This window comes from Lutra lutra, chromosome 1 (genome assembly GCF_902655055.1).
Source record: "Lutra lutra chromosome 1, mLutLut1.2, whole genome shotgun sequence".
Classification (NCBI taxonomy): Eukaryota; Metazoa; Chordata; class Mammalia; order Carnivora; family Mustelidae; genus Lutra; species Lutra lutra.
This window is the reverse complement of record NC_062278.1, coordinates 162,561,594-162,633,264: the sequence shown is the minus strand read 5'-3', so window position 1 is coordinate 162,633,264 and position 71,671 is coordinate 162,561,594. Positions and strand designations below refer to the sequence as shown.

Below are 71,671 nucleotides of genomic sequence, written 5' to 3'. Positions count from 1 at the left end.
CTCTCTGTCAAATAAATAAATAAAATCTTTAAAAAAAATGTACACACAAAAAAAGAGGGCCTAAGAGAGTAAATATTTTGTCTTAAAGTATGAAAAACAGACTAAAAAAATAGTTAACATTTTGACATTACATGAGGTGAGGAGACAGAAAAAAAAAGGTCAATGGAAAAGAAAAAGGCAGGTAGGAGATGGTCAGTTAAAAAAAAAAAAAAAGCCTAAACATAGAGAAAGCAGATGAGAAGGCTTAGATTCAGATCAGATCAGTGTGCTTACTGCAAGGAAAAAGGACACTGGGCCAGAGAGTGCCCTACGAAGAAAATACAATGCTGGCCGCCAAAGACTGAAGGGGCCATGGTTCGGAGACCCTCCCCGAACCTCGGGTTAAAATTGAGGTGGAGGGAAAATCAATTGATTTTTTTGGTGGACACAGGAGCCCAATTTTCATCATTACTAAAGCCTGTGGGAAAACTATCTGGAGAGGAAGTTTGGATACAAGGAGCAAATAGCACAGAAAGATAGAAATGGACAACAGAAAGGACTTTAAATTTGGCCTAGGGAGTAGTCAAACATCAATTCTTGGTCCTCTCTAATGCCCTGTATAGCCTGATGGGAAGAGATCTCCTCCACAAACTATGGGCTGGCATTCAATTCTCGGAAGAAGACATGACTGTGACTCTGGGACAACCCACTGTGCAGATGCTTGTGGCAGCAGTAGATGAACATCTCCTTTACAAGCCAGTCTCAAAACCAGAGGAGATAAGGGAGGGAAGCCTTCTCCAAACACTACAGGTCGAATTTCCTGAAGTCTGGGCAGAAGGGAGACCTCCTGGCCTAGCCAAGGGACGGCCTCCAGTAGTGGTACAGTTAAAAGCAACAGCTATGGCCATTTGAGTCTGGCAGTACTCCCTCCCCTGGGAAGCAATGGAAGGGATCAGAAAACACATTAACCACCTCCAAGGAGACAGGATCCTAATTCCTTGCAAGTCTCCATGGAACACACCTTTACTGCCCATCAAAAAGGGTGAAACTGGGGAGTACCGACCAGTTCAGGACTTGCGGGAAGTTAACAAACGGGTTGAAGATATCCACCCGACAGTGCCCAACCCCTATACCCTACTCTCCCTCCTAGGCCCCAAAAGAACTGTGTATACTGTCTTAGATCTCAATAATGCATTTTTCTGTATACTTTTGGCAAGGGAGTCTCAACCCCTCTTTGCTTTTGAGTGGTCTGACCCACAGGAAGTGTTCCAGGGCCAGCTCACCTGGATGAGACTTCCCCAAGGATTCAAAAATTCACCCACCATCTTCCATGAGACCCTACATGAGGATTTGCGTGAGTACAGAATCACCAACGCAGGAGTCACTCTGCTAGAGTATGTGGATGACTTGCCAATAGCCACTGAAGACTATGAGTCATGCTTGTGGGGGGGCAAAAACTCTCTTACAGACTCTGCAGGAAAAAGGGTATTGGGTGTCAGCAAAGAAAGCACAACTTTGCCAGAGCCATGCCACTTATTTAGGCTTTGATCTCCACGAGGGAGTACGTTCACTGTCTGAGTCCAGGAAACAGGTGATCACCCAATACCCCTGCCCCGCCACACCCCAATAAGTGAGGGAGTTTCTTGGGATGGTGGGCTACTGTAGACTGTGGATACCGCGGTTTGTGGAGATTGCCCGACCCCTCTACGAACTGATTAAGAGAAGACTCACTACGGTAGAATGGACAGCTGAGGCAGAAGGAGCATTTCAAAAATTACAAACAGCCTTACTGAGTGCCCCAGGACTGGCCATCCCAGATGTTACCAAGCCCTTCCACTTGTATGTAGATGAAAAGGCAGGGGTGGCCAAAGGGGTTTTGACTCAGACTCTGGGGCCTTGGCAAAAAACTATCTTAGCAAGAAACTAGATCCAGTAGCAGCTGGGTTCCCCCGGTGCCTCCGCATAATTGCTGCCACGGCCCTCCTGGTCAAGGATGCAAGTAAATTAACTTTGGGTCAAAATCTTATCTTGACCACTACTCACGCTATCGAGGGCCTCCTCCGGACTCTACCAGACCAGTGGATGACAAACGCCAGAGTGACAGGGTATCAAGCCCTCCTCCTCAATGAACCAAAAGTGATTTTCAGGCCCCGGCAGTGCTAAATCCAGCCATGTTGCTGCCAGAAAAGCTAGATGACCACCCTCACGACTGTGGGGAGGTCCTAACCCAGATCACAGGAATAAGGCCTGACCTCAGAGACACTCCCCTCCCAGATGCAGAGATGACTCTTTTCACAGATGGGAGTAGCTACATGATCGATGGAAAGAGGTATGCGGGGGCTGCGGTGGTTTCTCCAGAGCTCTGGAAGGCGGCCTTACCACATGGAACCCCGGCGCAAAAAGCGGAGCTGATCGCACTCACCAAGCCACTGCAGATGGCCAAGGGTAAGACCGCCAATATCTATACGGACAGCAGGTACGCCTTTGCTCCTCTCCATATACATGGGGCTATTTATAAAGAAAGAGGCCTATTAGCAGCAGAAGGAAAAGAAATTAAAAACAGAAAAGAAATATTGGCTCTCCTCCAGGCTATTTGGGACCCGAAAGAGGTGGCAGTTATGCATTGCCCAGGGCACCAAAAGGGGACTGATCTGGTTTCAAAAGGAAACCAATTAGCAGATCAAACATCCAAGCAAGCAGCCAGGGAAATGGCTCAAGAACTGGTTACACTCCCTGCTCCAGCCCTACCAGAAAAAACAGATTATTCAGAGGAAGATTTAAAATATTTACAAAAATGGACTAAATTAGACTATGAAGGGGATTGGGCTAATACTAGGGCAGGAAAGTTAATTCTTCCCTGAAGAGTAGGAAAAAAATTAGTAAGCCAAATACATCAAGGCATTCATTTAGGGACATGCAAACTTAAGGATCTCGTGGGTAAACAGTTCCAGGTTTCTAAATTAGGGTGTATGGCTCAGGATGTGGTTGATAGATGTGCTCAATGTCAGGCGGTAAATGTGGGAGGAACTAGGATGGGAAGAGGAAAAAGAGAAAGAGGAAGGGAACCAGGAATTTATTGGGAAGTAGATTTTACAGAGATGAAACGGAAAGTATGGACACAAGTATATGTTAGTTTTTGTGGATACATTTTCAGGCTAGGTAGAGACTTTTTCCGCCAAACATGAAACGGCAGGAATGGTAGCCAAAAAGCTACTGGAGGAAATAATTCCTAGGTTTGGATTGCCTCTTGCGATTGGATCAGACAACGGCCCTGCATTAGTGAGTTCAGTCTGACAGGCATTGGCCAAGGCCATGGGCACTAATTAGAAACTACACTGTGCCTACTGGCCCCAGAGCTCTGGACAAGTAGAGAGAAAGAACCGGACTCTTAAAGAGACCTTGACAAAGTTAATTCTGGAGACTGGCGGTGGATGGGTGGATCTTCTTCCCTTCGCCCTCCTTAGGGCGCGATGTACACCCTACTTAAATAAGGTTACCCCATTTAAAATAATGTTCAGGAGACCCCCCCTCCACTCTGCCCATGGCTACAAGAGGTTGCCCTAAGAGAAATGACTGATCAGTCTGTACTCCAGTCACTGTAGGCACTACAGTCTGTCTTAAAAAGAGCCCACGCAGGAATCCGAGTTGACTACACTGAGTCGGAGATGGAGGTAGAACCACATCCTTACCAACCCGGAGACTTGGTTTAGATATGCCGTCACCAAGTGGAAAACTTGGAGCCCTGCTGGAAGGGACCATTCATGGTCATCCTGACCACCCCCACTGCAGTAAAAGTAAAAGGCATCAGGGTTTGGCTTCACACATGTCGCGTCAAACGAGCTGAAAACAAGGACACCCCCCAGAAATGGAAGCCACTGCTCGTGGATCCCACTAACTGTGGATTAAAACTAAGACTCAAAAGGGTTTCATAACTCGGTCACTTTTAACCCTGTTCCTACTCAGCAGCAGCCAGGGGACACCTCATCAGCCTAAAACTGCCCAACAGAAAATCAGAAAAACAGCGGATGAACAACACTCAAGGTTAATGATACCTCATGTCAGCCTGTTTTCACCCTCAAGAACTGGCTGAAGAGTCTAAGAATTGACTAATCTCCAAAGAAAAGGGGGGAATGTTAGGGCCGATTTAATGTTAAAACCTGTTTAACTATTAGGGCCTGCTTAGCCAGAGCAACTCCATATTGCCTAGATAGCCATATTGTTGTTTACATCCACGGACTTCATTCCGGGAATAAACGCCCCCCCATAGTTCCTGGTATGGTTCCGGCTATCGATTCCGGGAGTAAATGCCTTAACAATAGAAGCCACGTACCTTGGGTCTGCGGTTATGCCCCATAAAACCAGCCTGTTGGGATCGGGGGGGGGTCACTCTCTTCGGAGGTGGCCCTGGCTGGTCAGTCTAACTTCTAATGCTTGGCATAGAATAAGGCTTTGCATAACTTTTACTTTGTCTCAGTCTCGTTCCTTTGATAACAGACCCCAACACAGAAGATATGAACAGACACTTCTCCAATGAAGACATACAAATGGCTATCAGACACATGAAAAAATGTTCATCATCACTAGCCATCAGGGAGATTCAAATTAAAACCACATTGAGATGCCACCTTACACCAGTTAGAATGGCCAAAATTAGTAAGACAGGAAACAACATGTGTTGGAGAGGATGTGGAGAAAGGGGAACCCTCTTCCACTGTTGGTGGGAATGCAAGTTGGTGCAGCCAATTTGGAGAACAGTGTGGAGATTCCTCAAGAAATTAAAAATAGAGCTTCCCTATGACCCTGCCATTGCACTACTGGGTATTTACCCCAAAGATACAAATGGAGTGAAAAGAAGGGCCATCTGTACCCCAATGTTTATAGCAACAATGGCCATGGTCGCCAAACTGTGGAAAGAACTAAGATGCCCTTCAACGGATGAATGGATAAGGACGATGTGGTCCATATACACTATGGAGTATTATGCCTCCATCAGAAAGGATGAATACCCAACTTTTGTAGCAACATGGACGGGACTGGAAGAGATTATGCTGAGTGAAATAAGTCAAGCAGAGAGAATCAATTATCATATGGTTTCACTTGTTTGTGGAGCATAACAAATAGCATGGAGGACAAGTGGAGATGGAGAGGAGAAGGGAGTTGAGGGAAATTGGAAGGGGAGGTGAACCATGAGAGACTATGGACTCTGAAAAACAATCTGAGGGTTTTGAAGGGGCGGGGGGTGGGAGGTTTGGGGATCCAGGTGGTGGGTATTAGGGAGGGCATGAATTGCATGGAGCACTGGGTGTGGTGCAAAAACAATGAATACTGTTACGCTGAAAAGAAATAAAAAAATAAAAAAATAAACCCACTGGCATTTTTCAAAGAGCTGTGACAAACAATCCTAAAATTTGTATAGATCCAGAGGAGACCCTGAATTGCTAAGGAAATGTTGAAAAAGTAAAACAACACTAGGGACATCACATTGCCTGATTTCAAGCTTTACTACATGGCTTTGATCATGAAGACAGCATGGTACTGACACAAAAATAGGTAGAACAGTGGAACAGAGTAGAGAGCCCAGATATGGACCTGCAACTGTATGGTCAAATTATCTTTGACAAAGCAGGAAAAAATATCCAGTGGGACAAGACAGTCTCTTCAATAAATGGTGCTGGGAAAATTGGACAGCTATGTGTAAGAATGAAACTCAACCATTCTCTTACACCATACACAAAGATAAACTTGAAATGGATAAAAGACCTCAACGTGATGCAGGTATCTATCAAAATCCTAGAGGAGACATTGGCAGTAACCCCTTCGACTTCAGCCACAGCTACTTCTTTCAAGATATGTCTCCAAAGGCAAAGGAAACAAAAGCAAAAATGAACTTTTGGGACTTCATCAAGATCAAAATCTTCTGCACAGCAAAGGAAACTGTCAACAAAACAAAGAGGCAACCCACAGAATGGGAAAAGATATTCGCAAATGACAATACAGAAAAAGGGCTGATATCCAGGATCTATAAAAAACTCCTCAAACTACACACACAAAACAGATAATCATGTCAAAAAATGGACAGAAGACATGAACAGACACTTCTCCATTGAAGACATACAAATGGCTATCAGACACATGAAAAAATGTTCATCATCACTGGCAATCAGGGAGATTCAAATCAAAGCCACATTGAGGGGACGCCTGGGTGGCTCAGTTGGTTAAGCTGCTGCCTTTGGCTCAGGTCATGATTCCAGCATCCTGGGATCGAGTCCCACATCGGGCTCCTTGCTCAGCGGGAGCCTGCTTCTCCATCTGCCTCTGCCTGCCCCTCTGTCTGCCTGTGCTCACTCTGATAAATAAATAAAATCTTTAAAAAAAAAAACACATTGAGATACTACCCTACACCAGTTAGAATGGCCAACATTAACAAGACAGGAAACAACGTGTGTTGGAGAGGATGTGGAGAAAGGGGAACACTCTTGCACTGTTGGTGGGAATGCAAGTTGGTGCAGCCAATTTGGAGAACAGTGTGGAGATTCCTCAAGAAATTAAAAATAGAGCTTCCCTATGACCCTGCCATTGCACTACTGGGTATTTACCCCAAAGATACAAATGGAGTGAAAAGAAGGGCCATCTGTACCCCAATGTTTATAGCAACAATGGTCACGGTCACCAAACTGTGGAAAGAACCAAGATGCCCTTCAACGGATGAATGGATAAGGACGATGTGGTCCATATACACTATGGAGTATTATGCCTCCATCAGAAAGGATGAATAACCAACTTTTGTAGCAACATGGACGGGACTGGAAGAGATTATGCTGAGCGAAATAAGTCAAGCAGAGAGAATCAATTATCATATGGTTTCACTTGTTTGTGGAGCATAACAAATAGCATGGAGGACAATGGAGATGGAGAGGAGAAGGGAGTTGAGGGAAATTGGAAGGGGAGGTGAACCATGAGAGACTATGGACTCTGAAAAACAATCTGAGGGTTTTGAAGGGGCGGGGGGTGGGAGGTTTGGGGATCCAGGTGGTGGGTATTGGAGTGGGCACGGATTGCATGGAGCACTGGGTGTGGTGCAAAAATAATGAATACTCTTATGCTGAAAAAATAAAAAAAATAAAAAAAACATATTGAGATACCACCCTACACCAGTTAGAATGGCCAACATCAACAAGACAGGAAACAACGTGTGTTGGAGAGGATGTGGAGAAAGGGAACCCTCTTACACTGTTGGTGGGAATGTAAGTTGGTGCAGCCACTTTGGAAAACAGTGTGGAGACTCCCTAAGAAATCAAAAATAGAGTATCCCTATGACCCTGCAATTGCACTACTGGGTATTTACCCCAAAGATACAAATGGAGTGAAAAGAAGGGCCATCTGTACACCAATGTTCATAGCAGCAATAGCCACAGTCACCAAGCTGTTGAAAGAACCAAGATGCCCTTCAGTGGACGAATAGATAAGGAAGATGTGGTCCATATGCTCTATGGAGTATTATGCCTCCATCAGAAAGGATGAATACCCAACTTTTGTATCATTATGGATGAGGCTGGAGGAGATTATGCTGAGTGAAATAAGTCAAGCAGAAAGAGTCAATTATCATATGGTTTCACTTATTTGTGGAGCATAAGGAATAACATAGAGTACATGGGGAGATGGAGAGGAGAAGGGAGTTGGGGGAAATTGGAGGGGGAGACAAACCGTGGGAGACTGTGGACTCTGCAAAACAACCTGAGGGTTTTGGAGGGGTGGTGGGTAGGAGGATTGGGTGTTCCTGGTGATGGGTGTTGTGGAGGGCATGTATTGCATGGAGCACTGGGTGTGGTACATGAGCAATTAATTTTGGAACACTGGAAATAAAATAAATTTAAATTTAAAAAATAATGACATTGAATGTGAATGGCTTAAGCCATCAAATAAAAAAGGAGAGAGGTCATATAAACAATATATGTATATATTTCTACAGGAGATGCAATTTAGGTTCAACGATTCAAACAGATTAAATGTGAAAGGATAGAAAAATTTCTGTCATGCAATGAGCTGGATTGGTTATGCTAATATCAGAGAAAATGGTCTTTGAAATGGGCAAAATGTCATTAGAGATGAAGAGGTACATCTCATAATAATATGAAATGAGATGAGTTAATCCATCAGGAAGATAAAACAGTTTTATATGCATCTAATAAAAGACCCCCAAAATACATGAAGGAAAAACTGATAGGAATTAAAGGAGAAACAGACACTTCAACAATAGCTGGAAACATCAATATCCTACTTTTAAGAGCAGATAGAAAAATCAGAGATCAGCAAGGAAATGTGGAACTTGAACACTTTATCCAAAGAGACATTATTTCATCTCTAGGACAATCCACCTAACAACAGCATAATATACATTTCTCTTAAGTGCACATAGAACATTCTCCCGGATAGATCATATACTAGGCTATAAAACGAACTTCAATACTTTTAAAAGGATTGAAATAATAAAGTGTGTTCTCTGACCATAATGTAACTTAAGTGCATTACTCTCTTAAAAAAAATAAAGCTCAAGAATATATACAGGAACAAAATATATCCAGTTCTCAACAATGTAAAATTCTAAATATCTGGTGTACACTTATTACCAAGCATGCAAACAGATAGGAAATACAGCCTATATTTACAGACACACAAAATCAATCAAAACGACCTGTAACTGTTACAAGTATTAGAATCAACCAAGGACATTAAAGCAGTTATAACTATATATCATATAATCAAAAACCAGAGGAAAGATTGAACTTTCAAACATAGAAGAAATAAAAAAGACCTAAGCGGAAATTCTAGACATGAAAATTATAGTGTCTGAAATTAAAAATACATTGGACGGAAAGTTCTGCTTGATGGTTTTACCACACTCATTACATTCATAGGGCTTCTCTTCAGTGCGGATTCTAATGCCCAATGAGGGGTGAGTTCTGCTTAATTGATCTGCCACATTCACCACATAGAATTTCTACACCTTCAGAACTTATTGATGTTCAGAAGGATGTATTAGGATGTTCCTGTATTTCCTTACATTCAGCACATCCTCCTTTTTGTATGTTTTTAAGATTCCTCCTTGCCTATTACTTCCAAGAAATCACCTTCCAATCTACTTCCTTCTTCATGTGAGGGTTGGCTTCTAGTTTCTCTAAAGTTCTTTACAGGCATCTAGCTTCTGATCCCCTAGAAACCACCCCACAGAGTCCTCTTGATGTACCATTAGATGATTCTGATCTTTTAGAAATTTTCCTCTTTGGAGTCAACTTTGAACTCTGCATCCTGATCTCATCTGCTGCCAAAAGACAGAAGAAAACTACTTTTACTAATTTTTGTCCTGTGGAGGAAACAGAATCATCAAGAAACCTATACCTTCAAATAAAAACAAAAACCTTCCCATTATGGGTAAGGAATGAGGTAACACATTGAGAACAGGAGGGGAAATTGAAAACAGCTAAATTTTTTTTCTTCAGCGACAGAAAAAAAATAGAAAAGGGGAAGTTGATCAAGTCAGGGAAGTAGAAGAGGTATCAGGACAGACAAATGTTGAACCATCACAGTCAAGTTAGGGCATTGAAAAAGGAAGAGAGAAGTTTGTGGTGTTATGTTACAGAAGTAAGATCCTTGGTAAAATGAGTAACTCTAAGGTCATTTCTAACCATGACATCATATGGTACCATGGCTCTCAGATAAGGTGTTGAAGAGACGAAGAGGTGACAAGCACTTCAAGTCAAATACGCAAGATGACAGAGTAATCATGGCCATGATTACTAAGCATGAAAATGTTGATTCCTTTCAATCTAGTTTTAACCCAGGTTATAAACTATCATGCCATTTTAGTATGTGAGAAATCTGAGTCCCTGACTGTTAAGCCCACCATCTCCACAGCTGACCATTGTCTTCACCTAATCAATCACAGAAACTGCCTTGCCAAAAAGGCCTCTTCCAGGAGGCTTTCCTGACCCAGTTTTGGCTGAGGGGGAAGCTGAGGGAACCATATTTTTTTTTCCAAGTGACCCTACTTATTCCATAATGGACCACAGGTGATTGGACCAAAGCCCTTCACCAGACCCATCTGTAGCTTATCTCTAGGTTAATTACCATCCTCTGTTATGGCTTGGTGGGGGCGGGGACAAAGCTCTGCCCAAACAGAAATTATATTTAGTGGCCAAGCCAACAGGAATACCTCTCTATGGAAATTCTGAACTAGAAGTAGGGCAAAGACAAGACAGTTAAAAGCAGGAACTGAAGGTGGAATAATGTATGGAAAGAAGCTATGCCATTAGGAGCCACAGCAAATAAGGTATGATGGAACAGAAATTGAAATGAAGAAGAAGCTGTGAGGGGGACAGAAGATTTTTCTTCACAGCTGAGCAGCAGTGAGAAAAGTAGAGAGGAAACATATATGGAGCAACTAAGTTACATTCACAGTGCAACACTGAGGTAAAAATTCATTTATTTTTGTTCTTGAGGCTCCCAGAGTGCCATCCATCGAGGTACATTCTCCATGAGGACCTGTTTCTCAGAGTTTCTTTAAAGAGACTGGTTGGGCTTGGATCCCTTCTCATAGTGGTAAGAAATTTTAACCATAGACCCCTCTTTGACCAGGGATGCTTCCTTTTCCTCATTATTGTTCATTCAGGAGAATGAAATGTGTTAATAAAGCTCGATAATATGTGCCCCTGTGTAAAGTCCTATCTAACTTAGAAGTTAAAGAAGTTAAAGAATTGATCCTCTGAAATAAGATAGTCTCCAATCAGACTGATACATGAGTGTTCGCAAAATTGGGCATTGTGGAAGGATACATTCTTATTTTAATATAAAATGTTGATTATAAGTTTAAGTTTCTCCAAAAGCAGAGCCTGACCCAAGTCCTTAGGGATAGGTAGGTTATTTGGTAAGTGATCTCAAAAAGCAGAAGAGAGGCAGCAGGCAGAATAAGACAGGCAATAGAGGACAAGCCAATAAAGTGTGCATTATTAAGTGATTCTGCTGTGAGCAAATAAGGCTCACTCTCACTTGGTGATCACTAAGGATCCAAGTAGGCGTAGCTGAGAATTTTCTTGTCAAAGTACAGGAAGCTTGGGCATTTATGCACCAATTGTTTTTGTTATTCTTTTAGGGTTGCTTTGGAGCTGCTATTCTCACCACTTCTTCCAGGGAGAACCTGAGACCTGGCTGGTTAGAGAAAGTCCTGAAGGAAAAAAACTGAGTTGTCATAGTGCACACTACAAATGGAAGGCTGTCAGGATGGATAGAACCATTCCACAAGAATTGCACAAAAATCGCAGGTTGGCAGAGGTGACTGTGGTATAGAGCACAGATAGCATATTCTTCAGGTAACAAGCAAAACCTGCTTTTAATATTTGACTCAAATAATTTAGTCTCAAGAAATAATCCTTTCGAGAAGGGAGTTGAGGGAAATTGGAAGGGGAGGTGAACCATGAGAGACTATGGACTCTGAAAAACGATCTGAGAATCTTGAAGGGGTGGGGGGTGGGAGGTTGGGGGCACCAGGTGGTGGGGTATTGTAGAGGGCACGGATTGCATGGAGCACTGGGTGTGGTGCAAAAATAATGAATACTGTTATGCTGAAAAAATAAAAAAATTAAAATACAAAAAAAAAAAAAAAAGAAATAATCCTTTCGCCTGTGTAGTAACTTCTTCCATTATTTTCCAGGACCCAGAAAAGAAGTATCTGCACAATCCCTTGGACTGGGAAGGGCTTCAGTTACATTTTGTTCAGCTTCCCAGCCACTTCTAAGGCTAGGAGATACTAGGTCAATTTTGATGAGGGAGCAGGAGGCTGGCTGAGGACAGAGCAAAAGCTGGCACCTTGCATCCCCTCTCCATCCGCTCCCCTCGGATGTGTGTGTGTGACATTCCTCAGGCACCCTTGACAGCCATAAGCGAGAAACAAATAGTTAACTTGCAGAGATCACAATCCTACAAGACAGGAGTCTCCCTTGGTTTACAAATGTCCTAGAGATCTACAAACAAAGAAGTTCCCTTATCAATAGCACAATTTCCAGAGGCAAATAACTCAGTTCCTCAAGCCCTAATGTCATCCTCACCTCCATAAACAAAACTGAAGGAGGCTAAGGTAGAAGGAAATGTAAATATAGTTAAATCTCTTCTGAACCTAAATCTCACTAACAAAGATGCTTGATAGCAGGATTGTGACATCCCACTGGGAATCTCCCAACTATCTTGATGTTAATGGCTGGCCAAAAGACAACATTGATCAAGCAGCAAGGCCTCGGGTATTCCAGCACCTTGTAGCCCTCTTTAGCATATGAACGCTCAGTTGAAACCTCCCTTCCCCTCACCTTCCCCACCGCAAGGTACATAACCTGCCATCCCTCACCATCCCAGGCAGCCCCTCTTCCTGCCCACGGGTCCTGTCCCTGTGCTGTAATAAACTACCATTTTGCACCAAAGATGTCTCAAGAATTCTTTCTTGGTCATCAGCTCCAGACCTCAGCCCACTGAACCTCACCTAGGTTCTAGAACTTCATCAATTTCAGGACTACTGCCTTTGGGCCTCTCCAAAGCATAGTTTATTTAAGAGCCATGACCCTCTATATAGAACTCTGGGTGGTACGAGCTAAGCTAGTAGGTCCAATTCATTTAGGGGGTAACAACCGTCCTGAAGCACGTATGCATCTTCCAGTCTGGAATGCAACAGCTCCCACCAGTCAGTTGGGAGAAATGACAACCCAAAGGCACAGAAACTCCGATGTTCTTGCCTATTCTGGCAAAAACAAGGAATCATAGAGATGTGTCTTCCCAGAGAGCCAGGGCTGGGAGGGGTTGGTTAGCAACCGGAAGTTGCGGTACCCCGGGTCAGCCATTATTCTGGACCTCGGCAGCCGTAACGTCCCGTCCCGCGTTATCTGTCGGCGTCCTGGCCCCCCGGGAGGTACCGAACGCTGGAGGCGCAGTGAGAACCCCCGGTGAGCGGGGTGGGCTCCGGTCGGCTGGGCGGGCGCAGAGGGCGGTCGGGGGTAGGGGCTGAAGCTCTGTGGGGCTGCGCAGTCCTCGCCGGCCAGTCCCCGGCGCTGACCCCCCAGCATGGTCCCTCCTAAGCTGGGTGTTGGCGTGGACGCCCTGGCCTCGACTTGGGCAGATGCCGGCTGGGGAAGGTAGTGAGGACAGATTCTGAGTCTGTGTGTGTCTGTGCTGCTGGAGTCCGATAATGAGGACAGCGACCGCAGTAGCCAGGCTTTTCCGCTTTTCCTCAGTATTTCTTGAGGTTGATAGAAACAGCTTGAGACTTCCTAAAGCTGTGGCAAGCAGACTCCTAGGGACTTGTTTCTTTGGTAGGGATGGAATAATTTCCATCTTTTAATTTGGCATTATAATGGTATTTAAAAAGCAAACTTCCACCAACCATACCAGCATTACTTAAGGGAGTATATTTAAACGCTAAGTACTGGCGCTGTAAATTCAGAATAAATGCCATTCTTGCAAGAAAGGTCATTGCCAACCTGTATCAGTGACTGTGTATAGTTACTGTGTTTTTCGTTTTACGGTTTGCCAGATTACGTGTTTATAACAAACCAGCGTTTGGAAACTGTTGCTTTAGAATGAATGTTGTTTGGCTTTCGGAAGTCTTTAGATGGAAGTATTTTGGACTTTCGGAATTCAGTTCCATGATTTCAGAATCTGCTCCCACAACTTGACCAGTCCAGTGGCCTTGAACTGCTTAGTTCCTCTGAGCCTTCTTTTGCTCTTTCTAACTTAGAGCTCACAAGCCTTTCATAAGAAGCAAACAAACTGTAGTTTTTAGGATTTATTTTTATCTGTGAAGTTAGAGTAAATAGAATTTTAATAATTTATTGTAGAAAATCCTTTTTCCCCCAAGTTTTATTTATCTCAAAATAAACTTTATTCTTTTGAACAGTTTTAGTTTCACCCCCAAATTGAGCAGAAAACAGATTTTCCATACACTTCCTACCCCCCATTCATGCGTAGCTTTCCTCACTAAAAACATCCCCCACCAGACTGGTACATTTGTTAAAATCAGTGAACCTTGATTGACATGTCATAATCACCCAAATTCTATAGTCATTACATTAGGATTTACTCTTGGTGTTATACATTCCATGGGTTTGGACAAATGTAAAATGACATGTGTAATGTAGCCACCATTATAGTATTGTACAGACAATACTATATTGCCCTAGAAATACTAGGATTGCCCTAGAAATCCTCTGTGCTCTGCCTGTTCATCCGTTTCTCCTCCCAACCCCCGGTCACTATTGACCTTTTTATGGACTCCAACGTTTTACCTTTTCCAGAATGCCATGTAGTTGGAATTGTACAGTATATAGTTTTTTCACATTGACTTCTTTCACCTAGTAATAGGCATTTTACGATTCCTCCATATCTTTTCATGGCTTAACAGTTCTTTTCTTTTTAGTGCTGAATAATATTCCATTGTTGGGATGAACCACAGTTTATCCATTCACCTACTGAAGGACATTTTGGTTGCTTCCAGATTTTGGCAGTTACGCATAATGTTGCTATAAACATCTATGTCCAGGTTTTTGTATAGATATGTTTTTAACTCCTTTTAATAAATACCAAGGAACACAATTGGCAGATTTTATGGTAAAGATTATGTTTAGCTTTGCAAGAAACTGCCAAACTGTCTTCCAAAGTTGGTTGTACCGTTTTGCATTCCTACCAGTAATGAATGAAAGTTCCTTTTGCTTCACATCCTCACCAGCATTTGGTGTTGTCCGAATGTGTTCTTGTGTATTCTGGATTTTGGCTATCTTTTTTTTTTTTTTTTTTTAAAGATTTTTTAAGGATTTATTCATCTGACAGAGATCGCAAGTAGAGAGGCAGGCAGAGAGAGAGGGGGAAGCAGGCTCCCCGCTGTGCAGAGAGCCTGATGTGGGGCTTGATCCCAGGATTCCAAGATCATGACCTGAGCTGAAGGCAGAGGCTTAACCCACTGAGCAACCCAGGCGCCCCTGGATTTTGGCTATCTTAATAGGTGTGTAGTGGGTATCTTATTGTTTTAACATATTTCTCTGATGACATATGATGTGGAGCATCCCTTCATGTTTTGTTTAGAATCTGTATATCTTCTTTGGTGAGGTGTCTGTTAAGGTCTTTGGGCCATTTTTTAAATTGAGTTGTTTTCTTACTGTTGAGTTTTAAGAGTTCAGTTCTTTATCAGATATGTATGTCTTTTGCAAATATTTTTCTCAGTCTTTGGCTTGTCTTCTCGTTCTCTTGACATTGTCTTTCACAGAGCGAAGTTTTTAAATTTTATCAAAGTCCATCTTACTGTTTTTTTTTCATGGATCACACCTTTTGTGTTGTATCTAAAAAGTTATCACCAGGGGCGCCTGGATGGCTTAGTGGGTTAAGCCTCTGCCTTCAGCTCAGGTCCTGTTCTCAGGGTCCTGGGATCAAGCCCCGCATCGGGCTCTCTGCTCAGCGGGGAGCCTGCTTCCCCCTCTCTCTCTGCCTGCCTCTCTGCCTACTTGTGATCTCTCTCTCTGTCAAATAAATAAATATTAAAAAAAAGTTATTGCCATAACCAAGATCATTTAAATTTTTTCCTCTGTTATCTTCTAGGAATTTTATAGTTTTGCATTTCACATTGAGATCCATCCTCACTTAATTTTTGTGAAGGGTGTAAGATTTATCTAGGTTCATTTTTTTTTTTTTTTTTTTGCATGTGAACGTCCAGTTATCTTGGCACCATTTGCTGAAAATACTTTGTTCCACTGTATTTTCTTGCCTTTCTTCATTTATCAAATAACAGTTTTATTTGTGTGGATCTATTTCTGGACTCTGCATTTTATCCATTAATTTATCTATTCTTTCACCAACACCACGCTATCTTGATTACTATAATTTTATCATAACTCTTCATGTGTGGTGTCAGTCCTTCAGCTTTGTTCTTCTTCAATGTCATGTTGGCTGTTCTGGGTCTTTTGCCTCTACTATAAACTTTAGAATGGGTTTGTTGGTATCCACAAAATAACTTAGCTGAGGTTGTAATTGGAGTTGCACTGAACTAAAGATAAAGTAAGGAAGAACTAGCACTTTGGCAGTATTGAATCTTTCTGTCTGTGAACGTGGGATAGAAATCCTTTTTGAAAGTTCCTTTCCATCACCCTCAGATCAGTTACTAAGAATCTGTTCAGTTTTTCTCAGTTATTTTATCCAAGTGCTACATAGTTTAGAACTTAATCATTTGTTTAGACCATTGTTAAACTTCACTGGCCTTCTTGAGATGTAGCCCTCCCTCCCCCATCATTCCTCCCATATAGATTTTTGACCCTGTTAGTTAATACTACATTCATGCTTGGAGTAGGAAAGGCCTTTCTAACAATGACACAAAACCTAGAGCATGAAGAAAAAGATTGGTTGCGTGGCAAAACAAATAAAAACAAAGTCACATAAGGTGTATGGCAAAGACATGAGAAAAGGAAAGAAATTTCCACTCCCATTATAACAACGGACTAATTTTCTTGCAGTGTAAACAGTGTGTACACAATAGTCACTATCAAAATGATAAAGTTGCAAGGCACCTGGGTGGCTCAGTCGGTTGGGTATCTGTGCTTGGCTCAGGTCAGGATCCCAGGGTCCTGGGATCCAGCCCATGTCAGACTCCCTGCTAAGCTTTCCCCTCTCTTCTCCCCTCCCCTGCTGCTTGTGTGCATGTGCGAGCACTCTCTCTCTCCATCAAATGAATAAGTAAAATCTAAAATATAATTATAAGGTCATATAAATTTTGATCCAGCAGTTCCTTGAGGAACTTTTCACGTTTATGCCTACAGACATGCAAATTGATGTATGCTCAAGGTTTTTAATGATAATATTGTTTTTAATAAGAAAAAATTGAAAACTGCCCATCTGTAATGGAGTGGGTAAATAAATTACGATACACCTGTATAGTGATACCATGCGTCAGTAAAAGACAGGAGGGGCTGTGTGTGACCGGAAGGACTTCTATGATACATTTTTTTTAAGGATTTTATTTTTAAGTAATCTTCTAAGTTATCTCTGTACCCTCCCTGCCTGCCTGCCTGCCTGCCTTCCTTCTTTCCGTATAAAGCACATTTCTAATAGAGCTGTATGTGCTATTATTCCCATGCTTTTGGAAATACAGTTCTTCCTGGAATGGCTTGCCTAATACTGCAATGGTCTTTTTATTTTTCTTTAAAGTCCAGTCTAAAATAACCTTTCATGAATTCTTTCTGTGCTGGTATGACCTCTTATTAATTTTATTTATATACTATATTGAAATTGTGTTTACATTTCTGCCTCATCTGCTTAGTTATAAACATGCTCTGTAAGGGTCCAAGTGTTAAATAAAATTAGTGAGGGTGCTTTCATATGTCATTGACAGTAATGTAACTGTTATACTCTCAAAAGCTTAAAACTATTTGTACCTTTCAGCCCAGCAATTTTTTTTCTGGGAATTTTTCCTGAAAAAATAAGCAGAGATGTATCCAATAATTCACTAGCAAGGATAGTCATTGTGGCCTAATTTATAATAGGAGGAAATTATAAATAATTTAAATATCTAACAACAGGGGAGTACTTAAGTATGAATGGTCTCATATTCTCTTAAAATAATGATGAGGATTATGTAATATATATTTACAAGATATATGTGAAAAGCAGGTTACAGAGATGTACTGTTGGTTCCAGTCTTGTGATACAAATTGGTGCAGATGATCAGAAGAATGTAGTACAAAACAATAGCAGTGATTATTCTCTGGTTTTGTCTTTTCCGATTTTACAAATTTTATGTTTGTAATGAGAAAATTAATGTTATTTCCAAAAAAAGATTTTTAGAGAGCCACAAGCCTAACTTTTATATAATAAAAGTAAAATTTATCTGAATATTTTTATTGATGTAATGAACAATTTTCAGAGAATTTAAAGTATATATAGTAAAGCTAACTTAGTTTAGCTTTTTGTGTTAATTGAGAAGGTGTGAGGATTTTGTTTCATGTGTATCAGAATTAAGACCTTACTTGTTGACCATAAGGAACATAGGAAAGAGTTCTGTTTATAGAAAGATAATAACTGGGGTGCCTGGGTGGCTCAGTGGGTTAAGCCTCTGCTTTTGGGTTCAGGTCATGATCTCAGGGTCCTGGGATTGAGTCCTGCATCGGACTCTCTGCTCAGCGGGGAGCCTGCTTTCCCCTCTCCCTCTGCCTGCCTCTCTGGCTACTTGTGATCTCTCTCTGTGTAAAATAAATAAATAAATAAATAAAATCTTTTAAAAAAAGATAATAACTGACATTTGAGTCCTTATGCAGATACTGTTCAAAACTTGAAATGTATGTAAATATCAAAATTTTACACAAGGCTGTATATAGTAGGACCTATTATTACCCCTATTCTTCAGGTTAAGAAATAGACTCAGTAGTGAAGTAACTTGTTCAAGATCACACAGGAGTAGCCAGGATGCCCATTATTAGAGTGGTAGATAAAGATTTATTATAATTAGGTGGAGGAGACATTATGAATAAAGACTAAAGGGATTTCATAACTTTGTTTGCAACAGTGGCCTGGGTAACATCAGTGTCTGTGTCCTTAGAGCCTTGGACAGGGGCTTCAGTCAGAGGAGGCACTGCCCAGAACCTAGAACCTTGCATGCAGGGAGCTTCTCTTCATCACTGGAAACTGACTGGGGTCTGGAAATTTTGGTTATTGCTTTGGGTTAACTTTATCAATGATTTCTTGAGGTCTTCTACATGATGTTCTCCAGGCTTTAAGGAAGAAGTCAAGCAAGAATTGAGAGGGCCTGGAGAGGAGCCTTTCTTAAATGACAACAATGACAAGAGAAAATTGGGCCCACAGTGCTCTGAGACAAGAGGGTCTTGTTAAAGGGAAGGATGATACCTGGAAATGGGGAACCAGCTTCCAAGGAAGCAGCTCCTCTGTTTGGGAGACATCCCACCTGCACTTTAGACAGTTACGTTACCATGAGACATCTGGACCCCACGAGGCACTGAGCCGGCTCCGGGAGCTCTGTCGTCGGTGGCTGAGGCCAGAAGCCCGTACTAAGGCCCAGATCCTGGAGCTGCTGGTCCTGGAGCAGTTCCTGAGCATTCTGCCTGGGGAGATTCGGACCTGGGTGCAGATCCATCGCCCTGGGAGTGGTGAGGAGGCCGTGGCCCTGGTAGAGGAGCTACAAAAAGACCTTGATGGACCAGCACTAAAAGTGAGAAAGGGGGAGGGGAAAATTTTGGGATGGAAGGAAAGAGAGAATTAAGGCAGGGCAAGCTGGGCTGGAGGGTGATCCTGTAATTTTCATAAACAATTAATAGCTCATTAGCAACCCTAATGCTTATTACAATAGGTTCATGAGCTGTTTCAGATCATAGAATATCTGTGGAGAAATGGATTTATGATTGGCATCTTGGGCCTAATTCAGAGTTAGCAAAAAGGCATTGATTGCATTTTATCCCTCCGGGTGATGCCTGCTAATGCAGAATTCGGTTGAATAACCCGAGGAACATAGTATTTCTAAGTGTTCCCCTAAACAGAAGCATATGTATCGTTTGTATAAGTTTATTAAGAATGATGATATAAGCTTGGAGTATAAAAGAATGATTTAGAAAGCTTCATTCTTGAAGCTTTTTTCTTGAAGCTTTCTAAATCTGGCAGGACCTCCCCTTGTGTGCCCCTAATGGGGATTTTGTGAGCTGAGGGATTGGGTTGAGATACTTACTTTCGGAAAGATTTTATTATTCTTGACCATTAAATTGGGATCTTAATATATTTCCTAGTGTGTGTGAGATCTCTTTCTGTCAGTCTGTAGTCCACTAGAAACATTTGTATATAAAGAGTCTGAAACATAACTTACACTTGGGAGTGGCACCGAGGAGGGGCTTTTATTTTAATCATAAAAATGAAGAATTTTAGAGCTATATATTTCATTCCAAGGCACTCCTTATTTGAGAGATAGGAAGGTGGAGGCAGAGAAAGATTCACTGGATTTCCTTATGTCGTATATCGAGCTAGCAGCAAAACCATGTGTTTAGACTCTTGGTGTTTCTTCTGTTGGAGCAGGAAGGGATAATAAAGGGGTAAATAAGTAGAAGAGTGTATTGAACCCAGCCAAGTCTGATGTAAAACCAGGTCTGAAGCTAAAACCCATACTCTTAATTATTACTTATTACTTCGCATTCCCTCCTTAGCCCACACCCAGATCTCTCTTCTGTTTCCACCATTCTGTTCAGTCTCAGTGAGAGAGGTCACCGGTGCCATGAGTGGGGCTAGAGGGCCAGCTCCATTGTTCTCAAGGCAAAGGTTTACTGCTGTTTTGATGCTTGATACTTGAGGTGGATCTTTGATATCATAGTTCTAGATTGTGAGCAGAAAGAAGTCTGTAGTGGTTAGGTGAGTCTGTTTTCTGGAGGTACAAGAAGAATCAGCTTACTTTGTTTTGCTTGTTCCTAGGTTCCAGTTCTTGTTCAGGACCAGGATCTTCTTCAGGAAGGGATGAGCACTCCAGGAACAGTAGTTCCTCATGCACCCACTGGCAGCCACATAGCAACTGAAATTTGCCAAAATCCTTTTACTGACGCAGTGATGTTCAATCTCCAGGATCCTCAAGATGGTACTTAGTGATCCTGGCTTTGGATTTTCTCGGGATCTTTATTATGGGTCTTTCCACAACTAGCAGTTAGTTGCTTCCTCTTCTTTCTTGTACATGAAACCCTTATGGTACCAAGTTCTTTCTGTTATTCTCCCACCTATCCTTTCCTGGGTCCCTGTGACCTTTTATCCATACTTATTGCTGTTCTTTTATTATTCCAGTCCTGTACATGGAGGTCACTCAGGCCATTTTATAGCCATCATTGTCTAGCCCTGGGAGTTGTGGGTCTTTTTGAATTCCTTGTTTGTAGAAGAAACAGGACTTGGATTAGTAGTCAGGAATAGCAGTGATTTCACATGCAGCTTTTGCTCCTTCCTCAGATTCCCCTGCACCTGAAGCTTCTGCCCTTTCCCAGGAAGAGAACCCAAGAAATCAATTAATGGCCCTCATGCTCCTAACAGCCCAGCCCCAGGTAGGTTTGCGTTCTCTTTCCTTCCTAAGGCCCTCTCTGCACTACCAAACTGTGGCTGAGGTGTTCTCTGTCATCCTAGTATTTGGGGCCCAGTCAGTTCCTATCTGTAAATCACAGTCCATGTGATTGGAAGGTAGACTATGTGGGGTTTCCTTATGTCTGTCTGATAGCCCTTGCTCACCTCATGGCCTCATAATGTATCCTTTACTAAAAGTGAAAGGAACTTTTCAGTAGGAGACCTCCTGGGCATGGATAATCTCACACATACCTGTCATTTCAGGAGTTGGTGATGTTTGAGGAGGTGTCAGTATGCTTCACTTCAGAGGAATGGGAGTGTCTGGGCCCGATTCAGAGGGCTTTGTACTGGGATGTGATGTTGGAGAATTACGGAAATGTGACCTCCCTCGGTAAGGATTCTGTCTTCCCATCATTCTTACCTTCATTTCATCAGCCTTTGTTTTCTGATTATGAAAGTAGAATATACTTATTTTGGAAAGCATAGGATATTAGAAGAAAATACAGCTTAAACCCAGTCTTTGTAGACAACTACTATCAAAATTTTGACATACTACCTTTCTATATTTTCCTGTATGAGTTTTTTTTTAATTGGCTACATAATTTGTGCCATAATTCAGCCATTTCCTTATTCTAGATAATTTCTGTAATAATCATCTGTCTCTGTAGCTAAGGTCTTTCCTTATTTCTTATTATTTTTTTATAAGTAGAATTACTAGGCCTAAATGTTTGAATTGTTTTAAGGTTCTTCTCTCATGCTATCAAATTGCTTTCCCAGGTGATCTCTGTGCTCATGGAGAGATACATAACATGCTTTTTGCTCTGCCTTTGTTGGTACTGTGTAATCCCATTCTTTTAAATTGTTGCTGATACAATTTTTTAAAAGTTGTAATATCTTTATTCTCTGGAGGACTTTTATCACTAGTAATAAAGTAAGAACATTTAAAAATATTTAGTAGCCATTTGTGCTTCCAACAAACATGAAAATATCTATCATGTGATAGCAACTGTGGAAATGATTCTGCCATTAAGTAGCTTACCATGGTTTGGGAGATGAGCATAGAAAGAATAAATAAGGCAAAGTAAAATAATTAGTATAAGAGTGTGATAAACCTTTTAAGATAGAAATGAAGAGGACCAAGCAACCAGTACCATTCCTGAGATTAGGAAAGGCCATAAAGGAGGTAACTTTGTGCTAGACTTTGAAGAAAAAGGAAAGAATGTTGTTTGGACAAATATACATTAAAAATTGAGGAATCAACTAATGCACTATCTCATTTGGGCTGAAATATAGATTTATAGTGTCAGCTTAAATAGTTGCATATGGTCCCATTGTCTGTGTATCATGATTTACATTGACAGCTTTAGGATACTGAATTTCTATTCAGGAACATTACATGCCTTTCCATTTGTTCAGCACTGCTTTTATGTTTCAGGCCTGTTTTAAAATTGTCCTCTTATGGATCTTGCATATTTCAGGTTATATTGGTTCTTTGGAATTGGAATCTTTTCTCATGTTTCCTAATTGACTATAGTTTACATATATGAAAATACTGATTGTTTTGGGTGTGTTGCAAGCTTATTATTTTATTGTTCACAGTAACTTACACTGTAATTTTTTTTTTTTTTAAGATTTTATTTATTTGACAGACAGAGATTGCAAGCAGGCAGAGAGGCAGTCAGAGAGAGGAGGAAGCAGGCTCCCTGCTAGGCAGAGAGCCCGATGTGGGGCTCGATCCCAGGACCCTGGGATCATGACCTGAGCTGAAGGCAGAGGCTTTAACCCACTGAGCCACCCAGGCGCCCCAACACTGTAAATTTTTACACTTAATTGGAATGTATCTTTTACTATCTTAGATGTGCCGATAGTGGGCCAAACAATCTGTAGTTTTTATATTTTGATACATGTTACCAGACTGCTTTCTACCAATGCTGTACCAACTTACCTTCCCATGAAAAGAGCAGAAGAGGGCCCATCTCCCTTATATGTGCTTATGATTTGGTCAGTGTTTTAAATCTCTGCTAGGTAGAAGACAAATATTATTTTTTGTTTTTCATTTCTTTGATTATTAGTGTGGTTGAAATCTTCTCACATTTATTGTGAAATGTTTCACTTCTATTCATATCCCTTCTACATATTTCATTTATTTATGAGACCTGCTCAACCTTTGCCAAGTATTGCGTATGTTTTTCCCATTTGTTTGCCTTTCAGAGTTATTTATGAACTGTTATTTTTAATCCTTAGGAAATCTTTTATATAGTATTAAATTTGGCAGTATTTTCGTTTTTGGTCTTTGTGATCTTCTAAGTAAAATTATTTTATTTATTTATTTTTAATATTTTATTTATTGAGAGTGTGCAAGCAGGAAACAGGAAGGGCAGAGAGAGAGGAAGAATCTGAAGTGGACTCCATATTGGGCACAGAGCTGTTGTGGGGCTCAATCCTGTGACCCTGAAATCTTGACCTCAGCCAAAATCAAAAGTCAGGCACTTAACTGACTGAGCCACCCAGGCACCCCAGTAAAATTATTTTTCTTTTAAAAAATCACTTGTATTTTTTTCAGATACTGTTATTGTTTCATTTTTATGAATAAGCTTTACTACCTCTAAAATTTATCTTGATATATAGAATGACATATGAATCCAGTTTGTTTCTTTGTTTTTTAACCCAAGTGGCTTTTAGTAGTTGTAATGCTATTTACTCAATAATCCATCTTTTCTAAGAGTTTAAAAATGTTTTATGAGTAAATTGGTGAATTTTATGAAAAACACTTACTATGGATCCATATAACTCATTCTGTAAGCCAAAACAAATTCTTGATGGGTCTGAGGTAAACTAAAAAAAAAAGAAAAGAAAATGGAATTGCTTATTTAGTCTAGCTCTGTGAGGAAAGAGAAATTTGAATCAATTTTAACAAATAAGTTAGGCTTCAACTGCAATATTGTTGGGACTTAAGCAAACAGATACCTAAGGGTTTATTCCCTTTGACCTGATTTTCATTTGAGGATGAAAGGCTAAGGAAAGGCTTAAGGAAATGGTTCAGAAAGAGGAAAATAAGTAACATGTCTAAGGATGGTACCAGCAAAGTATTTATAATGGTTAAAAGTTGGGCACACCCTAATCCCCCGAGATAAAGTACTAAGCAAACCATCGTGTTTGACATGGAGTTACATTACGACACTCTCAAATATGACAATTCTGTGCTCTCAGTTTCCATGCATTGATAAGCTATTTGGTGGAAAAGCAGATTCTCAGATGGCTTGCGCACACTGTTTCAGTTATAAAAGATTTGTTTATGTTTATATAAGGGATTGGAATAGAATTGAAAAGAAATTCAGGTCATATTGAGTCCTTCCCATATATTAAGCTTAACCCCAGCCTTCAAACATTCAAGTTGGAGTGGTAGACATTTATACTAATAATTACAATACAGCATGACAAATGCTATGTAATAAAAGTGTGCACAAGTGTGGGAGCCCATAGACGCTTAGGATAGTAGGACTAGGAGGGTGGGGCAGGAGTGGGTAGCTGGGGAAAGATTTACAGAGAGGGTGGCTCAGTTTTATTGAGATATAATTCACATCTTTAATTCAGTCATTTAAAGATTACAGTGCAGTGATTGTTAGTAATACACAGAATTGTGTGACCATCACCACAATTAATGCTAGAACAGTTCATCACCCCCCAGAAAAGCTTTATACCATATAGCAGTCCCATTCATTTCAGCCAGATGCCCCTCCACCCCAGCCTTAGGCAACCATTAATCTGCTTTCTATCTCTCTAGATTTGTCTATTATGGACATTTTATATAAATGGAATCATACAATATGTGGTCTTTTGTAACTGCTTTTACTTAGCATAATGTTCTCAAGATTCATCCATGTAGTGGTGTGCATTAATACTTTGTTCCTTTTAATGCTGAATAATATTCTCTTGTGTGTATATATATCACATTTTATTGATTCATCAGTTGATAGACATATAAAAATTTTTTTTTTAAAGATTTTATTTATTTATCTGTCAGAGAGAGAGAGGGAGAGAGAGCGAGCACAGGCAGACAGAATGGCAGGCAGAGGCAGAGGGAGAAGCAGGTTCCCTGACAAGCAAGGAGCCCGATGTGGGACTTGATCCCAGGACGCTGGGATCATGACCTGAGCCGAAGGCAGCTGCTTAACCAACTGAGCCACCCAGGCGTCCCGACATATAAAAATTTTGTTTCCACCATTGAGCTATATAAAGGTGCTGTGAATATTTGTGTGCAAGCTTTTGTGTGGATGTATGTTTTCATTTCCTTTGGATATATACCAAGGATTGGACTAGCTGGGTGATCTGTAAAAAGATGCATAACCTGTGTTTTGGTTTCTAAAAGGAAAGAAAACTTTATTATTATTATAGAAATTTAATAGAAACAGAAGAGGAAAGGAATCTACACATAAATGTGAGCAGTAGTAAGCACTAAATGAGAAATAAGATAAAGCTACATTAAGTCGGGTACACAACCTCCAACCTCATTAGCTGGGGAAGCCAGGTGGAGACAGCCTGGCTGGAATCCAGATTGAGAGGCTTGGGTGGAGCATCATCCCTTCAGGCGAGACTTCCAACTGATCGTCCCCATAAGGGCCATACTTATAGAGCAGATATGATGGGGTCTGAAGTTAAAACATCTGTACCCCTTTGTGCGGTTTGGAGTGAGCTACATTTCTATGTTACCATGTTTTTCTATTTTCAAGAAGCCAGGGCTGTTCGTGTTTGCCTCCCCTCCCAGGTTACATACTTGGGAAGTTAGCCCCTCCTGTAGGAGGAGGGGATGTGAGGCTAGATTTATAATTCTTGGCATCCAGAAGGGCTAGTTCTGACCTGGCGGCCAGATAATATATTTTAAATAATGAGGCTTCCAAGGTTCTTCACATAACCTGAGTCTCACAAACAAGGTTCTATAGCCTGCCTGCATACATGCAGTCTAGGTGGTTGGTTATGCAAGACAAATTGTAGAAACATCCATCAATATAAAACACTGGGTCATAAGGTAACTACGTTTAATCATATGAGGAGCTGACAGACTGTTCCAAAGTTACTGCACCATTTTACACTTTCACTGGTAGTATGTAAATGTTCCAGTTTCTCCAGATCCTTTTTTTAAAGATTTTACTTGAGAGAGAGAGAGCGGGAGCACAAGAAGTGGGAGGGTCAGAGGGAGAAGCAGGCTCCCTGCTGAGCGGGGAGCATTATGCAGGGCTCCATCCTCGGACTCCAGGATCATGACCTGAGCTGAAGGCAGATACTTAACTGACAGAGCCACCCAGGCACCACAGAGTTTCTCCAAATCTTCCCCAGCATTTACAGTCTTTAATAGTTTATGTTCTTTCTGATTATAGCTATCCTAGTGGATCTAAAGAGATAACTCATTGTGGTTTTCATTTGCATTTCCCTGATGACTAAAGATGTTGTGCAACTTTTCATGTGTTTATTGGCTGTATGTCTTTGAAGAAATGTCTTTTCAGATTCTTGCCTATATTTTAATTGGGTTGTCTTTTTATTCTTGAGTTGTAGGATTTTATGTATTTTAGATACAAGTACCTTATCAGATATGGGACTTTCAAGTATTTTCTCCCATTCTGTGTCTTCACTTTTTCAGTGATATCCTTTGAAGCACAAAAGTTACTAATTTTGATGAATTTCAATTTATCTTTTCTTTTGTTGCTTGTGGTTTGCTCTCCTGTATCCAAGAAACTATTGCCTAATTCAAGGTCATGGAGATTTGTATATGTGTTTTCTTCTAAGAGTTATATTTTCAGTCTTGTGTTTAGTTCTTTGATCCCTTTTGAGTTAATTTTTGTATGTGATGTAAGAGTCCAACTTCATTCTTTCCATGTCTCAGCCCTAATCCATTATCTCAGCAGCATTTCTCCGCCTCCCCCGCCCCCCCCCCCCGTTCCCCCCCACCCCGCCCCATTGAATTGTTTTGGTACCCTTTTGAAAAATCAGTTAGCCATAAATGTGGAGACTTGTTTCTGGACTCTCAGTTCTGTTCTTTTGATTATATGTCTATCCTTATGTCAGTGGAACCCTGTCTTCTTCTTGTTGCTTCGAAGTACATTTTAAAATCAGGAAGTGTGAGCCTTTCAGTTCTGTTATTCTTTTTCAGTGTTGTTTTAGCTCTTCTAGGCTTGTTGAGTTTCCATATCAATTTTAGGATTAGCTTGTCAATTTTTACGATAGGGATGATTGTACTGAATTTGTATATCTGTGTGGGGATTATTGCTGTTTTAACAGTATTAAATCTTCCAAATACGAACAACGGATTTGTTTTCATTTATTTAGTCTTTAACTTTGTGCAACAATGTTTTGTACTTTTCAGAGTATAAGTTTTGTACTTCTTTTTAAAATTTATTCCTAGGTCTTTTATTCTTTTTTATGCTGTTATTTCTTAATTTCCTTTTAGGATTGTTCAGTGCTATTGTGTAGAAATCCCATTGTTTTTTGTTTATTGATCTTGTATCCTGCAACCTTGCTGTATTTACTTAGTTTTAACAGTTTTTTGGTAGATTCTTTAGGATTTTCTCCATATAAGGTCTTGTCATCTGCAAATAGAGGTAGTTTTACTTCTCTGTTTTCAATCTGGATGATTTCTTTCTTTCTGTTGCCTAACTACCCTCGCCGAATCCTGCAGTCTATGTTGCATAGTGGCAAGAACAGAAATCTTATTCTTGTTAAGGGTTCTTAGAGAGAAAGCATCAATTGTTCACCATTAAGTTTGATGTTAGCTTTGGACTTTTTGGTAGATCTTCTTTATCACACTGAAGAAGTTCTATTCCTACTTGATGTCAAGTGCTTTATTCATGAAGGGGTACTGGATTTTACCAGATGCTTTTTCTGTATCTGTTGAGATGATTATGTGATTTTTGTCTTTTATTACATTGATATGGTATATTACATTAATTGATTTTTCAGTATTATACCATATTGCATTCCTGTGATAAATCTCACTTGATCATGGTGCATAATTTTTTTTTTCATGTGTTGGCCGTATTATGTGGGCTAGTATCTTGTTAAGGATTTTTATATCTATATTCATAAGATCTACTTGTCTGTAGATTTCTTTCTTTTTTAAAAAAGATTTTTATTGATGTCTTTGGTTTTGGTATCAGAGTAATACTGGTCTCACAGAGTGAGTTGTAAAGTGTTCCTAAGTGTTCTCTTGAAGAGTTTGTGAAAAATTGGTATTCTTTTAATGTTTGGTAAAATTCATCAATGAAGTACTTTGGGCCTGGGCTTTTCTTTGCAGGGGGTTTTTTGATTACTGACTCAGTTTAGAGATCTATTCAGATTTTCTGTTTCTTCTTGAGTCAGTTTTAGTAATTTGTGTCCTTCAAGGAATTGCCCATTTCATCTTAAATTGTGCAGTTTATTTGCACAGAATCATTTCTAGCATTCCCTTAGAATCCTTTTTATTTCTGTAGTATTTGGTAATGTCTAGAGGGGGTGACTTTTGGGCTTATTTTTAAGGGTGTAGGGTATTGGGCTTGTAGTGAATTGGGAAGAGGAAGAACAATTGAGGAAAAGAAGAAAGCATGGACAGTGATAGAGAAGTAAGCAGAAACATGACATGTATGGGGATCCACGTATAGTTCTCTTTGGCTAGAGTCTAGGGCATAAAGAGTAATGGCAAGAAGTGAAACCAGAAGGATAGGCAGAGAGCAGCTGAGGGCATCTCTTAGGCTGTGCTGGTTACTTGTGCTTTATCCTCTAGGCAATGAAGAATTGTGTATTTTGAGCAGGTGAGTGACATGATCAAATTTACCTATTGGAAAGATAATTGGCAGTAGAATGGACATGGATTAAAGGAAAAGGGAAGGTTGGAAGTAGGGAAGACTCTTTGTTTCTTGCAGGCTTCATCAAAGATTGAAGAAAGTAACCAGCTTCCTCTTATCAGTCTGACATTTTCCCACCAAGTCTGCTAAAGCTCACTGGGCCTACACATTGTCTGATTTCTATGCAAAAATTTCTGTACCAAAATTGGTTAAAATAGTTTAACCAGCTAATGACTGTGTGTCCAAGAACTGCTGATTTCTCTATTTTTAAGAATTTTATTTTATTTTTTAAAAGATTTATTTATTTGAGAGAGACAGGAAAAGGGAAAGAAAGCACAAGCAGGGAGAAGGAGCTGAGGGAGAGGGAGAAGCAGACTCCCCACTGAGCAGGGAGACCAATGTGGGACTTGGTCCCAGAACCCTGGGATCATGACCTGAGCCAAAGGCAGACATTTAAACTGAGCCACCCGGGCATTTTTTTTTCCTTTCAAGGCATTTAGAACACGTATTTTAAGGCAGTTCTGTCTTTCTGTTTTTGTTTTTTGTTTTAAGTAAACTCTGTGCCCAATGTGAGTCTCAAACTCACAACCCTAAGATCAAGGGTTGCATGCTCTGTGACTGAGCCAGCCAGGTGCCCCAAGAATTGCTAATTTTTTAACCATTTTTCATCTCAATTAACCACTTGCAGCACTTCCACTTCTTAAAAGCATTTCTACTTCTTTAAAACACTTCTACTTGCTTAAACAGAACTTTCATGAAACCAGCATCCAGGTTAAACTGTGAAGCCACTCCTTCATCCAATCACTGTGAATGAGGAAACTGGAATACCAATATTGAATAGGACACATGCCTATCCCTATAATCAGGTGAAGCAGTGTGATTGGCAGTCTTGCCTGAATCCTGGAGAAAGGGACATCCTGGAGAACCTGACCTAAGAATGTAGTTCAAGTTGACATTTATTAGGTTTTTTCTATCCTCACCCTCTCATAAATTAAATTTATAAGAGAATAAAATAGCTATTTCTTTCCTATGTGTTTTCTTTCTATTTGTCTAGAAGAACAGTGTTGTTATCCACTAATAGAAGATAATACCACTATTATTCACATTATTTTACTTACTGGATAATTTGGGGAACAAGTACATAATTTCTCCCTATATTTGAATGGTGAAGGTAAGTTGCCAAAACATTTCAAAAAGATTAACTTTTCATTTTACAATATTTGAGAATGTGGAGTAGAAAGGGACTGGCAGTTTACTAGTTCAGCCACATCATTTTATAGATGTATTATGTTTTTAAAATGTCTCTTTCAATTTTTTTTACATTCTGTATTTCTTTATGTATATTTTAAGATTTCATTTATATATTAGAGAACAAGCAGGGGAATGGAGAGGGACAAGCAGACTCCATCCTGAGTGCAAAGCCCATTGTGGGGCTTAATCTCACGAACCTGAGATCATGAGCTGAGCTGAATTCAAGAGTCAGATGCTTAACCAACTGAACCACCCAGGCAGCCCTCTTCCTTTTTGTATTTAATTGAATCTAACCCAGTCCTGATGTTTTCCATTTCTCAATTTTAAAAGGAATAGTGGGGGTATAGATGAATTCTAAGCATTAAGTTGCTTTTTAGTGGATTTTTTTCCCTATAGGTTACTTGCTTTCAAGTAATTAAAAAATGTTTGTGTACTTGACTCTTCAAAAATTAAAGATTGTTTTAGGGTCCTGAGGTATATTTTCTCTCCATTAGAGTTTCCACCATCCTAGCAGGAAGAAAATAAAGAGACAGTCCTTTATAAGCCAAATGATTCTCCCTGTTCCATCCAGCTTCCTGAGCTTCATGGTATGAACAACCTACACATGATCCCGTGTTCTCTCTCTGGTTCTTCCTTACATCTCTTTACTCAATATCATTTATATTTTTCCATCTGCTCCATGATGACAGAGAGCTTAGAAGTGTCTGAGTGAGTTCTGTGTTAAAACACAATCTTGTCAGTGTAGTATTCTGCTTTGTACTTTCATTTAATGAAAAGTATCTTCTTTTTGTATTCATATAAAAATGTGCCCTACTGGCTTGTTTTAAAGTCATTTGAAGATCTTGTTCTCACTAACACAGGGACATGGTAACATTTGCATTTTTAATTCCTTTTACCAGAATGGGAGACCATGACTGAGAATGAGGAGGTGACACCAAAGCCAAGCATTTCTCAAAGAGCTGATTCTCAGAAAGGAACATCCAAAAGACTTCAGGGAGGTGTTCCTCAGACCCTTGATTTTGAGGAAGCTTGTGAATGGCAAGTTTTGGCAAGTCATTGGGGAACTAAAACAGGGGAAAGAGATACCCTAAAGAAAGTTTCCATCTGTGAAAGAGATAAGAAGAAAAGGACTCTACCAGAAAAACAAGGCCAGAAGTGGAAGGAATTTGGAGAAAGCTGGACTTCAGGTTCTGCTCTTTCTGAAAATTTAATAGGTACTGAAGGAAAGAAGTTTTATAAATGTGATATATGTTGTAAACATTTTAGTAAAATCTCCCATCTTATAAACCATCGGAGAATCCACACTGGTGAAAAACCTCATAAATGTAAGGAGTGTGGAAAAGGCTTTATTCAGCGTTCAAGCCTTCTAATGCATTTACGGAACCATTCTGGGGAGAAACCTTATAAATGTAATGAATGTGGGAAAGCCTTCTCTCAGAGTGCTTACCTTCTAAACCATCAGAGAATCCACACTGGGGAGAAGCCTTATAAATGTAAAGAGTGTGGAAAGGGCTTCTATAGGCATTCAGGCCTTATTATACATCTAAGGCGCCATTCTGGGGAGAGACCTTATAAATGTAATGAATGTGGGAAAGTTTTCTCTCAGAATGCTTACCTCATTGACCATCAGAGGCTCCACAAAGGGGAAGAACCTTATAAATGTAACAAGTGTCAGAAAGCTTTCATTCTGAAGAAGAGCCTCATTCTGCACCAGAGAATCCACTCTGGGGAAAAACCCTATAAATGCGATGAATGTGGAAAAACCTTTGCTCAGACCACTTACCTTGTTGACCATCAGCGGCTCCACAGTGCAGAGAACCCATACAAGTGTAAAGAATGTGGAAAAGTTTTCATTCGAAGCAAAAGCCTCCTCTTACACCAGAGAGTTCACACAGAAAAGAAGACTTTTGGTTGCAGAAAATGTGGGAAAATTTTCAATTCAAAATCAAACCTCATTGACCATAAGAGGATGCATAGCAGAGAGAAGCCATATAAATGTACTGAATGTGGGAAAGCCTTTACTCAGAGTGCTTACCTTTTTGACCATCAGAGACTCCACAATGGAGAGAAACCTTACGAATGTAATGAGTGTGGGAAAGTTTTCATTCTAAAGAAGAGCCTCATTTTACATCAGAGGTTCCATACTGGAGAGAATCTCTATGAATGTAAAGACTGTGGGAAGGTCTTTGGTTCTAACAGAAACCTGATTGACCATGAGAGACTACACAATGGGGAAAAGCCCTATGAATGTCGAGAGTGTGGGAAGACTTTTATCATGAGCAAAAGCTTCATGGTCCATCAGAAACTACATACACAGGAGAAATCCTACAAATGTGAGGATTGTGGGAAGGCTTTTAGTTATAATTCAAGCCTGCTTGTACATCGGAGAATCCACACTGGAGAAAAGCCCTTTGAATGCAGTGAATGTGGAAGAGCTTTCAGTTCTAACAGAAACCTCATTGAACATAAGAGAATCCACAGTGGTGAAAAACCCTATGAGTGTAATGAGTGTGGTAAATGCTTCATTTTGAAGAAAAGCCTCATTGGACATCAGCGGATTCATACAAGGGAAAACTCTTATAAATGCAGTGACTGTGGGAAAGTCTTCAGTTACCGCTCAAACCTTATAGCGCATCAGAGAATCCACACTGGTGAGAAGCCCTATGCATGTAATGAGTGTGGGAAAGGCTTTACTTACAACAGAAACCTTATTGAACATCAGAGAATTCACAGTGGGGAAAAAACCTATGAATGTCATATATGTAGAAAAGTTCTTACCTCTAGTAGAAATCTTATGGTACATCAAAGAATCCATACTGGAGAGAAGCCTTATAAATGTAATGAGTGTGGAAAAGACTTCAGTCAGAATAAAAACCTTGTTGTACATCAGAGGATGCACACTGGGGAAAAACCATATGAATGTGAGAAGTGTAGAAAATCTTTTACTTCTAAGAGGAATTTAGTTGGCCACCAGAGAATCCATACAGGAGAGAAACCATATGGGTGTAATGATTGTAGTAAAGTTTTTAGGCAGAGAAAAAACCTTACTGTACATCAGAAGATTCATACAGATGGAAAACTTTGTGAATGTGATGAGTCTGAAAAAGAATTCTCTCAGACTTCAAACCTTCATCTTCAACAAGAAATCCATACTGTGAAGGAATTCTCTTGGTTCCAAAATGCCAATGAGTCAAAGAGAGAGATTCAGAAAATCTAATGTCATTTGTAAAATAAGATAGAATCCCTGCCTACTTACGTAACTGCTAGACAAATGCCAGTATATGGTCCTTGCAAGGAAAAAATTCATGATTGACCGTTTTATAGACAAGCAGTTTTCATGTGAAAGAAAGTTAATCTAGACTTTCAAGACTACAAAAAACATAAACCAAATTCTAGTTAAAGAATGCTATGTCTTAGACCATTTGTTATGACTCTGGAAAGGGACCTTAGAGCACTTGAAGACTGAAGAAGCTTATGAGATGTAATGATGTAGTTGTAAATGATAACAAAAATATCTTTGTATTAAAAAGTGGACATTGTTTCTGAAACGGTGTATATTGTACATTTTAAAAATAGCATCACTGCTACAAAAAGTCTCTGTTGACTATATGATCAAGGCATGTCAGACATGGAGTTGAGTGGGCAAGAGTCTGCAGTTTGAGAACAACTTAAGAGTGTTAGATTTGGAATTAGAAGACTGAGGTTTAGGTCCTGGCTCTTTCTCTTACTAGCTATGTAATGTTAAGTCAGCCTCTAAGCCTCAGTATCTCTGTCAGTCAAATGTTGACCTACCTCAGTGGGTTTGAGGATTAAGTGAAAATCTATTTGTGAACAAACTTTGTGAAATAATTTAGTTGTCAATGAAGTTGAGTAAAAGAGGTATGGTCAAAATCTAGAACATGGCACAATGTAATGTTTGCTCATCATGTCAATATTAGGGCTCTGGGAACTTCAAAAATATTCATATTTATAGTAAGAGGAAGTATGGTAAATAGCCAACTTCAGTAGTCTAAGAAGACTTTTTTTAAAAACAGTTTTCAGAATTTTGATGGGATTAATGGATAATATGCCTAGTTTGTTTTGATGGTGAAATATTGGCTTTTATGGAAAAACATTATTATGTCCAGCTGTTAACACTGATGCCAAGGAATACTATTTTTCAACCTTCATATTTGAAGCCTGGCAGATATAGAATGTCAAAATGGAAGGACAGTCCTATGTTGCTTTCTTTGTTTATAGGGAAAAATCCTCAACTCCAACCCCTGAGTTAATGATTCCTGCCATTTCATTCTCAATTCTAATGTACATTTCACCATTGCTGACATATGAAAGCTTGTTACTCAAAGATTCTGTTCCAGTACTCAACTTACTACATAAGTTTCACACAGAACCAATTCCTTAAAGCTCTGATTAAATCAATTCAGAATCCACCCTCTGGTCAGGCCCATTACTGCCTGTGAACAAATCATTCATTCAGTCTTTTCTCTTTTGTACATTTGTGGATTTAATTCATATTCTTGAATAGCTAGTTTTATATTGTAATTCTCAAAACTCCCAGTTCTGTAGCTGGACTATAAATACCTTAATATCCAGATTGTGTTTCTAATAGTTGCATTGAGCTGATGTGTTGATAAATGTTACTAATTCAGGCGGAGTTTCTTGAGGGCTTCCTTGAAGCATTCCTTAATGAATGCTTTTCATTAGACTCAAAGGTAAACAAGAGTGAAAAATGGAAGGGCCCAAGATTTAAAGTCTTAAAACCTAGGTAAAAGTGAGCTTCTGCCACTTTCCTTGGGCAGATGTGTTTATTATTTAGAGCCTTGATTTCCTCATCTGTATAACAGGGAGGAGAATATCTACCTCACAAGGTTCTTACGAGGTAATGTATATGGAGATGCTTTGTATCACTGCTACAGAAGAATCACTACAGATTATGTAATTATAAAGGGAAAGATGTACTCTAACAGGGAAACTGGCATTCACCTCTTATCCATCACTAAGATCAAGACTACATTATGTGCCTCCTCATGTGATGCAGTAAGCCAAAAGTGTAACCTGAATTTATTAAGCTTCTTAGACCTAATTGCTAGTTAACAGGAAATACAGGAAGCAGACAAACAAGATAAATGACACCACAAGAAACAAATTTAGAACAGGGTACATTGTATAAGAAAACTGCACTGGATTCTTCAAAAATATGAAAAAGGAAGAGGTGATAATTGTCGAAGCTGGATGAATATTGGGAGTTCATTGTACTGATCTCTGCTTTTATATCTGTAATAAAATTTCCAGAATGAAATGTATAAGAAGTGGGGGTGAGAGGTTATTTTTAAAAAGATGTTAAAGAACCATAAGACGCTAAGTGCCAGAGAGAGACTCACACAAATGCCCAGTTGATTTTTGACAAAGGCACAATAGTAATTCGGTAGAAGAGGGATATCTTTTCCAACAAAGGCTACTGGTGGAATTTGATATCCATAGACATATATCATCCATCCATTTATCCATCCATAGTCAGGATCTAGGACTAATCAAAGAACTCTTAGACTGACATCAAAAGCAGGCTCCATAAAAGGAAAAATGGTAAGTTGGACCTCATCACAATTAAAATAATTTGCTCTGAAAAAGAAAGAAACTTTTAAGAGTGATAAGACATTACAGATTTGGGGAAATACTTGTAAATCACATATATATCCAACAGGACTTGTATCTAGACTATATAAAGAAATCTCAAAACTCAACAATGATAGATTCATTCAATTAAATAATGGGCAAAATACATGTAAAAACATTTATCCAAAATATAGATAGGAAATAATCAAATGAAAAGATATTTACCATCATTAGCCAGTAGAGAAATATAAGTTAAAAATGACTGCACCCCAACAGAATAGTTTTAAAAAAGGAAAACATACATAGCATTATTAAATCTTGGCAAGGACGCAGAGAAACTGGATATTGTCTGTTGCTGAGGATGTTAAATGATACACTCTGGAAAACAGTTTGGCAGTTGCTTGCAAAACCGAATATGCACTATGATATGACCCAGTTTGTGTACTCCTGAGCATTTACCCCCCAGAGAAATGAAAACTTAACTCAGATGTAACACATGTACATCACTGTTCACAGCAGTTTTATTTCTAATAGTCAAAATCTGTAAGATCTAAAATCTGTAAGTAAGATCTAATAGTCAGAATCTGTAAGTAACACAAATAGCTTCAACAAGTGGCCAAAACTTCGTGGTTTTTTGAGGTTTTATTTATTTATTTGACAGAGACACAGCGAGAGAGGGAGCACAAGCAGGAGAGTGGGAGAGGGATAACCAGGCTTCCAGCTGAGCAGGCGGCTGGATGCGAGGCTCCATCCCAGGACCCCAGGATCATGACCTGAGCTGAAGGCAGCCACTTAAAAATTGAGCCACCCAGGCGCCCCTTCAGAACAGTATTCTATTTATACCATGAATAATAGTACTCTGTAATAAAATGGAATGACCCATTGCTGCAATGACAAGTGAATTTAAAGAAAATTATGCTGAGTTTGAAAAAAAAAAATCCCATCTCTAAAGGTTGTATTCTGTATGGTTCTATTTATATAATGTTATAAAATGACAAAACTATATAGAGGTGAAAGATTAATGGTTGCCAGAGGTTGGGGATGGTGGGAGGGAATAGGAGGGAGAGAGAGGGATAGCACTTAGGAAGGTCTTTGTAATGTTGGAACAGTAGTGTATCTTGATTCTGGTAGTGGTTACACAAATACACGTGGTAAAATGATGTAGAAGTCTACACAAACATTGTACCAGTGTCAATTTCCTCTTTTTATATTAATAATTATTTAAGTTGTACTTGTTGAGGGAAACTGGGGGAAGGGTATTATCTTTCTAACTTCCTGGGTGTCTTTAAAAATAAAAGGTAAAACAAGACCTTAAAAAAGCCATAACCAAACGCACTGTGTGAAACCGATTTGAAAGCATAATGATGAAATATAAGTTTTAGGATAGTTGGGGAGATTTGAATATGATTGGATATTAGATGATATTAGGAAATTGTTCATTTTCTTACCATTATGTAATGGTGGTATTATAACGTTTGGAGAATATTATTATTAAAGGATGCATTTTGGTGTTTGGAATGAAGTGGTTTGATGCTTACAACTTTCAAAATATTTTTCAGTATATATATAGAGAGAAGGAAAACGTAGCCACATGTTGAGTCCAAATGCAAGATACAGGTATTCATGGTACCATTCTTTCAACTTTTCTGTACCGTTTGTATTTCAAAATAAAACGTTTGAGGCAAAATTATCAGAGTTTTCTAGAGACAAATGCTTTCTGGCTTCAGGCTCCTGCGTATGTGCCTCGCGTAAGCACTGCCGAGTCAGGGGATGTACCCTCCGCTGAAGCTCAGGGTCACAATACACCTGCACCCTCCTAAACACTTGCTCCCATTCCTGGTCCGAGGCCGTATTGGACACCCACAGAGAAGACAGCACCTCCGAGATTCCTAGAGAGGCCGGCCTGGCGACTTGGGAAGCCGGAAGCCCGTCTCGAGGCACTTCCTGTCCGGTCATTGTTCTCGCGCCGCCAGGCGCAGCTCGTCGGATCCTGCCAGCCTTTTGCTACAAACCCTGTGAGCTCCGGCCGGCTCTCTTCCGTGAACACGGTCAGTGGGGTTGGCCAGGGTGAGCACGGACGTCGCAGGTGCGGGAGGGGCCATCCCGGGGGCGGACTGCCGCGACCTCACTTCGGGGGCCCAGGGTTGTCTGTCCCTAGGGCGGCTCCGCGTCCCAACACTTTAGAAACACGGCTGCCGCCTGCTGGGGGTCTGGACACGGACCTTGGACACGGACAGCACCAGGGGCCAGGCTCACCACGGAAACAGGGCTGTTTGAGGTATGAAGGGGGGAGGAGGTGGGTTGCCACATCTGGAAATAGGGAAAAGACACTGAAAGGGAAGCCCTTGATAGGGGACTGCTATCTGGTGTGGAGGTAAGAGTGCTCGAAGGAGGTAGTCCGCCTGTAAGCCGGTGAGATGAGTGAAGGGCCTCGTACATGGTAGAATTTACTAGTCATGGAAAGAATAAGCCTCCAGGATTGAGAATTGTTCCAGAACTGAAAGTATTATTGCCTTATGTAAGAAATTCCGTGTGTCCGGTAAATTTCCAATAAGTTGACATAGGAGAAAGCATGGGATTACTTCAATAATAGCAAAAGTGGACTTAATAAAATTTGGCACCCCCCCCATAAAACTGAAGGGGAATAGAAAAATTTTAATTTCTTCATTGTAAAGTAAACTAGTAAGCTCGTTTTATTCACCGGTTAAACAACAAAAACAACAACAAAGATCTGCTGGCTTGGCTCTGATACAAGGGTGTTGGTGGTGTGATTTGTTGTGATCTTTTTAGAAAGCAATTTAGCACTGGATATCAACCATGAAATCCTTAAACTAGTAATCTCTCTATCCTGAAGGTATAATTCAGCAGAAGAAAGAAGTTTGCACAGAAAAAAATTTTACATTGTTAAGACTATAAACTGGAAACAAAACTCCTTTCTCTAAAGTAATGGCTCATAAATAGGGTTGGTTAAGTTATAATATAGCTATAATTGGGAATACTATGCCAGAATGAGGTAGTTCTGCATGTAATTATACTGAAAAATCTATCTAAGACTGTGGAATAGTATGCGAAATACAGAAATTGAGTTTAAATGCAGAAAAATGCACAAGTGTGATCTAATCTCTGGGGGAAAATAAGCAGTATATGTAAAGGTATACATTATCTGAATGGAAATGGAGAGAAAACATTGATGACTGATAACTACAGTTTGTATGTGTGTAGGGCATGTATTTACTTGCACATATTTCTTGATCCTTTTTGGATGAGAATGACAGATTAGGAGAATTAATACTATAGGTTATTGTATAGCTACTGAAAATAACCATGAAGAATGATAATATAAAGCTTCTTTTTTTTTTAAATCTTAAGAGTAATATGAGGCATTTGGAAGAAATGGAAAAATTAAACATCAAACAAGAAGAAGCTCAAACTACCTGTAAATACAGTCACCTAGAGATGACCACCCTTAAATGGTGTCTAGACTCTCAGTCTTTTTCTTGAGATTCTTTAGTTTATGCTATTGTGTATTTAAAAAAAAAAAAAAAGAAAACAAAAAAACCATGGTGATAATTGTGAAAATATATATCCCCATAGTTAAAAACAAAAAGTTTAATAATTCATAGTTGTCAGTGGTTTAAAGTTTTCTCTTAAAAGAAATATCTTAGATTCAGTGCTCCAGCTTTTTGAGGGTGGAGTAGGGCTGATATTTCTTAGTCATTTCCTGTATTTTTCAGGTTTTACAATAAAAATACATTAACTGTATAATCAGGAAAAAATCAACAAACATATAAAGCTGTTTGTAATGTGACTACTGTGGGAATAAATTACGTGTTTGCAGTTGAACTCTCTCCATCCTATGAAGGAGGACTAGAGCTGACTCTTACTGTAGTGGCTGCTGCCTAAGCACTGGTGAATTGGCCAGTAGGCTTAACGGTATCCAGACAAATCTCTGCTTATACTAACAATGTTTTCTGGTTTTTCAGTAGACAGCCTTCATCTTGGCCCTGGGAAGAAATTCAGAAAGAAATTTTTAAAACTTAAAGATTAGATGGGGCTTGACCTCTGCTGGGCAGCCCCCAGCTATAAGAGTTCCTGTCCTGAGCAAAGAAGATGAGTGCACAACCAAGAGAGGCCATGGCCTTAGCTCCCTGGGGCTCATTGACAGTGAAAAAGGAGGAGGAAGAGGAAGAAAACTTCATGGGTCAGGCATCCAGCCAACAAGTACACTCTGAGAACATAAAAATCTGGGCTTCTGGGGAAGGTCCTCAGATAGGCCTTGATATATCAGAACAGGAGAAAAAGGTAAATAGTGGTCTGGGAGGAGAGACCTGAAGACCTCAAGTGGTTTCAGAGGGGACTACGTCCCTCTGCTTCCACATCTAGAGTATTATTTCCTGGCTAGGTCTCTGGCCTTTAGCCTTTGGAATATAATAGAAATAGTTTCTTCTGATTGATGGGACATTTAGTGCTTCCTGTAAACCAGTCGTTCTCAAACCTTGCTATACAGAATTAATTGGGGAGCTTTTTAGAAAATTGTGATGCTCATGCCATACTTGGTTCCAATTAAAATGAGAATCTTGCTGTGTGACTCAGACATCTGTGTTTTTAAAAAACTCTTCAGGTGACTCCAGTCAGAATCTGATAGCTCTAACTTATGCTTCTCAAAATTTAATATGATTTAATATCTCAAATTTTAATCACCAGGAGGTCTTGTTAAAATGCAGATTCTGATTCAGAAGGCCTGGGTTAAGATTCTGTACTTTTCACAAATTCCCAGGTGATGGTGATCTGTGGGTTGCATTTCATGTATTTCATGTAGCGAGGCTATACACTGTACTGTGTTCTGTAATGTTTTCAAACTTTGCTCCTTAACATCACTAGCCAGAAATCTCTTTCCCAAAGATCATAATCTTGCTTCTCTGATCTTTAGACCTCAGAAAACTCTACCCTGGAAAATCTCCTCATATGCTCTTTTCATGCACTTTCTGGCAAGCTAGTTTTGGATGCAAGAGTGGGCAATGCAGTGAAATCAAAGTGATAGAGAAGAACATTGCAGGCTTGATTCTCTGACTCATGCTGGGGATCAGAGAAGACCCTGACTTTATTTTCCTTTATTTTTGTTCATTTGTTTGTTTTTGTTTTCAAGTTAAAAATCTTTTTAAAAATGTGTTTTTTATGGTCTCCAGGAATAGGTACTTATGTTTCATCTTCAGAACTAATCAGATCACCTCCCACTGACAATCCCCTCATAAACTGACCTATGCTTTCTTGTCTTTAGGGTCCAAACATGTACTGGGACATGGCTGTCATCCTGAAAGCAACACAGGAGGCACCTGCTACCTCAGCCATTGGCAGCTACTCATTACCAGGGACTCTGGCCAAGAGTGAGATACTGGAGACTCATGGGATCATGACCTCTCTAGGTAAGGTTCAACCCCCGGATTCGGAATCTGACCACTGGGGTTTCTCAAAAATCTATTAAGAGACTGGTGGTCTGGTCTCCTAACTTGAGAAGCATGGAGTACTGAGGTATCAGAACTATCAGGGAGAGCTGGATAGAGGAATGCCAAAAGATGCATATGCATTTGTCACAGGAGATGGCTTATTTTGCACACAGTCTTAACACATCAGACAAACTCAGGTGGACTCCCAAATTCTCCATTAATCACATTTACTGATTAGCAAGTTTTATATCTGTTTACATACGGAGACACATCCTCTTCATATGCTTTGTGTATATCATTGGTTGGTGCTAACTAAGATAGGAATCGTCCGTTTTTGTGGTGATTTTGAGGAAATGTCCTGGAAATGTTCTGTTTTTATAAATCTTTATGCAGATTCCAGAGGATTTTGAGCAGGTGTGTCAGCTATGCTGATGTTCAAAGCTCGGTCTTCATGGATGGTACAGATGGCTGGCTTATCACCTGGTTCTGTCTCTAAGCTGGGATTCAGGCTATGTCTGACTGGCAATGGCAGAAGCTTACCTGTGGAGGAGTGATGTGTAACTGTGGGTCAAGAATATGGTATCCATGGGCCCTGTGTTGTAGAAGTAATCTCTGGATGACTGCCAAGGCCCTTCTGGCACTCACATTCAATAAATCTACCTGGTGCAGAGCTACACCTGAATATTTTGAACCCACTCTGCTCTCTAACCCATTCCTCAGACTGACCACTTTCTTAAATCAGTATTGTGCAGAAGGTTAGGATTATTACCTTTCATTTTCTTGTCTCTTCTTTAATCATTCCCCCTAACTGTCAGCAGCTTCTGTTGCCTACTTTCTGCTCTCTATTCCATTCTCTCTGGTACATTTTGTGTATTATCACTTCTTTTCTGTTTGCTTGCTTTGGTGGTCATTCACTGTGTTAACTCTAGCACTGACACCCATCCCCCAGTCACTGTTTTCCTTCTTTGCCTCCTACCTCAAGACCCTGTTCCAAGCCCAAATTTACCTTTCTGTGTGCTGCCAGCTGCTTGCATAGCAGCAGGTAACAGCAGTGACAGAGCTCTAGGAATTAAGAGAAAGATCTGAATGCAGTTGCTGCCCTGCATTTGATAATTCTGTGACCTTGAACAAATTGTTTCTCTCTCGACCTCCATTTCCTGTTCTGTCAGCTGGAGTGTATTCATTCAGTAAAACAGGATTTTGTAGGGGCCTGCTTACTATGTGCTGGGTAGTGTGATGGGTGAATAAGGGTGAATAAAACAGTCGTGTCCTTTTTTTTTTTTTTAAGCTCCCACACAGGTGAAGGAGAATAGTTTCATCTTGATGATAAAATGTATAATACACATGAGTACGTTTTGGAAATTTTGATGTGTTACTGGTGGTTAACATTTGAAAGAGTTTTATCTGCATTTTCCTATGTATTAATTACTATTGAATTTATTAAAGTTTTGCATTTAAAACCAAGTTTTTAAACATTTAAACATAATTTATTTTTATTCTACATATATACCTAGGAAAATTTTTATAAAAATGAGAATATTTGTACTTTTTCTTTGATTATGTTTCATTAACCTGAGGTTTTACAGTTTTTTAAAACTTTTTAAAGCATTTTGTTCTACCTACATATCAATTTCTTTATATAAAAATTTCCTCATTTTCATTCTCAAATAAAAATATATAAAATGTATTAAGTTTCAAATTTAATATACAATTCTTTAAAACATTTCAAACACCTAAGTAGGCAGACTTTCTAATCTTATGTATAAAATCTTGATAAACACATGGCTTTTGTAAATCTAATTAATGACTTACAAATTTAGTAAATTAAATTACCTTTCCTATTGTATAATACATTCACCAGGTAAGATGGCAGACTTGTATGGCATTTCAGATCTCTTTTTAAAAAAATGAAAGGAAAGAATTGATTTCAAAAGTTATTACTTTGCCTATCCTCTAGTTGATTATAAGTACATTTTTAGTTTATTTCTTTACTAGGGTTACAATAATCCTTCAAGATCCAAAAAAGGAAAAATACCATCTCAAATAAGCGAGAGGTATAGATTCTACACTATTGGCTAATTAATAACCCAAGGGGATATGAGCTTGAGTACACAGAATGAGCCTTCTTTCCTTTTCTTATACCCTGGGCATTGTCCAAGATCCTCGCTCTTCATCCCTGTGATGCAACTGTTAAATAACCACTACATGGAGACCTTTGTAGGCCACAGTTGTACCTGCTTCTGTAATAATTTTGACAGAGAGCATGATGCAAATAAAAGGAATTGTTTCTGTTATTGGTTCTAATTAGTCCATAATTCCCACCAGTCTTCTCTTTCATGTCTTTCTAGTGTTCTCAGTCTCATGGTAAAACAGGTAGGAATGAGGTCAGGGGATGGAACTGAGGTCATAGACTAAAGAATTCTTGGACTTTGCTCTTGTTGGAGAGAAGCTTGATGGGGGATGGGTTAAGTGATGATACGGGGCTAAAGGAAAGAAGAAGGAAATGGAAAAGAGTGGGGGGGAAATGTTAGAAACGAGAAAAATTAGATGAGATGTATGGGAAAAAGAAAAGTAGAGAACATAAAAGAGAAGAAAGTAATGAGCAAAAGAAAAGCAGAAGACACATGAAACCATTACAAGGAAAAAATCAGAATATTTCACACACACTAATTTTTTAAAATAAAAACCAAGAGAGGAGAAATGAAGAGGCAGTAAGGGAAAGAGTGGGGAAAAAAATAAGATAAGAAAGAAGATACGGAGACAGATGGTGACTATACTTAGGGTGGTGAGCATGGAATGTATGTATGGAATTGTTGAATTAATATGTTGTACACTTGAAACTAACATAAGACTGTATGTTAATTATACTTAAAAAAATAAAGGAAAAAAATGAGGTGAGGGCAGTTAAACTACAGGGAGAAAAATAGAATAGATGTGAGAAAGATACCAGAAGAGTAGGAATAGAAATAACTGGAAAAATAGTAGCATTTTAGTATTTGTTGTCGGCACATTCATTGCTCTGCTATATGCAGCCCTCACGTATTGCCTTTTTCCAGCATCACCCATCTTTATCTGAATGATTGTGATGGGAGTGTCATGTAACTGTTGTCATAACCAGGCATAGTGGGCTGTTTCCCTGCCCACCCTTGATGCTTTGTATCCCGACATCCCTCTCACTCACTCATCTCCTAGGTTGGAGAATTGCCTGGTCTGTGCTGGTGGATGTTTTGTAGATGCTAGATTCTCCCCTCTACAGCTGCTGCATGACCTGCAGCTCACAGCTTTCCTGCTTACTTTTAAGCTGACACCAGTAGGAATATCTCCCCTCTGGAGGCTTGCCTCCCACTGTTGATTGCCCTTGTTTCTTCTTATCTGGGTAGTGCTCTTGAGCTTGGTATAATTCAAATACTGTTGAAAGGTTCATTCTTCCAGCACTAAGCTCCATGGGTACACATTCTTAGATCAAGGGTAGTAGGGGTAGAGAGGAGACAAATGTAAAGAATTACGATGTTACTGACTGCAGGCCCCCTTTTCTGACACCATTAGGGTTTTGAGGCAACTAGAACAGTCCTGGTCAAGAGTTTTAAAACTTAGGATGTTTTGGTGTTTTCGTGATATTGGCATAATGGAACAGGCTGTATAATGTCTCCAACTTAACTCAGAAAGATTAGCTTTTCTTGACACAAAGCGAAGCTGTTAGCTCAACACAAGGGTTCAGCTGTTTACTCTGTTCACATTCTTTAGTCCCTTCTAGGGTTGCCATCTATCACCATAACAACTCCTATGCCCTAAGGTTCATCTTTGCTCCTGGGCCCTAACATATGGACCCATAGCACAGCTCAAAGTCACTGCAGACCCTCACAGAGTCACATTCTATGCTCCAAGGCTATTCTCAGGCATTGCTATAGACTAACTCAGTTAATGTTTTCAGGGTTTATGGGATAGATATTGTCCCTACTTTGGAGATGAGGAAACGGGCACAGAGAAGTTAAATTACTAACCCAAAGTCATGCAGCTGGTAATGGCAGAGCAGGTATTTGAAACCAAGCAGTCTGGTTCCACAATCCATGTTCTTTTTTTTTTTTTTTAAAGATTTTATTTATTTATTTGAGAGAGAGGCATTGAGAGAGATCATGAGAGGGGAGAAGGTCAGAGGGAGAAGCAGACTCTCTGGAGTTCGGAGCCTGGTGCAGGACTCGATTCCAGGACCCTGGGATCATGACCTGAGCCAAAGGCAGTTGCTTAACCAACTGAGCCACCCAGGCACCCCACAATCCCCATTCTTAACCTCTGTGCTGCATAGCATTTCAATGTTTCAGGTCTCTTAGCTGTTCTGGTCCTTCTGGCATGCAGTGTGACCCTTTGTGGCCATTCTTATTCTTTCTTTGATATCCAGCTTCCTCATGCACAAAAGTCTAGGTTGCATAGATCTTCATTTCCAGGGATGGAATGTCCCTAATTAACTGGTTGGTTGTAAGCAAATCCACACTAAGTGGCTAAGGTAAGGAAGCAAGCCTGGGTAGAGATTGGTGTCCTTCATAACTGGTCTTACTTGTAAGATCATCATACAGGGGCACCTGGGTGGCTCAGTGGGTTAAAGCCTCTGCCTTCGGCTCAGGTCATGATCCCAGGGTCCTGGGATCGACTCCTGCGTCGGGCTCTCTGCTTGGCAGGGAGCCTGCTTCCTCCTCTCTCTCTGCCTGCCTCTCTGCCTACTTGTGACCTCTCTCCCTCTCATTCTGTGTCAAATAAATAAAAAATATCTTTAAAAAAAAAAAAAAGATCCTTCATCATACAATCAGGAGAGCTGTCTGAAGATGGCTTTCCTGGCATGAGGCAGTAGGTTGGATGTCTACTGGAAGTGCTGGAAAGACCATGAATCAGTGGATTCTGCTGTGGGTGTGGGAGGGAGAGGTGATGTGGGGGGAATTCTTTCCTTTGATGAAGACATTTTATGTACGCTGAAGTCACGTACTTCTGCTATTTATCACTTGATGATGCTGTTCTTTTTCTTGGCCAGAATGTCAGCTGACATTTTTACTTTCTATTTATTGTTTCAGGTGCTGAAACCAAGAACCCACAGTTATTGGTTCCAAAAACTGAGATATGTGATGAAGCAGAAAAACCATTCATAAAGTCAGGAAGAATCCAGAAAGTTAATCCTCAAGGATCTGAGTTAGGAGAAGCCTGTGAAAAAGGGAACCTGTTAAAGAGGCAGAGAATTAAGAGGGAAAAGAAAGATTTCAGACATGTGACAGTGAAGGACTGTCATGTACCTGAAAGCTTCAAAGTAGAGGAAGATCAGAAATGTCAGAAATCTGGGGAAAGATACAGCCTTAGTTGTAGCTCTTTAAAAAATCAGAAGAGCCAGCCTGGACAGAAACCTTTTACATGTAGTGTGTGTGGGAAAGGCTTTAGTCAGAGTGCAAACCTCGTAGTGCATCAGCGTATCCACACAGGGGAGAAGCCCTTCGAATGTCATGAGTGTGGGAAAGCCTTCATTCAGAGTGCAAACCTTGTTGTGCATCAGCGAATCCACACTGGACAGAAACCATATGTTTGTTCAAAATGTGGGAAAGCCTTCACTCAGAGTTCAAATCTGACCGTACATCAAAAAATCCACTCCTTAGAAAAAACCTTTAAGTGCAGTGAATGTGAAAAAGCCTTCAGTTATAGCTCACAACTTGCTCGGCACCAGAAAGTTCACATTACAGAAAAATGCTATGAATGTAATGAGTGTGGGAAAACATTTACTCGGAGCTCAAACCTCATTGTCCACCAGAGGATCCACACTGGGGAGAAGCCCTTTGCCTGTAATGATTGTGGCAAAGCCTTCACCCAGAGTGCAAATCTTATTGTACATCAACGAAGCCATACTGGTGAAAAGCCATATGAGTGTAAAGAGTGTGGAAAAGCCTTTAGTTGTTTTTCACACCTTATTGTGCACCAGAGAATTCACACTGCGGAGAAACCTTATGATTGCAGTGAGTGTGGAAAAGCCTTCAGTCAGCTGTCTTGCCTTATTGTGCATCAGAGGATTCACAGTGGAGATCTTCCTTATGTGTGTAATGAGTGTGGGAAGGCCTTCACGTGTAGCTCATACCTGCTTATTCATCAGAGAATTCATAACGGAGAAAAACCTTACACATGCAATGAGTGTGGCAAGGCCTTCCGGCAGAGGTCAAGCCTCACTGTGCACCAGAGAACCCACACTGGGGAGAAGCCCTATGAGTGTGCCAAGTGTGGTGCAGCTTTCATTTCTAACTCACACCTCATGCGACACCACAGAACCCATCTTGTTGAGTAATAAGTACTTGTTACTCCAGGCATTGATCATAATCCACTACACCCTGATTGGACACGTTTTTGCTGTTTTGTTCCTCTGTAAAAATGAGACCCACCATGTTCTTAAAAGTAACAGTTTTCAAGAATGTATCACAGAAGCATTTCAGAGGCTGACTTAAAAAACATGGAAGCTAAGCACCTAAAGGCAAGGACTCTAACTGTACCAGCATTGGTCATGTTTGATATGGAACGTGGCTTTCTTAGAAATGGGTCATACAAACCTAAGTCATAAAGATCCTATTTGAGGAAAGGTATTTTAACTTAATCTTGTTTTTTAAAACTCTTAGTTTCTTGAGCAATGGGCAGGTTATTGCTATAAGGCTGCGTGGTGGGATTCTGAACTTTGAATCTTGTATTTTAGTATTTTGGGTTAGGAAGCAGTGGTTAGTTAAGGAGACTGCATGGGGTAGCAATTCACCAACAACTCACCTGTGAACATTTATAAGCTTTCCATTCCTTAGGCAATTTAAACATTAAAAGAAAGAAAACCAAAACATTAACTATCTGTTGCTCCTAAAATGGATAGAAGTAGGAAAACAGCTATTTCTCTTAATTGTGTATACCTCATGAACCTTATAGTAAAGTTCTAGGGACATCTCATGAGTCTTCCATTCTGCCGTCTGTGTGGCCAAGCACTTGAGGATTGATGGAGACAAAACACCGGGGCCACAAATACTGCCAGGCAGTATTCATTTGCTAACATCAACAACTCTCCCAAGTGACCCTGACTTCATTGCATTCTATCGTAGTGAGATACCTCTAATATCTAATAGTCCCCTTTCCAGATAGAGTCAAAGAATAAAGCTTGCAGAGAGGCATGTCCATATTACCTATGCTTGTTCTGCTCAGACCCAGCCCGGGGTCTCAGTTTGAGTGTCATTCTCACTTTTTGGCTGGTCTTCAGAAGAAATAATGGAGTCCTTCTAATTTTGAGAGGACCAAAGAGGGAAATACAGGAAGAGGGAGGAGGCAGAGTGGGACTCCTAAGGTCTTTACTTTTTTGAGAAGTTGAAAGGTATTGGAATGTGAAAACTTAGAAAGATGAAGAAACTGGCTAAGGTAAGATAAACTTTTGTTACCGTTGAGCCTTTATTCCTGGAAAAAATGATTTATAAAACTATGCAATAGGTAGAGCTATATAATATTGCCTTGTATTTAATATAGAACTTAATTCTTTGTTTATATACCTTCATGTATAGAATCAAAATTCCCCAATTCTTCTCTTATTCTTTCACATAGATCCTTAGAACACTGAAGGAAGCGTTTGCCCCATTTAGCTGAAAGTGTTCAAACAACAAAAAACAGCCTACGTTCAAATCCAGGATTTAAATCGGGTTCTCTGTTCTGTGCTGTGTCTAACCACCTGTAATTCCCACTCAGATCTGCCGAGAGCCTGAGAAGGAGGTATATGGTCTCTTTCAGGTGAGGAAGCTGAGGTGACAGGTTTTCGGATGTGCCTTAGGCAGTGTGACTAGTAAGCAGCAAATCTGAAACTGGAATTTGAGTTTTCCCAAGTTCTGGGTCTGCCTCTTCACCCTGCTGGGCAAGAGCATATAAAAAAGCCCTACCTGGTGATAAGCTATCTGGTGCAACTCTCACGTAGAAGTCCCACCATTGGGACTCTTGCTGGCGCATTTGTTTTATATTTTACAGAGCACTTTCATGTACAGAAGGCATAAACAAGAAAGCTTATTTCCTCTTTCTCCCCTTCAACCATGGTCTTTCATTCAAGCATGTGCATCACCTTTTCCAAGTTTGCACTCTAAAATCATACACAATTCTAAGAAATTAATAGGATTCAAAAGTGAGAATCAAAAAGGCTCATGCACTCACTGACCTTGAAAGTAACTGTTCCTGTCCCCCACCTGGGAGTGGAGAGATCCAAAGATAATACCATGTATCTGCTGAGGAACGAGCTTGGGTTTTTTCCCCCCTGCAGGATTAGGAAGCCCGGAAGAGAGGGAGAGCAGGTCTGAAGATTGGGAATAAATCTGTGACATGGAGCTGTCAAAAGACCAAAAATGCACTTTCCTGAAAGATAACAACCAGGTTAGGATCCTTAGGACAGTTAAATTGTTTTAGCTTCACATTGTATGTTCATCCTCCTATTTGAATGCTTGTCATGGATGATTGTGATTTCCTGAAAGATTGTTGTTCATAGGCAGTTCAAAAAGGCCATGCAGGTGATTGTGATGTAAAGCTAGATTTGGGCATCACTGACCCAGCCTTGTAGTGTTAACAGTGGTATTCACTTGGCTGCATGTTAGAATCACCTAGTGTACTTAAAATTATTTTTTCATTCTCAGGATCAAGTTTTTGTTTTGTTGTCCCCCCCGCCCCCCAATTCTGGAGGGGAATCCAGTGTGTAACCAAGATAAGGGACACTTCAGTCAAATAAATTCTGCAGGCCACAAATGCATGTGATCAAAGGTAGAGTGGGGAAGCTTTAGTATAAAGATGTAGATGTGCAGAGTGCTTTGTGTGGTTTCAGCAAAACAGGATGCTAACGATCTTGGCTGCATTGGATGTCCTGTACCTTGGCTGTAAGGATTGTGTGCCCTAACTTTATTTGTATTTTAGGTGAATATACCAAATATATATATGAGCAAACCAAGTTTTACACAACATACTTTCATATTCCCCATTCAACAAAATTACTTTTTACATTTCTACTGTATTTCATTTCCAGGTCTTTATTTCCACAGACCTGCACCCAGGTTCAGGACCTCCAATCCTACACAAATCATGTGAGCCTAGTGGATTACCAGGCCAGATCCTTACTCAGCTAACAAATCGTACTTCCAATTCATTTCTAGCCCTCAAAATAAATCACTGCCCTCCTTTTTTGGTATGGTTTTGGGTAGATGAGAAGTGACTACTCTCAGTTGTCACTGTTGGCTTAGGTTTTTCTTTTCCTAGAGGTCAACTCCTTTCTCCCTTGGCTGTTATTTCTAGAAGCGAATGGGAACTCAAGACCTGTTTCTTAAGTTGCTGAGAGCTATCAAAGCCAGGACAATTGATGGGTATTAAGAGTAGAGCCAAAAGTCCCAAGTGGGTGCAACAGTTATGTATTAAGGGGAGCACAGTGATGTGAAAGTGATAATAAAATCTTGTACTTTGGGGGGCATGGGAGAGAGGATCATCATTGACATACATACACTCACACCCCTCAATTGCCCATGGATTCCTCCAAGCTCAGGACGAAGTTTTTGGGCAAAGCTAATCTATGTTCTGGGTCCCTTCCCTCCCTTGCCGCGGCAGTTTGGTGTCCTTTCACATCTGTCACTTTGCTTGCTCCTCCATCCAGTGTTCTCAATCTTTCTGGGCTCACAGTCCCTTTGAGGATCTAATGGAAGTTGTAAAGCCTCTTCCAAAGAAATGCGGATAGCACATTCAGTTTTTTGCTCATTTGTGGGAGCATATAGTTTCACTGAGGCCAGTTCTTGAATCCTCTAGGGCCTAAAGTCACACCTGGGGATTGTACTACATAATTGCCAGTGGCATTAAAAAAAAAAAAAAATGAGGTCTAGAAGCTCTGGATGTTGCCCCCAAACAACCTTCTATATCTTGCTTTTCCTGGATTCCTTCCTTAAGCAAATTACAGCATTATCCAGCACCCAAACTGGAAATCCAGGACGTATTTCTGGCTTTCTGTGTATCATTCTTTTGCTACAACAGTACTTTTCACTCTGTGGCAAACATGGTGCTAGTTCCTGGAGTCCAAAGGCAAATAAGGCCTACCAAATCCTTCTGATGTTTCATAGGAAGCCTCTCTGGACCTTTTAACATGATTTACTAAGGTCTTCACAGTTTCTTTCCAACCTTATCTTTCCAGTTTCCATGTACTTTTTTACTGTAGACTGGAGGCATGGGCTTGCTTTTCTCTGTGCCTTTGATCACACTGTTTCCGGTGCTTATTACCACCACCTCTTATCCACCCCCCTATCTACTGAGCCTAGCTTTAGATTTCTTTTAAAATTTGATTCCAATCTCATCTTTGGGAGCCCTCTGACTGCCATTTAGCAAGTATATATTTAGAAGTATGGAAGAGCATATGGTATGTATCTACTTTATGCTTTAAAGTGAAAAAAATGGATTAATAATTGTGTATATAGTACAGTTCTCATATAATGTTTCATATACTCTGTACTGTTAAAACATAGCAGATAAGTTATATGAAGGAAATATAAGAAAATGTAAGTGGGTTAAATGATATTCACAGCCATACAGATAGATGGTAAACTGCAGAACTTAGGCTCAAACCCAGTCCTATAGATTATAGAATTATGGGTGATTAAAAGTCATTTTTTAAAGTAATTTCCACATTTTCTATAAGGAACAAGAATTTTATAATCAGGAAGAGAATAAATTCTTATATTTACATATTTGGTTTTATTGTATTAACTATAAACAGTATTTTAAATCTGTATTTTAAGATGTGGGTATACCCTGCCATTTCTTTCTCCTTCCCTTTCCACCTCTCTGCCTCTGACAATGTCAAGTCTGATTCTTGAACTCTATTCTGTAACCATAGTTAGTCCTTTATGCTTTGTTTATTGACTTGTTCTAAAAATTGAAAATAAACAGCATGGATGTTATTATGACCATATAAATATTGCAGATCTAAGTAGCTTGCTATGACTACACACACACACACACACACACACACACACACACACACTGCATTTTGTTTTTACTGTAGTTTTGTCTTTCTTTTCCCCTTGTACTGATGGCTTTTAGCATACTCTGAGTGATTTTCAGATTCTCTATTCAATTAGATACTCTCTTGAGTCCTCTTTTCTCTCTTCAAGTGATCTCTAGCTTCCTGCAGTGTTCTGTCCTTGACGTTTTCCTGCCTACTGTTCTGTTGTTATACAGAACTTCATTGTGTCCTGAATTGTACATGTTTCTCTTTTTTCGTTAACTCCATCATTTCACTGCAGCACACCTTCAAGTCACTTGCCAAGAAAGAGTACATGAAAGACAAAATTACTGAGGACTTATATATAAAAAAACATCTTTCTCTGTCCTCAATCGTGATTGGTACTTTGGCTCTATAATTTTACCTTGAAAACTTTCCCCAGAACTTGTAGATGCCTGGTTCCAATCTGATTTTTTAAAAATTTTATATATTTATTTGTCAGAGAGAGCACAAACGGGGAGCAGCAGGCAGAGGGAGAAGAAGCATGCTCCCGGCTGAGCAAGGAGCCTGATGTGGGACTTGATCCCGGACTTTGGAATCATGACCTGAGCTGAAGGTAGCCACGTAACCAACTGAGTCCCTCCAGTCTGATTCTTATTTCTTTTACAGTAAATACTACTTGCATTACTGTGATCCGTTCCCAAACGCCCATGCCTGGAAGCTTTTAAAGTCACCTCTTTATTCTTGGTGCACTCGGTTTCCCAGTATACTCAGTGGAATTTTTCAATCTAGTGACTCAAGTTACTTTTATTCTTGGAAATTTTCTTGTGTTATGTAATAATTCCCCCTCCCATCCCCCCCCCCCCCGTTTTTACTCTTTCTGGAATTCCTGTCAATCAAATATTGAAGCTTGTGGATTGATCCTCAACTGTTTTCTGTGTTATTTTTTTTTTTTTGTTTTTTTAAAGATTTTATTTATTTATTTGACAGACAGAGATCACAAGTAGGCAGAGAGGCAGGCAGAGAGAGAGGAAGGGAAGCAGGCTCCCTGCTGAGCAGAGAGCCCGACGCGGGACTTGATCCCAGGACCCTGAGATCACGACCTGAGCCAAAGGCAGCGGCTCAACCCACTGAGCCACCCAGGCGCCCCTGTTTTCTGTGTTATTACCATGTCCTTGTTTTATGCTATTTTCAGGGAGAATACCTTCATTATTTTTCAACCTGTTTAGTGAATTTCTGATTTTGGCAATAATTTCTTTTTTTTTTTTTTTAAAGATTTTATTTATTTATTTGACAGAGAGAGATCACAAGCAGGCAGAGAGGCAGGTAGAGAGAGAGGAGGAAGCAGGCTCCCTGCTGAGCAGAGAACCCGATGCGGGGCTCGATCCCAGGAATCTGAGATCATGACTTGAGCCGAAGGCAGTGGCTTAACCCACTGAGCCACCCAGGCGCTCCTTGGCAATAATTTCTAAAAAGCCTCCCCCCCCACCCCGTTTGTTCCCTTTTTTTAGTATACTATTCTCATTTTAGAGACACCTTTTTTTAAAGGTTTCTCTGTCACCTGATATCTCACCCCTTCATGCCCTTGCCCCTGGGTCCTTTTTTTTTTTTTTTTTTTTCTCTCGTTTACTCTCATTGGAGACTTTCCTTGAATATTTTGTGATTCTTACAGACAGATACAAATAAATCTCTGTGTATATATCAAAGGTCCAATTGAGATCTCTGTGGGAGTGGGATTTACTCAGTTAAGAGGCATCCTTCTAGAGTACTTGGTAGGGAGCAAACTCCCTGGAAACCTCCAATGCCAGAATGCTGAGATCTTTTGTGTGGGGCTCATATGCTTCTTTAGCTGGAAATCCTCTGCTGTTTTTATCTGGGGTTTGGATGACATAATGCTTCTCAAGGAGTGGGAGAGAAGAAAATCAAGTGTTATTATAGACTTTTGGTTAATGCAGTTATTTTTAGCCTCACTTGTCCCTCCCACCCTTAATATACCTGGGGTTTCCAAATGCCAAGTTGCTTTGGGATTTGGCAGGGTATGTCAGGGCATTTTTCCATCCTATAGAGATTCGTTCTCCACATCACATTATTATTTATACATTTTAAGTCATTATAATTCATTATCATTTTAGGGGAAGTTAAAACATTTAAAAAAATGTTGATATGCTTGGATATAGTACTACCACCTAGCTATCCTAAAAATGAATATTTTGCCAGTGTTACTGTTTTACAAAAAGAAGAAGAAGAAGAAGAAAAGAAGAAAGCAACCCAAGTGATTAGTGATAGGAGAATGATTAAATTATGATATGCTTGAATATTATGCAACCACTAAAATCATAATTTAAAGGATATTTAGTAATATAAAATATTCCCAATATTAAATGGACAATGCTAAGTACAAAATTAAATGGTTGGTTCAGATAGCCCAGTTTTCTTAAATATGCATGCATAGAAAAGACTAAAGACAGCAATACATGGCATGGTTAATGATTAAATTTTGCTGCTTTGTATTTTCTTTTTTTTTTTTTTTTTAAAGATTTATTTATTTATTTATTTGACAGAGATCACAAGTAGGCAGAGAGACAGGCAGAGAGAGAGAGAGGAGGAAGCAGGCTTCCCGCCGAGCAGAGAGCCCGATGCGAGGCTCCATCCTAGGACCCCGGGATCATGACCTGAGCCGAAGGCAGAGGCTTTAACCCACTGAGCCACCTAGGTGCCCCATCTGTATTTTCTACAATATACCTCAATTACTTTTATGATCAGGAGGAGGAAAGCTGATTAAAAAAAATAAAAAATAAAAAAGATCCATAGTCATACAGAATGATGAGAAAATTTGGGGGAGTTTGATAGTTGAGAGCTGCAGAATAAGGAACTGGGGAATAAAGAGACTGTTACCAAGGACCTAATGGTGGACAGAGTTCAGTCAGGGAATATGTATAACCACACTGATTGTGACATATAGCTGTGGCTGGAGTGTGGAGGCTAGGCTGGTGAGGGGAGAAAAGAATCCTGGAGACCATACAGATAGCTTTTGTCAGACTACAAGGGAGATTCTGACTCAGGCGGTGTTGGGGCCATAATAAAAGGCACAGATGGAATGAGCAGGCCTTAGAGGCATGAAAGATCAAGCAGCAAATCCCCAAACTGGAAATCAGCCTCCACACTCTGGTGAAACATGACTTGTGACCCATCATTCCTGGCCCAGACCTGAGAAGCCCTGGCTTCCTTGTGACTCTCTGGGGCCACCCTTTGTTCACAGTGGGAAATGCATTTGCAATTTCAATCAAAATACCAAAAAGAAGTACTCTTTATCAACTTACCCTGCAAGGGGTAAGTTGCCCCTGTAGGGCAGGGGTTTGGGAGAAGCAACTAAAGTCCTAGTAGCAAGGTTGTAACCACCCCATTATTGAGGGATTTCTGTGTGGGAGGCTAAATGCCAAATATTCTTTATCTGATTTAGTCCTCACCTGAGGAGGGAAGTTCTTTTATAATCCCTACTTTCAAGAGTGTTGTTCACAGTCAATGTTAGAATAACTCTGGGTCAAAGCCTTTGCCCCTTTCTTCCAGGCTACTTTCTCAATGTCCCTCCAAAGACCCTTCTCATCAAAATTTGCAAAAGGAAACAACAGAGAGTAAGTCTTCTTCTAGCCTAGAGCACTCCAGGTTAGGAATACTCTGGAAATTACTGTTGGAAATTTCTTGATCTTCCAGAGAGAGTCCTTGCATTTACAGTCTTATGTATCTCCCTTTAAACACACTCATAAACTGGAGCTTAGGATATGGACTGTCTACACCTTGATTTGTTTTGTTTTTAATTTGTGTGTCTTGGAGATGGTTCTATATTAGTCTATAAGATCTACGTCATTCTTTTTTCTTTGCTATGTGATAGTGAATTGTATGGATGTACCACGATTCAGGTAGCGTATCCTGTTGGTAGAGCACATAGGTTCTTTTCTATTTTTTGTTTTACAAACAATGCCATGCTGAATAGTCTGGCACACCATCTTGTGTGTGTGACTTTGCAGGGTAAGTTGATAAAAGGTAATTATTTCTGGTATTTTGATTGCAGTTGCAAATGCATTTCCCAGTATGTGTGTAAAAATTCCCATTTCCATGAGTCTTCTCTAAAACTATTGTTTTCTGGTCTGACAAGTAAAAACTTCTCTCATATTTTATTTTGTGTTCAGTTATGAGTGAAACTGAATATCGTGTCAGGTGTTTACAGTCTTGTGTTTCTTTTTTCTGTCATTTGCTTGTTCATGCTCTTTAGAAGTTTTTTGTTGAGTTGTTGATCCTTGTAAGAATTGGTTTGTATGAGTACAGCATCCTTTTTTTTTAAAAAAAATTTAAATTTATTTTCAGTGTAACAGTATTCATTGTTTTTGCACCACACCCAGTGCTTCATGCAATCCGTGCCCTCTCCAATACCCACCACCTGGTTCCCCCAACCTCCCACCCCCCACCCCTTCAAAACCCTCAGATTGTTTTTCAGAGTCCATAGTCTCTCATGGTTCACCTCCCCTTTCAATTTCCCTCAACTCCCTTCTCTCTAACTCCCCTTGTCCCCCATGCTATTTGTTATGCTCCACAAATAAGTGAAACCATATGATAATTGACTCTCTCTGCTTGACTTATTTCACTCAGCATAATCTCTTCCAGTCCCGTCCATGTTGCTACAAAAGTTGGGTATTCATCCTTTCTGATGGAGGTATAATACTCCATAGTGTGTATGGACCACATCTTCCTTATCCATTCTTCTGTTGAAGGGCATCTTGGTTCTTTCCACAGTTTGGCGACCGTGGCCATTGCTGCTATAAACATTGGGGTACAGATGGCCCTTCTTTTCACTCCATCTGTATCTTTGGGGCAAATACCCAGTAGTACAATGGCAGGGTCATAGGGAAGCTCTAATTTTAATTTCTTGAGGAATCTCCACACTGTTCTCCAAAGTGGCTACAGCATCCTTTCTTGATTAAAACTTCACAGTGTAGAGATATACATACCTCAGTATCATAAAAGCCATCTATGAAAAACCCACAGTGAGTATCATTCTCAATGGAGAAAAACAGAGCATTTCCCCTAAGGTCAGGAACACAGCAGGGATGTCCACTCATCCCTGCTGTTCAACATAGTACTAGAAGTTCTAGCCTCAGCATCACACAACAAAAAGAAAGAAAAAGACATCCAGATCACCAAAGAAGTAGTAAAACTCTCACTCTTTGCAGATAATATGATTATTTATGTGGAAAAACCAAAAGACTCTACCCCAAAATTGTTGGAATTCATACAGGAATTCAGCAAAATGGCAGGATATAAAATCAATGCACAGAAATCAGTTGCATTTCTCTACACCAACAATGAGACAGGAGAAAGAGAAATTAAAGAATTAATCCCATTTATGATTGCATCCAAAATCATAAGATGCCTAGGGATAAATCTAACCAAAGAGCAAAAGATCTGTACTCAGAAAACTATAGAATAGTCATGAAAGGAATTGGAAAAGACACAGAGAAATGGAAAAATGTTCCATGCTCATGGATTGGAAGAATAAATATTGTTAAAGTGTCTATGCTACCTAAAGCAATCTGCACATTCAATGTAATCCCTATGAAAATACCATCAACTTTTTTCACAGAACTGGAACAAATAATTCTAAAATTTGTATGGAACCAGAAAAGACCCCAGATAGCCAAAGGAATGTTGAGAAAAAGAAAGCCAAATATGGTGGCATCACAATTCTGGACTTCAAACTCTATTACAAAGTTGCAATCAAGACAGTATGATACTGACACAAAAATAGACACATAGATCAATGCAACAGAATAGAGAACTGAGAAGAGTGCTCTCAACTCAATGATTAACCAGTCTTTGACAAATCAAGAAAGAATATCCAATGGAGAAAAAAGACAGTCTCTTCAACAAATGGTGTTGGGAAAATTGGACAGCCAAATGCAGAGTGAAACTGGACCATTTTCTTATACCATACACAAAAGTAGACTCAAAATGGATGAAAAATCTCAGTGTGAGACAGTCATCAAAATCCTTGAAGAGAACACAGGCACCAACCTCTTTGATCTTGGCCATTCAGTCTCTTGCTAAGCACATCTCCAAAGGCAAGAGAAACAGACAAAATGAACTTTTGGGACTTCGTCAAGATAAAAAGCTTCTGTACAACAAAGGAAACAGTCATCAAAACTAAAAGACAACCAACAGAATGAGAGAAGATATTTGCAAATGACAGATAAAGGGCTAGTGTCCAATATCTATAAATAACTTTCAAACTCAACGCCCAAAGAACAAATAACCCAGTCAAGAAATGGACAAAAGACATGAACAGACATTTCTCCAAAGAAGACATCCAAATGGCCAACAGACATATGAAAAAGTGCTCAACGTCACTCAGCATCAGGGAAATATGAATAAAAAACCACAATGAGATACCACCTTATGTCAGAATGGCAAAAGTTAACAAAACAGGAAGCAACAAATGTTGGAGAGGATGTGGAGAAAGGGGAACCCTCTTACACTATTGGTAGGAATGCAAGCTGGTACAGCCAATTTGGAAAACTGTATGGAGGTTCCTCAAAACATTGAAAATAGAGCCACTCTACAACCCACCAATTGCACTACTGGGTATTTACCCCAAAGATACAAATGTAGTGATCTGAAGGGGCACATGCATCCCAATGTTTAAAGCAGCAATGTCCATAATAGTCAAACTATGGAAAGAACTCAGATGTCCATTGACCGATGAATGGGTAAAGAAGATATGAATATTACACACACACACACACACACGTACACACACATATATGTATATATGTATGCATATAATGTATATATATTACACAACCATAAAAAATGAAATTTTGCCATTTACCAGGACATGGATAGAATTAGAGGGTTTAATGCTAAGCGAAGTCAATCAGAGAAGAACAATTATCACATCATCCATAGATATGTGGAATTTTTTTTTTAAAGATTTTTTTATTTATTTGTCAGAGAGAAAGTGAGAGAGAGCGAGCACAGGCAGACAGAATGGCAGGCAGAGGCAGAGGGAGAAGCAGGCTCCCCGCCGAGCAAGGAACCCGATGTGGGACTCCATCCCAGGACGCTGGGATCATGACCTGAGCCGAAGGCAGCTGCTTAACCAACTGAGCCACCCAGGCGTCCCTGATATGTGGAATTTAAGGAACAAGAAAAAAGACCATAGGGGAAGAGAGGGGAAAATGCAACAATACAAAAGCAGAGAGGGAGACAAACCATAAGAGACTCTTAATCTTAGGAAACAAACTGAGGGTTGCTGGATGGTAGGATGGGGGATGGGTAGCTAGGTGGTGGACATTGGGCAGGGTGGGTGTTGTGGTGAGTTCTGTGTGTTGTGTAAGACTGATGAATCACAGATGGGGCCCCTGAAACAAATAATACATTATATGTTAATAATAATTTTTAAAAAAAGAATTGGTTTGTTTGGATTCTGTTTTATAGAAATTACCTGCCATATGTGTTGCAAATATTCCCCAGTTTATACTTTTAAAATTTTTAATGTTTGGATATTTCAGTTTTAAAGTCAAATTTGAGACTTCCCCCTCTTCAAAGTGTACATTCTCCCATGATAGTGCCTATTTCTTCGAGTTAGGTCCATTTGAAATTAATTTTTGGAGTAACAACTGTATTGGGTCCTAGTTCCACTGCCGACCCCTTTTTCTCAGGCCCAGCAAGAGGAACCAAGCTTCAGAACCACAAGGATGAAGACCCTTCTTGGCTTCCTTGAACTGCTGGGTGAAACCCTGCAGCCAGATACTTCCTTCCCAGTGGGGGTGGGGGTACACTCCAGCAACCCAACCTGAGGTCAGCCAAGGTCTGTAATGGGCCCATTGGTGCCACCCCCTTGCACTCTGGTTAATGGAGGGTAGGGATAACAGGGGAGGGGGCGACATGGGATAGAAATGCTGGGGTTGGGGGAGGAGAGGCCACATTCATGGGCAAGGGAAAGGAGGACCAAGTACTGTGCAGGCAGGGGCATGTTGGAAGTGGAAGTGAAGTGGGGACTGCAGCCTGAGGTCAGTGAGGGGACAGAGTAGTCTGCAACAGAGGTGGGGGATGGAGGGAGTGTTGGTGGGGCCAGGGCCAGCTGGAGGAGAATCCCAGTGGGCGGGAAGAGTGAAGACATGGAGGGGGTGGTGGGTAAGTAAAGGGGTCTGTGGGGTGGTGTGAAGGGTTGGGGAGTAGGGGGTTAGAAAAAAAGCTCAGCCCAGAGCAAGGGAAGCTTCCTTTAAGACTTGAGCCTGCCCAAGCTGATTCCTCTGGCCTTGGGTTGTTGGGGCAGGAACCACTTTGTACAACTGGGGGAAAGATGATTCTCTGGAACTTCCGAGTAGGTAAGAGGGCATTCTAGACTGGCAGTGTCTCTCACTTACCTGCCACCCTAACCACTCCAAACGTCAGTCATCTCTTCACTCCCTCCAAGCTGAGTGTGAGGCTGGGATAAATGAAGGATTTGAAAAGACATTGTGTCTTCTTTGGAGAAGTGTCTGTTCATGTCTTCTGCCCATTTTTTGACATGATTATCAGTTTTTTGAGTGTTGAGTTTGAGGAGTTCTTTATACACCTCGGATATCAGCCCTTTGTCTGTAGTATCATTTGCGAATATCTTCTCTCATTCCATGGGTTGCCTCTTTGTTTGTTGACTGTTTCCTTTGCTGTGCAGAAGATTTTGATCTTGATGAAGTCCCAAAAGTTCATTTTCGCTTTTGTTTCCTTTGTCTTTGGAGATCTGTCTTGAAAGAAGTTGAGGTGGCTGATGTCAAAGAAGTTACTGCCTATGTTCTCATCTAGGATTTTGATAAATTCCAGCCTCACACTGAGGTCTTTCATCTACTTTGAGCTTATCTTTGTGTATGGTGTGAGGGAATGATCGAGTTTCATTCTTCTACACATAGCTACCCAGTTTTCCCAGCACCATTTATTGAAGAGACTGTCTTTTAACCACTGGGTATTTTTTTCCTGCTTTGTCAAAGATTACTTGACTATAGAATTGCAGGTCCATATCTGGGCTCTCTACTCTGTTTCACTGGTCTATCTGTCTTTTTTTGTGCCAGTACCATGCTGTCTTGGTGATCACAGCTTTGTAGTAAAGCTTGAAATCAGGCAACATGATGCCCCCAGGCATTTTGGTCAGGATGGCATTGAAAGTATAGATTGCTGGGGAGGGGGGCAAGATGGCGGACAATAGGAGATGCTGTTTCAACTGGTCCCCTAAAGTGAGCTGATTATCTACCAGAACACTCTGAACACCCATGAAATAAGCCTGAGATGTAGGATTATACACTTCTGGATCTGTACGGGGGGAGAAGATGCCAGTGGACAGGTCAAGTGGAGTGGGAATATCGGACCGATATTGGAAGATAAACAAAAGGGAGAGGGTGCCACCAGAAGTGACCCATTGGAAAGTAATACCCCGATACAAGAGTGCCCTATGATTGGGGACCAGCATTAACTTGGAGTCTGGTTAAAAGCACTCAAAAAGAACAAAATATCTTAAGGGGAAATTGGTGGAATCAGGCAGTTAGGGTCATGGGCTTAAACCCACAGACCCAGGATGACCATCACCAGTTCCGTGCCAGAGAGAGTGTAGGGAAGTATCCAGGCCATGGTCCCTGAACCACTGGCATGTGTGAGAGATCTGGGTAGTGGCATGCATGAGAGAATCTGGTGTGAATGCCAGCTGGTGCTCTCTAGGACCACAGTCTTTTACACTCTGCACATGCACTGGGTGACCAGGGTCTGAGTTGCGCTCCGTGTCCTCCTTTTAGAGAGGTCCGTGAGGGCGCTAGCTGGTGCTCTCTAGGACTGGTGAGAGTCTGAACACTCCCAACCCAGGCCAACGTGAAAATACCATCACGCTATCTGTGTTTGGCATCTCTCTGGTGGTCTGGACCTGGCCAGACAGCTGCGGCAAAAGCAGCTGCTGGAAGCGAGGTCCCTGAACCAATATTGGGGTGCAGAGACAAGCCGGAGCTTCTGCAACCCCTGAGACTGTGGCTGGGGATGTGCTCTGCCAGTGAGAGGTGGCAGAGGGGAGTCTATGCGCTCTGGACCACCCAAAAGGGAACAGACTGAGGCTTCTCTTTGAGGTGGAGGACTGGGTGCAGTTTGCTTTCCTCTAAAACTCTGAAGAACTGCCAAAATCCACCAAAGGAAGGAAAACAAACAAACAACCAACCTCCAGAGAACAAAAGCTTGAAAAACTGGTTTCCTCACAGCCCAACCCCTTGATAGGGGACAGGAGGACTCAACTCTAGCAAGACTGCCTGAAAAACCACGCAACAGGCCCTTCCCCCAGAAAACCAGCCAAAAACAAGAGGACAACAAACACATGGTCCTCATATAACTGTAAAACCCCAATATCAGGGGAAAAGAAGATATTAAGCTCCCAGTTTTGCCCTAAAACCTACATACTTCTAGATAGAACTTTTATTTTTAATTCGTTCCCACTATTCTTGTTCTTTTTAATTTTTTCATATTTTTAAACCTATTTACCATAACAATGAGAGGGTCAGTACAACAAATTTCCATAATAACCTTTTAATTTGAACTTTTTGGATACATATACCTGTGTTTTTCTTTTGGTTTTCTATTTTTTAAATATTCATATAGAGATAATCTTCAAGGTAATCCTCTTTCCCCAGTCAATACCCGCTAAATATAAACCAGTTTTAATCCCCCTTTATCTCAAGAAAGTTGAGTCCTTTAACAAAGATATCAAGATACACCCAAGAAGAATCAAAATACCTTCCTCGCCCACACTGAGAAGTTATACCCACCCTCCCATCTTTTTCTTCTGTCAGTGTTTCTGGTATTTGTTTTTGTTCTGGTAGTATATAAATCTTATACTTGGGGTTCAGTTTGCCTGGGTTCTTTTTTTTTTTTTTTCTTGTCCTTTACTTTTGTCGGTCTTTTTTGTTTGTTTGTTTTTGTTTGTATAATTTGGAAATCTTACCTTTGGGGTCCATTCAGCCTGGGTCTTCCCCCACCCTATTTTTTTTTCTCCTGTCCATCTCTTTCTTTCTCTTTTTTCTTACTCTTTTTTCTCTCTTTTTGGTGGGGACTCCTGATTTCTCAGAAGCATTCCAGGGTATAGCTAGCCTGGATCATGGTTGATACATTCAGCTACACATCCCCTCAGACTTCTCTCACCAAAATAACTAGAGGGAGGGAGGAGACAAGATGGTGGGGAAGTAGGAGGAGGCGCTGTTTCAACCTGTACCCTAAAATGAGCTGATTACCTATCAAAGAACGCCGATCACCCATGAAATCAGCCTGAGATCAGAATTATACACATCTGGATCTCTACAGGGGCAGAAGACACCAGTGGGCAGGTAAAGCGGAGTGGGAACGTCGGGCTGATATCAGAAGATAAAAGGGGGAGGGAGCCACCAGAGGCGACTGATTGGAAAGTACTACCCCAATACGAGAGTGCCCTGCGACTGGGGACCAGCATTAACTTGGAGTCTGGTTGAAAGCACTCAAAAAGAGAGGATCGCGGGGGGAAATTGTGGGAATCAGGGCAGTTAGGGACAGAGGCTTAAGTCCCTGGACCCAGGACAGCCTCCCCTGGCACTGAGCCGGAGAGAGTGTGGCGGAGAAACCAGGTCTTGGTCCCTGAGCTGCCAGCGCGCCCGAGAACGTATGGGGTCTGGTTCCCATGAGGGGCTGGGAGCCTCGCCAGATGGCAGAACACTGCGCTGTGCTCTCAGAGCCAGAGACGCGGACACCCCACACCCTCCCCTGAGAGGTGTGCGCAAGCCTGGTGCTCTCGGACCTGGAAAGACTAGGCAATCCCAGCCCGGGCCAGCAGGAAAATCTCAGTGTGCGATCACTGCTTGGAACCTCTCTGGCGGTCTGGAGTGCCCAGAGAGCCGCCGCTGCGGTGGTTTTTACAAGCAGGAGATCCTGCGTCTCCAGGGACCAAGACTAGGAACCTGCTCTGACAGCGGCCAAGGGGAACCTTTATGTGCTCTGGAGACCCAGAGGGGAATAGACTGAGGCTTCTTTCTGAGAGGGAGATTGGGGTGCAGTTTGCTTTCCTCTAAACCTCCAAACACCATCAAAAGCTGTCAAGAAGAGAGAACAAATGAACAAACATAAAAACCTCCGAGAACAAAAGCCTGAAAAACCAGTTTCCTCACAGCCCACCCTCTTGAGGGGGGCTGGAGGACTTAACTCAGGGAACATCATTGACTGAAAACCATCATGGCAGGCCCCTCCCCCAGAACCAAGCAGAAAAGAAAAAAAAAAAAAAGACGACAAGAGAACAACCACACTACTTCATAGATACAACTTTTATTTTTAACTTGTTCCCACTATTCTAGTTCATTTTTTAAATATATAGATAATTTTTTAACCTATTTACCATCACAGTGAGATATCCAGTACATCAAATTCCATAATTACCTTCTAACCTGAACTTTTTGATACATACACCCGTTTTTCTTTTGCTTTTCTATTTTTTTAAAATTTTAGTTTAGTTTAGTCTAGTTTATTCTTTTTTAATTTTTATTCTCTAATATTTATATAGAGTTAAACTTCAAGGTAATCCCCTTTCCTCAATCAATGCTACCCCTGTAGGTAAACCAGTTTTTAATCCCCCTTTATCTTAGGAAAGTTGAGTCCTTTAACAAAGATATCAAGATACATCCAGGAAGAATCAAAATAACCTTCCTCGCCCACACTGAGAATTTATAACCACTCTCCAAACTTTTTCTTCTGCCAGTGTTTCTGTGTATTTGTGTTTGTCCTGATAGTATATAAATCTTTTTTTATTTTTTATTAATTTTAATTTTTTTTTATTTTCAGCATAACAGTATTCCTTGTTTTTGCAGCACACCAAGTGCTCCATGCAATCCATGCCCTCTCCAATACCCACCACCTGGTTCCCCCAACCTCCCACCCCCCCGCCCCTTCAAAACCCTCAGATTGTTTTTCTGAGTCCATAGTCTCTCACGGTTCACCTCCCCTTCCAATTTCCCTCAAATCCCTTCTCCTCTCTAACTCCCCTTGTCCTCCATGCTATTTGTTATGCTCCACAAATAAGTGAAACCATATGATAATTGACTCTCTCTGCTTGATTTATTTCACTCAGCATAATTTCTTCCAGTCCCGTCCATGTTGCTACAAAAGTTGGGTATTCATCCTTTCTGATGGAGGCATAATTCTCCATACTGTATATGGACCACATCTTCCTTATCCATTCGTCCGTTGAAGGGCATCTTGGTTCTTTCCACAGTTTGGCAACCGTGGCCATTGTTGCTATAAACATTGGGGTACAGATGGCCCTTCTTTTCACTCCATCTGTATCTTTGGGGTAAATAGCCAGTACTGCAATTGCAGGGTCATAGGGAAGTTCTATTTTTAATTTCTTGAGGAATCTCCACACTGTTCTCCAAAGAGGCTGCACCAACTAGCATTCCCACCAACAGTGTAAGAGGGTTCCCCTTTCTCCACATCCCCTCCAACACATGTTGTATCCTGTCTTGCTAATTTTGGCCATTCTAACTGGTGTAAGGTGATATCTCAATGTGGTTTTAATTTGAATCTCCCTGATGGCTAGTGATGATGAACATCTTTTCACGTATCTGAAGGCCATTTGTATGTCTTCAATGGAGAAGTGTCTGTTCATATCTTCTGCCGATTTTTTGATATGATTATCTGTTTTGTGTGTGTTGAGTTTGAGGAGTTCTTTATAGATCCTGGATATCAATCTTTTGTCTGTACTGTCATTTGCAAATATCTTCTCCCATTCCGTGGGTTGCCTCTTTGTTTTGTTGACTGTTTCCTTTGCTGTGCAGAAGCTTTTGATTTTGATGAAGTCCCAAAAGTTTATTTTCGCTTTTGTTTCCTTTGCCTTTCGAGACATATCTTGAAAGAAGTTGCTGTGGTTGATATAAAAGAGATTACTGCCTATGTTCTCCTCTAGGATTCTGATGGATTCCTGTCTCACGTTGAGGTCTTTTATCCATTTTGAGTTTATCTTTGTGTACGGTGTAAGAGAATGGTCGAGTTTCATTCTTCTACATACATCTGTCCAGTTTTCCCAGCACCATTTATCGAAGAGACTGTCTTTTTTCCACTGTATTTTTTTCCTGTTTTGTCGAAGATTAACTGACCATAGAGTTGAGGGTCCATAACTGGACTCTCTACTCCGTTCCACTGGTCTATGTGTCTGTTTTTATGCCAGTACCATGCTGTCTTGGTGATCACAGCTTTATAGTAAAGCTTGAAATCAGGTAACGTTATACCTCCAGTTTTATTTTTGTTTTTCAACATTTCCTTAGCAATTAGGGGTCTCTTCTGGTTCCATACAAATTTTTGGATTATTTGCTCCAGCTCTTTGAAGAATACTGGTGGAATTTTGATAGGAATGGCATTAAAAGTATAGATTGCTCTAGGCAGTATAGACATTTTAACAATGTTTATTCTTCCGATCTAGGAGCATGGAATGGTCTTCCATCCATTTGTGTCTTCTTCAATTTCTTTCATGAGTGTTCTGTAGTTCCTCGAGTATAGTTCCTTTACCTCTTTGGTTAGGTTGATTCCCAGGTATCCTATGGTTCTTGGTTCTATAGTAAATGGAATCGATTCTCTAATTTCCCTTTCTGTGTTTTCATTGTTAGTGTATAAGAAAGCCACTGATTTCAGTACATTGACTTTGTATCCTGCCACGTTGCTGAATTGCTGTATGAGTTCTAGTCGTTTGGGGGTGGAGTCTTTTGGTTTTTCCATATAAAGAATCATGTCATCTGCGAAGAGAGAGAGTTTGACTTCTTCATTGCCAATTTGGATACCTTTTATTTCTCTTTGTTGTCTGATTGCTGTTGCTAGGACTTCTAATACTATGTTGAACAAGAGTGGTGAGAGTGGGCATCCTTGTGGTGTTTCTGATCTCAATGGGAAGGCTGCAAGTTTTTTTCCATTGAGGATGATATTTGCTGTGCGTTTTTCACAGATAGATTTTATGAAATTCAGGAATGTTCCCTCTATCCCTATACTTTGAAGCGTTTTAATCAGGAACGGATACTGGATCTTCTCAAATGCTTTTTCTGCATCAATTGAGAGGACCATGTGGTTCTTCTCTCTTCTCTTATTGATTAGTTCTATCACATTGATTGATTTGCAAATGTTGAACCATCCTTGTAGCCCAGGAATGAATCCCACCTGGTCAAGGTGGATAATCTTTTTAATGTGCTGTTGGATCCTGTTTGCTAGGATCTTGTTGAGAATCTTAGCATCCATATTCATCAGTGATATTGGTTTGAAATTCTCCTTTTTGGTAGGGTCTTTGCCTGGTTTGGGGATCAGGGTAATGCTGGCTTCATAGAAAGAGTCTGGAAGTTTTCCTTCTGCTTCAATTTTTTGAAACAGCTTCAATTTTTTGAAATAGGTGTTATTTCTTCTTTGAAAGTTTGGTAGAGTTCCCCAGGGAATCCGTCAGGTCCTGGGCTCTTGTTTTTTGGGAGTTTTTTGATCACTGCTTCAATCTCGTTACTAGATATCAGTCTATTCAGGTTGTCGATTTCTTCCTGGTTTAATTTTGGGAGTTTATAGTTTTCCAGGAATGCATCCATTTCATCTAGGTTGCTTAGCTTATTGGCATATAACCGTTGATAATAATTTCTGATGATTGTTTCTACTTCCTTAGTGTTAGTTGTGATCTCTCCCTTTTCATTCATAATTTTATGAATTTGGGCTTTCTCTCTTTTCTTTTGGATTAGGGTGGCCAATGATTTATCCATCTTATTGATTCTTTCAAAAAACCAGCTTCTAGTTTCATTGACACGTTCTACTGTATCTCTGGTTTATGCCTCATTGATCTCAACTCTAATCTTGATGATTTCCCTTCTTCTGTGTGGAGTTGGTTTGATTTGTTGATTCTCCAGTTCTTTAAGGTGTAGAGAGAACTGCTGTGTTCTGGATTTTTCCATTTTTTTGAGGGAGTCTTGGATGGCTATGTATTTCCCCCTTAGGACCGCCTTTGCTGTATCCCATAGGTTTTGGACCGAAGTGTCTTCATTCTCATTGGTTTCCATGAATTGTTTCAGTTCTTCTTGGATCTCCTGGTTGATCCAAGCATTCTTAGGCAAGGTGGTCTTTAGCTTCCAGGTGTTTGAGTTCCTTCTGAGCTTTTCCTTGTGATTGAGCTCCAGTTTCAAAGCATTGTGATCTGAGAATATGCAGGGAATAAGCTCAGTCTTTTGGTATCAGTTGAGTCCTGATTTGTGACCCAGTATGTGGTCTATTCTTGAGAAGTTTCCATGTGCACTTGAGAAGAATGAGTATTCTGTTGTTTTAGGGTGGAATGTTCTGTATATATCTATGAGGTCCATCTGGTCCAATGTGTCATTCAATGCTCTTGTTTCTTTATTGATTTTCTGCTTGGATGATCTGTCTATTTCTGAGAGAGGTGTGTTAAGATCTCCTACTATTAATGTATTCAATCAATATGACTCTTTATCTGATTAACAGTTTTCTTATGTAATTGGCTGCTCCCATATTGGCATAGATATTTACAATTGTTATATCATCTTGGTGCATAGTCCCTTTAAGAATTATGTAGTGTCCTTCTGTATCTCTGACTACAGTCTTTAGTTTAAAATCTAATTTATCTGATATGAGAATCGCTACCCCAGCTTTCTTTTGAGGCCCATTGGCATGAAAGATGCTTCTCCATCCCTTCACTTTCAGTCTGGGTGTATCTTTAGGTTCAAAATGGGTCTCTTGTAGACAACATATGGATGGGTCCTGTCGTTTTATCCAATCTGCAACCCTGTGTCATTTTATGGGCACATTTAGGCCATTCACATTGAGAGTGATTATTGATAGATACGTTTTTATTGACATCGTGTTACCTTTGAAGTCTTTCTTTCTGTAGATTGTCTCTATATTTCTGTTCAATGCTATTCTTAGGATTTTCCCTCTTTTATAGAACCCCCCTTAATATTTCCTGCAGTGTCGGCTTGGTGGTTGCATAGTCTTTTAAGCCTTGCCAGTCTTGGAAACTCTTTATCTCTCCATCCATTTTGAATGTCAGTCTTGCTGGATAAAGTATTCTTGGCTGCATGTTCTTCTCATTTAGTGCCCTGAATATATCTTGCCAGCCCTTTCTGGCTTGCCAGGTCTCTGTGGACAGGTCTGACGTTATTCTGATGGGCTTTCCTCTGTAAGTAAGGAGCCTCTTTGTCCTAGCGGCTTTCAAGAGATTATACCTACAATTATGATTCCTTAATTTGACTATCAGGTGCCTTGATGTTTTTTTGGAATCTATAATCTTGGGTGGAGACTGTTCGGCCTCTAGTACATGAACGCTGGTTCCATTCGCGAGATTGGGAAAATTTTCATGAAGAACTTGTTCCACTATATCTTCTAGACTTCTTTCTTTTTCCTCCCCTTCAGGGATTCCAATAATTCTGACGTTGGAACGTTTCATGGCATCATTTATTTCCCTGATTCTGTTTTCATGGTTTCTAAGCTGTTTGTTCCAGGCTTCCTTTTGATCCTTTCTCTCTATCTGTTTGTCCTCCAGATCACTACTTCTTTTTTTTTTTTTTAAGATTTTATTTATTTATTTGACAGAGATCACAAGTAGGCAGAGAGGCAGGCAGAGAGAGAGAGATAGAAAGCAGGCTCCCTGCCGAGCAGAGAGCCCAATGTGGGGTTCGATCCCAGGACCCTGGGATCATGACCTGAGCTGAAGGCAGAGGCTTTAACCCTCTGAGCCACCCAGGTGCCCCACCAGATCACTACTTCTATCTTCTGTCTCAGTTACCCTAGCTTTGAGAGAATTTAGATTAGATTGGAACTCATTGAGAACATTGTGAACCTCAGCCATGGTAACTTTTAGCTCTGCCCTAACATTGTGAACATCCTGTCTGGTCGCTTTCAGCTCGGCCCTAATCAATTCCTTTTGGTCATCCATGGCTTTCTCCAACCTAGCTATTGCCTGGATAATTGTTAGCCTGAATTCTCTTTCCGACATATTGTCTATGTTGATAGCCATTAGCTCTGTTGCAGAAGGTCCATCCTCTGTATTTTTCCTCTGTTGGGCATTCCTCCTCCTAGTCATTTTGGTGAGAGATGACTGAACAGATGTAGCTGGTTGTATCGACCGTGGTGCAGTCTGGGTGCACCCTGGAACACTTCTGAGCAATCAGGATTCCCCACCCAAATGAGAGAAAAAAGAAAAGAAAAAGAAAAAAAGAAGAGAGAGAGAGAGAGACAGGAAAGAAAGGGAAGATGAAAGAGAAGGTTCAGCCCAAATGGGCCCCAAGGTAAGATTTATGAGGTATACAAACAAAAGCAGACAAACAAAAAGACTGATAAAAGTATATGACAAGAGAAAAAAAAATATATGCAAATAACGGAAGAACCTTGTTGAAAAGAACCCCAAGTGTAAGATTTATATACTATCAGGACAAACACAAAAACACAGAAACACTGGTGGAAGAAAAAGATGGGAGAGTGGTTATAAATTCCTAGTGTGGGCAAGGAAAGTTGTTTTGGTTCTTCCTGGATGTATCTTGATATCTTTGTTAAAGAACTCAACTTTCCTAGGCTAAAGGGGGATTAAAAATTGGTTTACCTATAGGGGTAGTATTGATTGGGGAAAGGGGATTACTTTGAAGTTTAACTCTATATGACTATTAGAAAATAAAAATAAAAAAGGAATAAACTAGACTAAACTAAACTAAAATTTAAAAAAATTCAAAAAATAGAAATGCAAAAGAAAAACACAGGTGTATGTATCAAAAAGTTCAGGTTAGAAGGTTATTATGGAATTTGATGTACTGGACATCTCGCTGTAATGGTAAATAGGTAAAAAATTATCTATATAAAAAAAATGAGCCAGGATAGTGGGAACAAATTAAAAATAAAAGTTGTCCTATGAAGTAGTGGTGGTGGTTCTCTTGTAGTCTTTTTTTTTTTTTTTTTTCCTTTCCTGGTTCTTTTCTGGGGGAGGGGCCTGCCCCGTGGGTTTTCAGTCAATGATGTTCCCTGAGTTAAGTCTTCCAGTCCCCCTCAAGGGGGTGGGCTCTGAGGAAACCGTTTTTTTCAGGCTTTTGTTCTCTGGAGGTTTTTATGTTTGTTCACCTTTTTTTTTTTTTTTTCCCCTCTCGACTTGACCGCTTTTGATGGTTTTTGTAGGTTTAGAGGAAAGCGAACTGCACCCTGACCTCCCTTTCAGGGAGAAGCCTCAGTCTGTTCTTCTGTGGGTGTTGCAGAGCCCATATAAATCCCCCCTTGGCCGCTGGCAGAGCAGGTTCCGAGTCTCGGTCCCTGGGGATGCAGGATCTTCTGCTTCTACCCAAAACCAAAGCAGTGGCAGCTGTTTGGGCAGCTCTAGACCACCAGAGATGTTCCAAGCAATGATCACACACTGAGATTTTCCCGCTGGCCTGGGCTGGGAGTGCCTGGTCTTTCTGGGTCTA

The 71,671-nt window shown here is 40.4% G+C and overlaps 2 protein-coding genes across 7 annotated transcripts; both read left to right on the top strand.

The window, feature by feature from the left end:
• Window positions 1-12,727: 12,727 nt before the first annotated feature.
• On the top strand, window positions 12,728-35,886 carry ZNF197 (zinc finger protein 197). Of its 3 annotated transcripts, none has more exons than XM_047742365.1 (6): window positions 12,843-12,959; window positions 18,744-19,213; window positions 20,455-20,614; window positions 20,974-21,065; window positions 21,346-21,472; window positions 31,043-35,886. In XM_047742365.1, the coding sequence occupies exons 2-6, from the start codon at window positions 18,815-18,817 to the stop codon at window positions 33,358-33,360; spliced, it is 3,096 nt and encodes a 1,031-aa protein (XP_047598321.1). In that variant the 5' UTR covers window positions 12,843-12,959; window positions 18,744-18,814; the 3' UTR covers window positions 33,361-35,886. The 3 variants fall into 3 exon arrangements, with proteins under 3 accessions (XP_047598338.1, XP_047598321.1, XP_047598330.1); XM_047742374.1 differs by having other exon boundaries at window positions 12,861-12,959; window positions 18,735-19,213; XM_047742382.1 differs by lacking the exons at window positions 18,744-19,213; window positions 20,455-20,614; window positions 20,974-21,065; window positions 21,346-21,472 and having other exon boundaries at window positions 12,728-12,959.
• Window positions 35,887-37,430: 1,544 nt separating this feature from the next.
• ZNF35 (zinc finger protein 35) lies at window positions 37,431-53,115 on the top strand. 4 transcript variants are annotated; one of them, XR_007129558.1, is made up of 6 exons: window positions 37,431-38,034; window positions 39,740-40,058; window positions 41,035-41,179; window positions 46,261-48,604; window positions 49,485-49,594; window positions 52,690-53,115. XR_007129558.1 is itself a non-coding variant. In XM_047742489.1 (4 exons), the coding sequence occupies exons 2-4, from the start codon at window positions 39,867-39,869 to the stop codon at window positions 47,505-47,507; spliced, it is 1,584 nt and encodes a 527-aa protein (XP_047598445.1). In that variant the 5' UTR covers window positions 37,431-38,034; window positions 39,740-39,866; the 3' UTR covers window positions 47,508-50,159. The 4 variants fall into 4 exon arrangements, 1 of the variants encoding a protein (XP_047598445.1); XR_007129553.1 differs by having other exon boundaries at window positions 46,261-49,594; XR_007129554.1 differs by lacking the exon at window positions 52,690-53,115 and having other exon boundaries at window positions 49,485-50,159.
• Window positions 53,116-71,671: the final 18,556 nt, after the last annotated feature.

Bases quoted from the DNA above. Each gene is read 5' to 3' on its own strand.
- ZNF35 (XM_047742489.1), top strand. From the start codon at position 39,867: ATGAGTGCACAACCAAGAGAGGCCATGGCCTTAGCTCCCTGGGGCTCA. The intron at 40,059-41,034 runs GTAAATAGTGGT...TCTTGTCTTTAG, and splicing joins TATCAGAACAGGAGAAAAAG to GGTCCAAACATGTACTGGGA. The intron at 41,180-46,260 runs GTAAGGTTCAAC...TTATTGTTTCAG, and splicing joins TGGGATCATGACCTCTCTAG to GTGCTGAAACCAAGAACCCA.
- ZNF197 (XM_047742365.1), top strand. From the start codon at position 18,815: ATGACAACAATGACAAGAGAAAATTGGGCCCACAGTGCTCTGAGACAA. The intron at 19,214-20,454 runs GTGAGAAAGGGG...GCTTGTTCCTAG, and splicing joins TTGATGGACCAGCACTAAAA to GTTCCAGTTCTTGTTCAGGA. The intron at 20,615-20,973 runs GTACTTAGTGAT...CTCCTTCCTCAG, and splicing joins TCTCCAGGATCCTCAAGATG to ATTCCCCTGCACCTGAAGCT.